The sequence below is a fragment of the Lotus japonicus genome, chromosome 1 (genome assembly GCF_012489685.1).
Source record: "Lotus japonicus ecotype B-129 chromosome 1, LjGifu_v1.2".
NCBI lineage: Eukaryota > Viridiplantae > Streptophyta > Magnoliopsida > Fabales > Fabaceae > Lotus > Lotus japonicus.
Window position 1 is genome coordinate 115,936,972 of NC_080041.1, and position 61,445 is coordinate 115,998,416.

At 35.5% G+C, this 61,445-nt stretch overlaps 5 protein-coding genes and 1 long non-coding RNA gene across 10 annotated transcripts in view; 4 read left to right on the plus strand and 2 right to left on the minus strand.

The window, feature by feature from the left end:
- Window positions 1–200: 200 nt before the first annotated feature.
- On the minus strand, window positions 201–3,204 carry LOC130720679 (uncharacterized). Its single transcript, XM_057571361.1, has 2 exons — window positions 2,275–3,204; window positions 201–1,298 (listed from the first exon to the last, which is right to left on the minus strand). The coding sequence occupies exons 1-2, from the start codon at window positions 3,202–3,204 to the stop codon at window positions 201–203; spliced, it is 2,028 nt and encodes a 675-aa protein (XP_057427344.1).
- A 2,686-nt stretch (window positions 3,205–5,890) lies between these two features.
- LOC130729600 (uncharacterized) lies at window positions 5,891–8,004 on the plus strand. Its single transcript, XM_057581406.1, has 5 exons — window positions 5,891–6,246; window positions 6,378–6,475; window positions 6,616–6,936; window positions 7,394–7,442; window positions 7,575–8,004. The coding sequence occupies exons 1-5, from the start codon at window positions 6,014–6,016 to the stop codon at window positions 7,654–7,656; spliced, it is 783 nt and encodes a 260-aa protein (XP_057437389.1). The 5' UTR covers window positions 5,891–6,013; the 3' UTR covers window positions 7,657–8,004.
- A 1,544-nt stretch (window positions 8,005–9,548) lies between these two features.
- LOC130729601 (B3 domain-containing transcription factor VRN1-like) lies at window positions 9,549–12,746 on the plus strand. Of its 2 annotated transcripts, XM_057581408.1 has the most exons (6): window positions 9,549–10,133; window positions 10,291–10,561; window positions 10,685–10,765; window positions 11,449–11,564; window positions 12,096–12,384; window positions 12,611–12,746. In XM_057581408.1, exons 1-6 carry the CDS (start codon window positions 10,029–10,031, stop codon window positions 12,658–12,660), a joined length of 912 nt encoding a protein of 303 aa, XP_057437391.1. In that variant the 5' UTR covers window positions 9,549–10,028; the 3' UTR covers window positions 12,661–12,746. The 2 variants fall into 2 exon arrangements, with proteins under 2 accessions (XP_057437391.1, XP_057437390.1); XM_057581407.1 differs by having other exon boundaries at window positions 9,551–10,133; window positions 10,291–10,765.
- A 36-nt stretch (window positions 12,747–12,782) lies between these two features.
- On the minus strand, window positions 12,783–14,219 carry LOC130729602 (uncharacterized). Of its 2 annotated transcripts, none has more exons than XR_009016056.1 (3): window positions 13,858–14,219; window positions 13,385–13,516; window positions 12,783–13,240 (listed from the first exon to the last, which is right to left on the minus strand). It is a non-coding gene; the product is annotated as an uncharacterized LOC130729602 (long non-coding RNA). The 2 variants fall into 2 exon arrangements; XR_009016055.1 differs by having other exon boundaries at window positions 13,863–14,208.
- A 7,655-nt stretch (window positions 14,220–21,874) lies between these two features.
- Window positions 21,875–34,912, plus strand: LOC130729603 (protein ZINC INDUCED FACILITATOR-LIKE 1-like). 3 transcript variants are annotated; one of them, XM_057581409.1, is made up of 18 exons: window positions 21,875–21,996; window positions 22,090–22,268; window positions 22,546–22,586; window positions 23,044–23,104; window positions 23,218–23,320; window positions 23,427–23,529; window positions 23,874–23,927; window positions 24,017–24,079; window positions 31,130–31,179; window positions 31,297–31,372; window positions 32,509–32,697; window positions 32,783–32,870; window positions 33,104–33,189; window positions 33,279–33,386; window positions 33,675–33,719; window positions 33,819–33,907; window positions 34,419–34,462; window positions 34,540–34,912. In XM_057581409.1, exons 1-18 carry the CDS (start codon window positions 21,890–21,892, stop codon window positions 34,650–34,652), a joined length of 1,599 nt encoding a protein of 532 aa, XP_057437392.1. In that variant the 5' UTR covers window positions 21,875–21,889; the 3' UTR covers window positions 34,653–34,912. The 3 variants fall into 3 exon arrangements, with proteins under 3 accessions (XP_057437392.1, XP_057437393.1, XP_057437394.1); XM_057581410.1 differs by having other exon boundaries at window positions 21,891–22,005; XM_057581411.1 differs by having other exon boundaries at window positions 21,899–22,005; window positions 22,098–22,268.
- Window positions 34,913–60,908: 25,996 nt separating this feature from the next.
- LOC130729605 (uncharacterized) overlaps window positions 60,909–61,445 on the plus strand; it is a 763-nt gene continuing 226 nt past the window's right edge. The window contains exon 1 of the mRNA XM_057581413.1: window positions 60,909–61,445. This exon is cut by the window's right edge and continues 226 nt beyond it. Coding sequence (XP_057437396.1) covers window positions 61,129–61,445 — 317 coding nt within the window. The 5' untranslated portion in view covers window positions 60,909–61,128.

Sequence of the window (61,445 nt, forward strand, 5' to 3'; positions counted from 1 at the left end):
CGGAATGAGGGTTGTTTGCATTACATAGGTAGGCAAGCTAAACAGGCAGGATTGTGTCAAGGTGGCTCTACCTGCAAAGGACAAAGATTTAGCCTTCCAGCTGGTAAGTTTCTTCAATCTAGGTATAAACCTAGGTTGTCAGTTTTTTCAATTCCCATATGAGTAGAGATTTGGGCTTTCATTCCCTCCGGAGTGTTTTTTTAGAATAAAACACGAGACTTAGGCAAACTTAATCTCTGACCAGATGAATTGCAGAATTTTGTTAGAGTCTGTTGGAGAAGCTTAGCTTGGTCCATAGAGGCTTCCGCTAGAAGGATTACATCGTCAGCAAACATTAGGTGGGATAGTTTGGGTCCAGATCTTCCCACTACATAAGGCTTCCAAGTATCATTGCCACAAGCATCTTGGATTAAGTGGCCAAGTCTTTCCATACAAAGGACAAATAAGTAAGGAGAGATCGGGTCGCCTTGACGAATTCCTCTGGATGGTTTGAAAGAATCAAGGTATTCTCCTCTCCAAGCAATAGCAATAGAAGAAGTAGAGATGCATTGTTCAATCAGATTTATAAAAGTATCATCAAACCCAAAGAATCTGAGGGTATTAGCTATAAAAGGCCATTGAATGCGGTCATATGCCTTTTCTAGATCCAATTTAATGGCCATAAATCCCTTCTTCCCCTTAAGAGATTTAAAAGAATGAATGACTTCTTGGAGGATAAGGACATTGTCCACAGTGCTTCTGCCCTTAATGAAACTGGATTGGTTAGGAGCAATAAGCTTGGGGAGTATCTCACTGAGATGAGAGGCTAGGAGCTTGGTCACCAATTTATAGCTGGTATTGCAGAGAGCTATGGGCCTGAATTGATTCGCTCTTTCTGGAACTTTCACTTTTGGAATGAGAGCAATCACAGTTGCATTCACCTCTTCAATAAGCTTTGGTTGCAGAAAAATTCTATTCACAAAAAGGCTAATGGACTCCTTCAAAGTATCCCAGTTATGCTTGAAAAAGAGGGCATGGTAGCCATCTGGACCCGGAGACTTCAGGTTTCCAATGCTAAAAAGGGCTTGTTTAATCTCCTCAAGACTAGGGGTGGAGATCATTCTCTCTTGATCAGATCTAGTCACTTTGGGAAAATTTCCAGCAGAATGGAAATCAAAAGGGTCCATTGTATCAGATTCATAGAGGCTTGAGAAGAAGTCTCTCAAGATAGTTTGAATTCCACAGTTGTCATAAATCCAAGTGCCATGATTGTCAAGAAGAGCTTCCACCCTGTTGAACTGTTGTCTGCATATAGTACTCTGGTGGAAGAAAGAGGTGTTCCTATCTCCCAACTTCAGCCAATTAGCTTTAGACTGCTGAGCCTAGGGGTGTCAAAGCGGGCAACCCGCCCCGCACCGCCCCGCCCCGCACTCAACCTGCATAAAAGGGGGGTGGGGCGGGCTATCCCGCATGAGGCGCGGGTTGGAAAAGTCTAGCCCGCCCCGCATAATGGCGGGTTTGCGGGCTCGCGGGCTAGCTCGCGTAAAAGAGAAAATCAATTTTTTACCTATAAAATGGTGGGTTTTGCCTTCAAATAACTGATTTTAGTCTATAAAATGATGATATTGGCCTAATATTAAGAGTCAAATTCCACTTCCTAATGATAATTAATATGAATGAATTATAAACACAAAAACTTGTCGCACAGTACGTCAATCTGTCACAATTAATTCCATCAATTCATCAAAGAAAAATCAATAATTGTTTTAACTTGGTTATTTTATTTTACCACAACTCCATGCTAATGTCTTCATGTCATAGCAGTACTCAGATCAAAACCAATTATCATTGTGAATATATGTGGTACTGGTTAAAATGTCATAGAAGTAATCAGATCAAATAATTAAGCCTCATATTTTAAGGAAAAACATTTTAACTATATATGTGGTACTGGTACTTAGCTTTAGGAAAATATATGTTCATCCGGATCAAAAATTTGCTTTTTGCTTTGAGGAGTTCTATTGTGACAAAACACAACACATAACACATACCAAAGTGAGAAGCGCTGACATATAGATCTTGAGAAAATTGAGAGAAAAAAATGGCAGTAGCAGCCCACATAATTATGTGGAGGAAAAAATAGAAAAATGCGGGTTGACCCGCCCCGCTGCGGGTTGGCCCGCTATGTTTGCGGGGCGGGGTGGGGTGGGGCGGGTTGCATGGTTTGCGGGCTCATTTTTCATGGCCCGCCCGCCCCTTTTTTGTGGGCTTGCGGGTTGAGCCCGCGGGCCGCACCCGCTTTGACACCCCTAGCTGAGCCCAATAAACTTCTTCTCTTCTAAGGATGACATCATAATCATTCCAGAGGACATTTTTGAGCTTGAGAAGGTGAGGATTGGGGGCTGTAGAAAGAGCTTTTTGGATACCTTGGAGTCTGGCCAAAATCCTTTTTTTATCAAAGAAAATGTTTCCAAAGACAGTTTGATTCCAAGTCTTCAGCTGCTCTGTGCATCTCTCAATATTATTAAGCCAAGAGTCTGAGGGTCTCCAATTCTGGGTGATTTGGTCTTTGAACTCAGAGTGGCTAATCCAGCTAGCAATAAATTTGAAGGGCTTGGGGCCCCTCCCCAAGGGTCGCATTCTAATCCACTGAGCACGTTGATCAGAGAAGGGAAGAGGGAGGTTTGTCACAGAGACATTGGGAAAAGTAGTTCTCCAAACAGAATTAACCACAGATCTGTCTAGTCTTTCTCTGAGATTCCCCCTTTGCCAAGTGAAAAGAGTACCATGGGCATCAACACTTTCAAGACCACAAACATTAAGACAATCCAGAAATCTGTTTGCAGCGGCTTGATTAATGGGAGCACCACCCATTTTCTCGGATTCAAAGAGGATAGAGTTAAAATCTACGGTGACACACCAAGGACCCTGAATTTGGTCTTTAAAGACTATAAGATCCTCCCACAAAGATTGTCTAAATCTTTCCTGAGGATTGGCATAAGTGATAGAGAGAAACCAGCCCCCATTCTCATTTGGATTGATGTGGAGATGAATACATTGATGTTGAATTGAGATTACATGGACAGAAATGGATGCTTTATTCCAACAACACCAAATACCCCCAGAGAAACCCTTGGCCTCAGATTTTACATGCTCATCAAAGCCAAGTTTAGAGATGACTTTCTCAGCTTGATTTCCACTTATTCTAGGCTCTAAAATTGCCATGAAATTTAGGTGATAGATCCTCTAACAGTCATTAAGAAAACTAGCAAAATTCCTTTTACCAGCACCCCTGCAATTCCAGATTAGACTATTCATAATTAAACAATGTCTAAATAGAACTGTCCTTAAAGGACTACCTGTCAAAAAGAGGTGTTCATCACATCATCAGCCATGTAGGCTTCTTCCATAGACTCTTCAAAAAGATGTTGGATAGTACGAGGATCCGTTATACCCTTCTTTTGGAGTAGGCCTTTGATTTCTTGGAGTTCTTCCTCCGAAGGGGCATGATTCTGATTTGGAGGGTAAGAGTCATTTGTGGCAATTGGTCTCTCAAGAGACCCCTCAGATTGAGGAAGCAGAGTTTTTCCATATTTACTTTCACCTCCAACCTTTGATCCCAAGGTAGGTTTCTCCTGGTTGGGCTTACCTATTTGACCAGGAATAGGGGGAAGGTTTTCTTTGTTCTGTCCAGCAGGCTTGGAGTTAGCACCAGCATCTTCTGGTTTAGTATGTTTTCCTTTACTTACTCTTCCGGTAGTCTTGTTACTCTTCTTCACATTCCCTTTGGTCTGGTTATTGTTTCTGTCAGTGGTCAAACCAGAGTTGTGGTGGGTCTGATCAAGAGGAGTCTGCACATTAGCTTCAGAGTAAGCGGTTAGCACATTAAATCTAGATCCAGATTCCTGGAGTTGCTGTCCCTGTGCCTTGGGTTTGGCTGGTTGTCTTTTTGTCATCTTCTTGGCCATCATCCAAGGCCCAAACCCTCCAGTGTTGTTTCCATTTGCTTCTGTATTGTGGTTCTGATTTGAAACTCGTTCAGTATTCCCAGTTTGGTGTGTCCCTTTTGCAACATTCTCCATTGTGGATGGACCAGACGCAGTTCCTTGGGGCATTGGAGAGTCCTCCGAAACCTTGGTATTCTCCACTCTTAGGTTATCAGGACAACCATCACTCTTATGGCCATATCTTCCACAGGTGAAGCAAATGGCATGGAGGCCTTCATATTCCAGATTATACTCCTCGCCCAGAATTGTGTAGGTAGGCGTGAGCTTTTGGCTAAGGTCTAGTTCAACACAGATTCTGGCAAATTTTCCTCTAGAATGCATTGAGGTATGCATATCAACTTTAAGCATGGTACCTAGCAGTGATCCTAGTCTCCAAAGGAATTTTTGATTGAACAATTCCTGGGGTAACAGTGGGAGGCGGATCCAGACAGCCACCTTCCTTACCTGGTTATCATCAGGTCGGAACATTGGTCTCCATCTTTGCACTAGCAAGTAATGGTCAGCAATCATCCAAGGTCCCTCAAACAAAGCAAAAAGATAATCTTTTTCAGAGGCAAACCTGGCTAGGTAAAATTCGTCTGTGAGGTCAATCACCTTTACCTCACCATCACGGGCCCAGAGCCTGTTGAGTCTTTGGTGCATCCATTTGAAACCAATCTTCTTCCCCAAGAGCTTCACTACCAGTGTGTATTTCCATGGTTTGCACCATTCTTCATATTCTTCCAGAGAGATGGGAACAACTGGGTTGGGATTGTAGGGGCGTTTCACCTCACAAGCCGGTTCCGGGTCCAAATCCCCAAATTTCAGTTCTTCACAAACTAGGTCAATGATTTCCTGGGGTGAGAAGTCAGAATTGTGATTTTCCCCTGCAATTACTTTGTCTTTATAGGAGATGCTGGGAGTGAAGCCCGAAGTGCAGTTCGATTGAACTCTTACTTGAGGTTCTTCAGCTTCGAAATTTTGCTCCATAGCCACATCAGAATCTGGGGCTTCTTCAGCAGTTTTGATCTTCTTGTTAGCTCTGGTTTTCCGTTGTTCGTCATCAGGTGTTGAGTCGTGGGGAGCTCCGCCTCTCGCCGCTGGTTCGCTTGACATGGTTGTCGAGGAAAAAGTATATATATTTAAGGACTTGTTCACTTAGTATACTTATAACTTTATCATTGTTATCATCAAAGCTAACTCAAGGGATTTCCAGGTATCTATGCTTCGACATAACATTGAGACCTTCAGAGTATGATAATTGCTATGAAATTTGTGTTAACTTCCTTTAGTTTTATATTGATTGTATTACGGTTAAAAAGTCATTGACAATTTTGGCCTTTGGTAAATTGCCGACTGTATTACCTTGTGGGAAATTACTGATAGATTTTTCTGAAATCACATATGAATTTAGCTGTCAAAAAAGTATGATTACCGATGGTTCTTAAGCGACGACTTATAGTTTTTGGTAACTCCGCGTTTTCTTATAGTTCGGAACTGTGGATATTCTTCCGATTCATATTTTCCCTTACTAGTAATCAACCGTTATTACTCGACGATTCTATAGCTTCTAGGTCTACCGTCATTGATTTATCATCATTGTCATTGAATCTCTATTTAATACATACACGTAAAAAGAGAGATTAACACAAAATTTCAACATGAGAAAATATAACAAAATTTTCACATGAAAAAGTCATAATCTCATTTTGAGTAGTCAATGCGCTTGTAAGTTTGATCTTCTAACTCCTTTCTTCGGAAACGGACATACATTATTATTATTATTATTATTATTATTATTATTATTATTATTATTATTATTTTTAGCAAGAAGAAAGCATTATTATTTTTTTTTACATCAGAAAATATTATTATTATTACTTTATCAAAATATAAGAAGAAAAAAAACCTATAATGTTAACCTAATTCCTAATTTTTGGCTTCTCAGCAGTTCACTCCTTCACCATCCCCAAGCTTCTTACACCTCACTGCTCTTCCCTGTTCATTGGATTTCTCCATTCTTCTGCAACAGCATCGCAGGTTCGAAAATGGCCACCACCGAAGAGCCACCGAAGAAGGAAGGAAGCAACCTCCTCGGCTCGCCGACCTTCACAGAGCTCGAAAATGGGCGCTTCAAGTGCGTAGAGACAGGCCACGAGGTTCTCTCCAAGGACATACCCTCCTACTCCAACAGCAAGAAGTGCCGTTTGGGTCTCATCGATTTCGCTTTGTCCAATCACAAACCCCCTCTCAATATGTTCAACCAAGACCCTCTTTACCGGTAAAAATACTGCTACCTTTGATTTCACATTTCCTGTGATTAGAAGTGATAATGGAAGATTTTTTTGCTGACAAAAGTTGATTTGCTTCATGGGTATGTGATGGTTTAGCTATTTGTTGCTGTTTTTTCAGTTCAAAGTTGATTTGTAAGCTAACTGGAGATAATGTCAATAAGTCAGAGGAACATATCTGGAAGCATATGAGTGGGAAAAGGTTTCTCAATAAATTAGGTTTGTAATTTTGATTTATTGTGTTCTATTGGCCTACTTTGGATTGGAATAAAGTTGTTGATTAAGTCATGTAGTGAGTGTGTATGGATTTTTGCGGAGTTTCGTGACCTGATGCGTTTTAGCTGCTGTGATATAAACAGAGCAGCAGGAAGAGGGGAAGCTGTCGTGTCATGATGGAATGGAAGGTGAGGAGGAGAGCTTAGAGGAGCCACTGAGTGCAAATGGTGGTCAGAAGGATAAAAGGAAGAACAAGAAGAAGACGAAAAAGGGGAAGAATAAGGACAAGGGAGTTGAAGAGATTATTTCTGAAGTTCGAAAGTCTTCTAATGAGGAGAGTGATGCAGAAGAGGATGATTTCTGGATGCCTCCTGTTGGAGAGCGCTGGGACTATGATGATGGACGAGACCGCTGGGGTTCGGATTTGGAGTCAGAGGAGGAAACTGAAGAGGGAGATGTAATTGGTATGTATATTCTCGTTTTTTGCTCAGCTCACATGAGATTTAGTGTTGAAAATTTAAAATAGCTAAACCTGATACTGATATTGAGGAATACTTTGAATATTGAAACAAGCGCATAAAGAAGAAAGGAAGAAAGTAGGAATCCAGAATCATGACTTATATTCATTTTCTTATTAGAAACTGTGATAGGTAGATGCAAGTGCTTAGCTTTTTAGCTGTTGGATATTTTTATTATGACAAAGATATAAGGATTATCATGAAACTCTGAGTTATTAAGTTTTTGTGCCAATGGAAAGTTCAGTCTGGTCAAGTGTGTTCATTACATGTGGATTTTATTAGATCTAATACGTGTTCCGTATTGCAATTAGGAGTGGAAGTATTGATCTCTTTGACTCTTTTATGGTTCCTTATTTGTCTTGTATTAGAAAAATTAACCAGGTAGGTGTCACTTTACTTGTAGATGGTGCTGCTGATGAGGATTGCAAGGAGTCAGAAGAGTTGTCCTCGAGGTATTTTCTATCAATATGAAATACATGGAATGAAATAGCTTCTAATTATTTAGGCCAAATCTATAGAAGAATGTCTGATTTTCCATATTATCTAAGATATATGTTGAGTTTCTTTTTCCCTATATCTCACAGGACAAAAAGAATGTCTATAGAAGTTGGGCCAAGCAGCTTTGCCTCAAGAAAAAAGAAAAGTAAGAAGAATCACCAAACTTGATATAAGTTGATAAGTCCAGTTCAGTTGATCAGAAATGTGTGCAGGACAGAAGTTTTGAAGTTCCTCAATTAAGTTATTTCAGGTCAGGTTATGCGGATTATGATACAAAGTGGATCTCAGTACAAATACATTTTCCAGATAGATTGTTTGTTGTATCGATAAGCTGTTTTCTCAGCAGATTTATGTGAGAGAAGCATGAAATAGTTAACTTTTAAGTCATCAACAATTCAACATGCAGTCCAATCCAAGGTCATTTTTTGTTTTATTGTAGTCTGTAGTTTATGATTCCTGGCTCAACCCCAATCTTCACTAATTTATGAAGTTAATGAGTTTTAATATTTTTGTGAACGGTTAAGCAGTTTTTTAGTGATTTTACCTCTATTTCTGCAATAATAATCCTTTTCAAGTACTATGGAATTATTTGACAATATCACATTGGGAAATTTATATTGCTTCGGCCAACAACGCCTACGTACAATGCCTAAACATAGGTAGTATTTTCACTAACAGTATTATTTGGGCTACAATCTATCTAGGCTTATTGCAGCATCAATTAAAGCTCTTAAAGTACCATTGAAGTATTCTTTGAGACAGTCTCTTCAGGCTAAGTTACAGGAGCATAGGAATAAGAGTGTGAAAGAAAGTTCCTCACGACTTTAAAGTTGGTTGTTTAGGCTTCTAAGTAAAGAAACTAAGTATTCTCTTAGAAGTTTACAACTAAGTTCAGAATGCATATGAATTGTATTAGTGTTGGATACATGAGTGTTTCAAGCTTCCAAAAAACTTGATTTTGCAAATCGTTTATTTTTCTTTTGTTTTTGTCCTTTTCTATTCAAGGAAACACCCTCTGTTTCCCTCTGTTTATGATGTTCTTGTAAAAGAACTTCCGTATGTGACCGTGACAACTAAGTTTAGTTTTCAGTTGAAAATCACATTCAGTGCATTGGAATTTAAGAACTTGCATTGCAAGACACTAAATGTGAAAACAACCCAAGACATTCGTTTGCTGGTTCTGTCAGGTCATGTGTTTCTCTATTCGTAGATGGTATTGAGACTGTTAATTATTTAGAGGATTGTTCGCTCAATATGGGAGGTTAGTGAAAGTGTTAGTGCAGCAAAAGAAAAAGATAGGAAGACGCTTTCGTTTCTACTTTCAGTATTTTGTGTGTTACACATATGAATATAGATGCCACGACAATGAAGCTTTTAGATGGTATTAGGGTGGGTGGCGAGTCATTACCGGTGGCGTTGGCTTGACCCCCTCGTAAATGGGTATGAGGTTGGGCATGAGTAAATACCCGCAAAAAATAGTGGGTTTGGGTGAGTATGGGTATTATAGAACCCAACCTGCCTCATACTGGCATACACACGTTACAGTTTACACACATAATTGGTAGTATATTAATAAACTTGAAATATAACTTTCTAAGATTAATAAATTTGAAATATAACTTTCTAACTTCTTTTAGAAAATTAGTAAGTGAACTCTTAGCATTAAATTAAATATATGATTGTTAATTTATCCTCACTTATATTTAAAACAAGTAAGTAACCTATAATTTTAGGAGTTTATTAACAAATCTAAAATTATAAATTTAAAGTTTAACTTGCTTGCTTATTTTTTTTCAAAAAATTATACTTATTCAAATGATTTTACTTGTTAAATATTTAGATGGTCTTTTGTATTTTTATTTAATGTATTTTTATTTTATAATAGCCCCAGTAATATTTTGGTTTTCTATTGAAAAAATTATAAAAACTAAATTTTGCTTAACTAACTTGCGGGTAACGAACATGGGTATGAGCATATAGGTACCCAGAGGGTACAAAAACGGGTACTCAGATTAATACCCACCCAAGTATGAAGACGTGTACGAGCATTGCCATCCCTACATAACTTCCGAATTTCCAAATTAAAGATAGCCATCCTAGAACATTTATTCCAAAGTCAATTATGCAGTCAAAATATTTATATTTGTTTGATTCCCTAGAAGTTTTTAAACTAAAAGTCTTTCTAGACTAGTTTGTCCACCACTATGAAGAGTTTCTAGACTAGTTGGCTCAACATATGATTTTATAGGAATTTGAACTTGTATCTTCATTCTTATGAATATCTAGCTTGTTCACTAGTAGATTAACATCTATTCTATTGTTCACCACTTATTTTATGAATTGTGTTAGTTCCAAGAAGTCTTCAGTTTAGGTGGAAAAATGAATTAAACCAGGAGACATATTATTGCAGAGTCCGGTGATAACTAGACTAGTTTTAAATGAAGAATTCACAACTCAATCTCAATTCTCAATCACCATAAAATTAAAGGTTTTGAGTTTAGGAAAGTCATCACTTCGAACTAAAGCTCTTGCCATTGTTCATGATTCAACCCATGGCTGGAAAATTTCCTCACCAGCCTCAGCTGAAGAAGCCAACTCACTTTTTCAAGATCATAAGTAGTCACAGCCTTCATGAAGGAAAGCTAGTAAGTAAACATTCTCTCTTTGACACTTCCATAAACAAAAACAAAAAAAGAAGAGTAATTTCAAACTCAGATATATTTAACAATATAAAATTGATAGATGTTGCTTAAACTATAAGTATTTTTCTGAGCTTGATCATGCATATTACTGTGGTAGCAGATGATCCCAAGAGCGTTTGTGGAGAAATATGAAGAAGGCTTACCAAAAACTATGTTTCTTAAGCCTCCAAATGGTAAAGATTGGAAATTAAATTTGGTGAAACTTGATGGTAACATGTGGTTTCAAAAGGGTTGGAAAGAATTTGCAGAGCATCATTCTCTAGCTCATGGACATCTTCTGGTTTTCAAATACCAGAGAACTTCCCATTTTCAAGTACAAATCTTTGACATGAGTGCCTTAGAGATAAACTACAATTTCAAAAGAGTAGAAGGTAAAAGGGCCTCTAATAGTGAAGGAAATAAACCTCCAAATGATGAAAGTTCAGAAGATTACAGAGCAGGTCAAAAGAGAAAAGCTAACTTGGCATTTGATTTTTTTCAACCATGTAAATTAGAAACTGGGAGAGATGATAAAGTTCGAAATGACTTGAAATTTCAAAAGGTGGCTTTGGATCACACGAACAAAAAGTGCAAAGGTATGAAATTTAATCTGCTTTCCAACATCTCATTATGCTTCACAAGTTAATATTTGGGTTCTTTGCTTTCTATTTTCATTTTCAATTTTAATTACAAATCTTTTACATAATTTTCACTTTGTTTATTATTTTCAAATTTTAGCTTTAAAGTAAAGAAAAAAGTTGGTTCACACTGTTAATACACTTGTCAGAAAGGAAAATAACATCTTTATACTTCTCCACCTCCCCCTAATGGAAAAAGATAAGAAAAGAAGAGAGAAGATTGACAGATATGATAAGTGACGTGATAAGAAAAAATGTGAGAGATAGGAAGAAAAAACAGGTGAAAATGAGATGGAATAAACATATAATTTTTTATCAAAAAAAACATGATTATAATAGAAACATATTTTAGATATGATCGGTTATATGATAAGAAAAAAAATAGAGAAATGTGAAGAGAAAGTGGGTGGAAAGATGATGAAAAAGGAATTAAGGTATAATCAACATCTAAAAAAGTGGTGAAAGTAATAAAATGTATTTTCATCATTTCCTAGACAGAAAACAAAATGAAAACGGGAAATGATGAAAATTTTTGTGGAATACATCTAAAGTGACTCTCTTGCAGTAGGTTTCAAATTGTAAAAGCCTGAAACTGAAAGATTATCATGTTTATGCGTGGCTTACAAAGTCTTAATTTTCAGGAAAACAAATTCTTACTGCTAAGCAAGCTACAGCTCTCGACAGAGCAAATTCTTTCAAAACTTGTAAACCATTCTTCATGGCTTTCATGCACCCGTCATATTTCTATTGTAATCTGGTAAGCTGCAAAGAAATACTTGGCTTGTAAAACCCCAGTTGACAAATACAATATTTAGTGTATAGTTGTTAGTTTTATAGGTTGCAGTTTTCAATAAATGCTTTTTTTCCCACTTATTCTTGAGCCAATATGTTTAGGATACTCGGTGACAGATTAACATCTCTCATGAAAATATCGAGTGAAACTTTGTGTCTATTTCTCTATTATTAATTATTCATAGAATCTCACCTATTTAATATTTATGAAGAGAGAAATAAACATAAAATTTCAACATAATAGTGTCATGTGGGTCAAGGAATTCTCAAATTCACAGAGTCAAAGATTCTGATCGAATCGTTTGATCATGACAAACTACTCAAATTTTAAGCATATTCCTGTTTTCTAATCTTGATGAAATATACGAGTTGATTGATCTTTGATCGAACAGTTCAAATTCTTAGACTGCATGTGAATGTAGGCTTTCCATAACTGACAGGGAACCCAAATCCATTCAATCCCTCATTAACATTTTTCTTTTCCATTCCTTGGCAGAGTATACCAGCCAAGTTTGGAAAGAAACACTTAGATTTGGGCCAGAACGTGGGTGATATCCAACTTAGGGTGTTAAATGGGAGATTTTGGCCTGCAAGGTACATAATCAGGGAAAACGGTGAAAGAAAAAGATTTGATCTCTCATATTCAGGATGGAAGGCATTTTCTAAGGACAATAAGTTGAAAGTAGGTGATGTTTGTGTCTTTGAGCTCATTCATGGGACTAAACTTACCTTTCTGGTTCACATCTTTCGAGAGTCAGAAAATTCAAATTGTCCAACATCTCAAGGTAGGATTGATGATATTTAACTTTCTTTTCATATAATTCCTCATGTGCCATATCTCATTTTCTATCTCTCCAGTGGAATTCTAACATGTCAATTAGAAAGTATATAAGTATGACAGATATAAACTTACATGAGTGGTTATTATTTGACAGTAGAATTTCATTGGAGATACAAAATGAGACACTACTTTGAGGTCATGAAATAACTATGTTCTTCTATCTTGTGCAGAATACTCAAATAAAGCATCTATTGTATTCAAGGACAGGGAAAGGAAATGAAAATCATCACTACCACCAAATAGTTTCAATTCTATTGTATGAAGCATAACTTCGGATCCAGTGAGTGTTTCTGGAATACTGCTAACAATTGAAAATACTATATAAGAGTAACCAAGAAACAGTTTTACTATTCAAATTGATATTTGGTACTTGTGTAGATTAACTGATGACATTTTCTTTTGAATAAATTATTAACTTTCCTTATCATTCTGCTACCAATATGATATTCTAATACTCTCTAAATAAAACCTCATTCATAAATCAAATAAACTTCTAAAGTCAGTTATTCTAAACATTCTATATTTATATTAAATAGTAAATGGAAAGCCCTCATACTCAACATTTTCTGCCCTGCTAAGTGCTAACAGCAAATCATCATTGCTGGACTTTATGCAAAAACACTTCAATCATTGGCCTCGTACTATCAACTACCCTTTCAAGCTTCATCTGAGATACTGATGCGCTTTCTTTTCTTGGATAACTTAGTAGCATTCTGAAATTCATTACTTTCACTAAATTGAGCAGCGGTTCGAGCCCGCAGTTCATCCAAACTCTCACCTTCTTTCGCTCTCTCTATCACCTGAAAATAATAAGCACCATTAGTTCTCATGTACTTGCAATTGTAACAGACCTTCTCGATGGCATCCTTAGAAGGGGGATAAGGGGACATTGTAGAGGATACAATAAATCAAATTCTTGAAATGCATATTTTAGTTTCACTTACCAGAAGCTTACCATTCAGGTGGGTTCCTGAAAGTGTTACAAGAGCATTTTGAGCCTCCTGCTTAGTACTATACTCTACAAAACTAAAGCCTCTATGACCTCCATACTTCATGGGCAACCTTAAGCTTTTAATCTGCACAGTTTTGAGCCATCGAAAACGAGTGAAAATAAGGCTCTGCATATTTGCATAAGAGAACTATATCTGCATATTTTGGCTGAAATGAAACCCCTCCCTCCACAACAACAAATGAAGAAAAGAAAAAAAAGCATAATGATTGGCATATGGCCTTAAATTGGACACATATATTTATATTTAGACTTACTACACATAAAAATAAATTTAAATGATGGTGTAATGAAGAGGAGGAGTTGCAAACTATCCAGACCGCTTTGGTAGGATATCAGTCAAATTGATTTTGATGTAAGGTCAGATGTTTTTTTAGGGTAAGATCATTGAAGAGGTGCAGGCTAAACCTTACTGTGATATGTTCCAGGTGCAATTCTGAAAATGAGAAATATTCATTGAAAATATTTTGTATGCTCCAATGATCAACCGGCTCACATCTTAACCAAATCTATTCCAGGATCAAGGGTAGCACACATACGTAGCACGAGCTTAATGCATGACATATGTGCACCAACCTGTGAGGAAGTGTTGTGTGTTGAACTTATAATGTCCAATATGATGATGTGTGATCTAATTTTATTTGATTGTGTATATCTGTATTTTAGGAAGGTTTACTGTATTAAAGGATATCAAGGTCCTATCTCTGAGGCTTAGGATGATCATTTCCTTCTTTACCATTGTACCTTGTATCTATAAATATGTATACCTGAAACCATGGTCCTTGAGGCATGAATCAATAAACTATTCAGTTTCTCTAATTACAATTGCATGGATTATGTGTTCTAGTTGTTACTTGAGGAAGCTTCTAGCAGAAGTCAACACAGGCTGTGAGTTGTGACTAAGTCCCAGCAGATTAACAGATTATAGGCTAGCTCTAACTAATGGAGGCAACAAATATCAATTGGTAACAGTAAGCATAATAAGTATAACAGTAACATAACTGAAATGTTACACATAACAGAAAAGCTAATCTACAGTTAAAATCTCCAACATGCATCTTCCTTCCTAAGTCTATGTTTGGATTGATGGAACATAACGGAACGGAGCGGAATGGAATATAATGGAATGGAATGGAGCGGAACGGAATGGAATAAAAATCTCCTTCCATTGTTTGGGTATTTTAAGATGGAACGGAACAAAGTTACTACTCCATTGTTTGGATAATGAACGGAGCGGAATAAGTTACAAATTTTTTAGTACCATATTACCCTTACTTTCTTTCTTGGAGCATTAGCTAGTCTTGTTTTCAAATTCTGACATGTCTAAAAAATGTAACGGGATATCTAAATGGAGAAAACATTAATAAAAAATACCAGAAACCCAAATCTAACGCAAAACGCTAATTTTTTTTTACGAGATGCTTAAAAATTACAAATGGATTGCATATACCTACAAAAGCCTGTGTGTTTGAAATAATATTTAACAAAACACATTGAATAATGCAGCAAGGAATTGAACGCAGTAAGGAATTCAACAATGACACAAAGTTAAAAGCAATTATTAGGAACAAACAAGCCAGCAACGCAGCAGATAGAGAAATGTTCATTATAAAAAACCAAGACCCATGTAGTGATGTAGAAATCTGCAACGAAAGAAGCAACAGGTTCTAAATGAGCGTGAAAGAAACTGGGTAGTAATAAGGGGGTGGTTAAGGGACATATTTGTATTTTTATAATTTTGTTAGATGTCAATAATTTTGCTCCATCTCATTCCTCCCAAATTGAGGGGGAACAAAAATGGGGAAAAGTAATGGAACATGATGGAGCACATTCCACCGGGCTCCATTCCTTTCCATCAGTTTTTAATTAATCCAAACAGTAGACCTCTTCCTCCATCCCTCTCTTCCGCTCCATTCCCTCCTCCTCCATCAATCCAAAGGAAGCCTTAAACAAAACAAACCACCTAAAACCCCCTTTCAAGGTAGATTTTCTTAGATTATGAAGTAAGCCTTAATTTGGTATAGTTCTCTTTCTGATAGTCTAAAATGTAACTGAAAAAAATTGGATTTCACATTTAAATATCTGAACAAATTATGTAGAAAACCAGACTAATTATTCTGGAGCACCATTGATATACTTGCACTATATCATTTCACCAGCAGCATGGAACTCAAATATTCAAAATAAACAGTTTTTATAACTTTGTAGGAGGCGGTTATTGCAAACACACGGGCACATTAAAAGTCACCAGCCAACAGGAATAGTCTGCTTTCAAATTTCAATTCATTCAGCTCAATACCAAACTATAATTCCAATACATTTCAAATGGATGTGGACCATCACTTTCAAAGTGGTTCATATCATCCTATATCTACCCTATTAAATTACAAAATAATAGATTCACCAAAAAAATCAGAAAATAATATTTCTGCAAATACTAATAATACTACAATCACGTTTGCGGTGTTCATGTTCAAATTTGTTTCTCTCTTTCGTTTTCTAATACAATTTAACAAGCAATCACGCGTCAGTTCAGCCCCATTATTGAGATCTCATTAATCAATTTGTCGCTGTCGTAATGCGTTTTCATTATTTTCTTTGAACATACATCATCCTTTTGTCCTTTTCCCATTTATTAATCCCCTCGTGTTTTAGACGTAAATATGGGACCTGTTTAATACTGTATGTTGTATCGTATAAAATTGGCAGTATAAGCTTATAGAATATATTATGAACTTATTCATTGTTTACTGCTAACATTGTATTGTAGAAATTTATTCATTAATCATCTCTTAGATGTTAAAATGATAAATTATTTAATCCACCATATACATGATGAATGAAACATGATAAGAGTGTAATGTATAAGCCACAACCACAATCTTCCACCATCGCCACCACCAGGGACGGAACCAGGAAAATAAGGTCTAGGGGGCGAAAAAATAAATGACAGACTAAATAAATGACGGACTTTCTTCCCTCTACAAAAGCCATCAACTATAAATGTATTTGCATGTCCCGGTTCATTCTTGCCAAATAAATAACATGGTAGACAATATATAGCATCATTCTTAGGTGAGTACTCCAACCAATATGAATGTGCATCGAACCAAGAAGCTTGAAATCGTCGACGATTATTACCTTCTCCTGAAAAAGGAAATTCTATATTCCTTGGTTGATATGGACCAACATTAAGATAAGCACGACGTATTTCATTTCTTTGATTAAAAGGGAACTCCCACATCATTGGACGCAATCCAGGATCATGCTCTATATCAACAACATTCATTTCTTCTGGTTGAATTCTTCTACATTTTGAAGGTCGTTCATCTTGTGGTGGGATAGATGGTGTAGCAATAGTTTGAGGTTGATTGCTACTATTGCCTTCTTTCTTCTTAAAGAATGAACCAATGTTTTTTTGAGTTGTCATAGTATTACACACTGCCAAGAGCCCAAGAAGAAATAGGTAAGAATGTAATTTTTTAACTACAAAAATAGCGTACAAAATGAAATATAGACTAAGAGAAAGCATATAATTAAAATATACATAGAAAGGCAATGCACATTAGGATAGTCATTAGGATGTGTTTTATTCCTTTTTACCTTGATTGTCATTAATTAGAATTTATGTACAATGGGTCTATAAATTAGTATCGGTAACTGATGAAGTCATGAACCTTTCCTCTAACTTGTGAAGAAAATCAACAATTTACTCACACACTAATGTCTAATACTGTTCAAATCCCTCTGTTTTTGTTGTGTTTTATTAGTTAAATGGAACTCTCTAATTCCTTACACAAAATAACTCATTCAATGAAAGTAAGTAACTTTCCTCTCCCAACAAAATCCATTGGATATAGGCTATAGCAAACAACAAGGAGGTAGTAACTAGTGAGACACAATCTCTATGACTATTTTATTTTCTCTCTAAAAAACTTGTCATCAAAAGTTGTAAATAGAAATAGATTATAGATACATTTGAAATAAAAGAGAAAAAAATTGCTTACACCATGAAGGAGAATGACTTGCTTTCTTGTTGAATCACAATCTCACATATCCAAGCAACAAGGGGAAGATGATGATCTTGGAAGGAAAAAGCTTAGCCTTAGGCATGGAACTTGAAAGAAGAAAAGTAAGAACTCTGAAGGAAGGTGAACTAGAGCCACTTCAATTCCTACGGTTAGAAAAAATAATAATGTTATCTTTTGAAAGTTTTTTTAACTTGTGGACAAAAGTGTGACTTGTGGAGATTGGATAAAGACTACAAACTTTTCATTCTTTTGGAAACTTCTTAAAAGCAAGGTACAAAGTGGTGTTGAAACCTTTCCCTTCATATGGCTATAATATATTTTTTTCTTCCTAGGGGGCAGAGAGTTATATCTATATGTAGGGTATATGAAATTTTTTGACCAATGCTAGGGGCGGGCGCCCCTTATGAGTACCCTTGGTTCCGTCCCTGGCCACCACACCACCCTCCACCATTGGTACCACCACCCTCCTCCACCACCACCATCGCCACCGACGTCGTCGCCACCACCACTGCAACCGTCGTCGCAATCACCAATATTATCACTGTCGTTGTTGTCATCGCTATCGTCACTGCCACCACCATCATCACATTCACCTTCCAACACCACCGCCTCCACCACCTCAACCGCCATTATCATCGCTGCTACCACTACATACCGCCATGACCCAACACAACCACTACCGCCGCAACAACTTCTGCCACTGCCGTCACCACCACCATCATCACCAAACACCACCACTGTCGCTGCCACCACAACCCTCCACCACTGCCACCACCACCATCACATCCAACACCACCACCGCTACCCTAACCACCAATCAACATCACCGCTGCCACCTCTACAACCACCACCACAACCACCACCCTCCTTCACCGCCACCGTCATTTTCGCCGCCACCGCCATCTTTACCACCCACTTACACCATCTTCATTTTTATAACATATATAATTAATCAATATTCGACAAAACATAAGTATATTAATTTAAACGAAATGATAAGTTATACAGTATTGTATAGTATTAAAATTGTATAGTATTAAAATTTTATCGGGCTTAATACTATCAAGCCTAATACAATCAGGCCTTACAACATATCAAATGGGCCTATAATTGTATTAGGTCTGATAGAATAAGACTTAACAATAATTAATACTATACATCATACGATGATACACTATCTAACTTATCATATCGTTAAATCGATACAAACATATATCTGGTGGATGGTTGTGGTGGTGAAAAGTGGTGGAGGTGGCGGTGACGACGACGACGGTGGAGGTGGAAGTTGAGGCCATAGCGGTGGTGGTGGGTGGTGCCGGTTGAGTCATTGTGAGAGGGTGATGGAGTTGGTTGTGGCAGTAGTAAGGGTGGCGATGGTAGTGTTGCAGGGTGGTTAAGCCGATTGTGGGAGAGCGTTGGAGTTGGAAATAGCAGTAACAGTGTTGTAGGACGTTGGGAGCGGCAATGGTGGCGATGAGAACGAAGGGTGATGGCGGCAACAACAACGGTGGCGGTGGTGGTTGTGGTGGTAATGGTGACAACATAGTGGTAGTCGATGGTGGCAGTATAGTGGTGGCGGTGATCATGATGGTGGTGGAGTTAGTTATGGCAATAGCAGTAGTGGTGGTGGTGGTGGCACTAGCAATGTTTTACGATTGTGGGTTGTGGTGATGAAGACAATGGAGTTGGGTTGGTAGAGGTGGTAGCGATTGTGGCGGCAATGACGGAGTGGTAGTGGTGGCGATGGTGATGGCAGTTACGACAACAATGATGGTGGCAGTGGTGAAGGTTGTTGTGACAGTGGATTAAATAATTTTAAGTTACTTATACGTCATAATCTTATAATGTCTTATCCATCATTTATTGATGGAGTAAATAATCCATCATTTTAATGTATAGAGTGGATTGATAGATAAGCTCACACAATACAATGTCAACACTAAACAATAGATAAACTCATAATGTATTGTATAAGCTTATATTATCTTGTCTAATACAACACATCAAGCGAGCCATTGATGTTGGATATGAATGTATTAGTTTCGTGGATTTTTTTTTCACTTTCAACAATAAAAAATTTCATCTTACTTTTACCAATTTTTTCCAATCATGATACACGTAGCACGAAACAGTGCTGGACCACTTGGGACACCCAATTTTGTGGCGGTTTAGAACCGCCACAAAGTAAGAAATGAAGGTGTAAAAGGTGGTCTACCACTGTTACATGGCCACGAATCTTTATTGAACTTTTATTCTCCTTCTCTATTACACCACTTATGAACTTCATTGTTATAAACTATCCTGTAACGAAGTGTGACAGACACCATAAATATCTATATTTTGTGACGTATATATTGAAATTCTAACTCACTTATCTTTAATATGATTGGACGATGTTTATATAATCGAAATGTTCTCATAGATCATTTAGACAACCTCTAAACTTTATAATTGAAGACTATTTAAAACTTTCACAGAACTACAAAGGTGTTAGTTGTGTATTCCACAAAATTGAGTTGAGACATCATTTTCGTTTATTTTTTTATTACAAGACATCATTTCCGTTTAGTATATTCTTTTTGGGATTCTTTGGACAGAAAATCTATTTTTTTTTCGTGGTAGTTTGGACAGAAAATCTTAATTCTTGATTATTATTTCCCGAATATTAATGTCCTAATCCCAAGTGTTTGAAAGTAAACGTCATGTTGCGTTTGTGTTCGTTAATACCAAGCCGACAAGTAATTCATCTTTGGAGGATTCACAATATATTTATTACCTTCGTGTCCTTAAATGTTAACTCAATTAGTAAAAGTTAGAGGACATAAAAGTTGGGTGAGATAGAGATGAATGGTCTCAGGTTTAAATCATGAAAATAATGAAATAATTTACTAACATTATTAACAACTAACATTTGTTCATATAGTTTAAGAAAAAAACATTTGCCTATCATATAAAAATAATTTATTACCTCCGTTCCACAACAACTATTGTTTTTTCTTTAATATTTGTTGTTTTATAAAATTAAAACACTGTTTTCTAATTTATTTTTCTTCTACACCGTTATTTAATGGGTTTTTTTTCTACTACACCTAATTTAATAGATTTTCTCTTACTTATAACTTTTTATATTTTTTTAGATTTGCCTTAATATTAACCAATCACAACTTTTCTTTATCAATTACATACTTCTTTATCTAAGGTAAAATTTAATAATTGCACATGATATTTGTAAAACTATATAAGGATAATTAATTTAGTAAAATTATGCTATCAATAATTTTTATTTTAGGGTCTGAAAGAGATTAATTTCTATACACCGACAGTCTAAATAAGTTTTACACAATCACATCTTTCATTTTGCTAGATTATAATTAATTTTGAATTTAATAATATTTAAAATAGAAAATGGAAGGTTGTGAGTGAATGACTATGTAAAACTTTTTACACTATTAGTACGTATAAATTAATCTCTTTTTTTAAACTGTTATTGAAAATTTTAAAATCAATATTTTTTGTTACTTTTTTTTTCTTCTCTTTTTTGGTTACGGAATCAGTTTGTTTTATTTCTCAATTTTAGTTTTTAGAACTAAAATATCGGAATAAAGAAGATTTATTTTATGTTTCAATTTTATATGTTAAATTACATAATTTTTTAAATGTTAGAACTATTTGATAGATAATTTTTTTCTTGAAAAATAATTTCTAAAAACAGTTGTTAAAAACTACAATCAAACAACTATCACTCTGTGTGTGGCGGCATAACTTTTTTTGGTTTGAGACATGTATCCTTCTTTGAAAGCAATTCTGATTGAGTCCAGAACATCTACATTATGGTGGAGCTAACTCTCTCAGCGAAAGTTTTTTCAATTTATAAAACTCGAACTCAAAACCTTATTTAAAGAGAATCAAGTGAAACCAACCAACCACCCGGTAATGTGACAGGACACAACTTTAAACAATTTGCCTAACGTACTTAGCCTAGCATTATTGTTTTGACTTTGTGTCATGTGCAACACATGATAGCTGTATATTCATGCTATTTATTAAACTATCAATTATTCTAATGTTAAAATTTTATAATATAGTCTTGCCGCGAGGAAACAGAATCTTCACGTGGTGGCGCAATGCTGTCAGATCTGTAACGGGGTAATGATATATACACACCTTTTTTTTTTTATACACTTTATTTCCACCTATTTTTATTTTTATCTCTCTCGTCTTATCATCTATCACATCTTATACTTTCTCACTCTTATTTTTTCTTTTCTTCCTATCTCTCTCTTCCTCCACCTTATTCCACCTCATTTTGAGCTGTAAATAAATAATTATTGGATCTGTAACAATTTCTAAACAAATGTTTATATTTTAATGATCAAGATCTCATTCGTTTATTATTTAGTACAAGAGAAATGAAAAAGAAAAAAAACAAAACAAAACTTTCCCATGAAATTTTAACACTTGTGACAACATTTTCATTTCATACGCATACAAAATTGGAGCTCCAAGAGTTTCTCCTGTAATAGCTGTATGTTTGTTTGCTCAACCTTTTTGGGGTCTATTCCTTCTTTCTGATTATTCATTTTCACTTTGTGTGGTGCATGTGATGAAGGGTTATAGATAAGAGGGACACATACAACAACATGGAGAATGAGATCATGAAAGAACCATTGTTGGAGAAGAAGTACTATAAGGACTGCCCAGGCTGTAAGGTGGATCAAGCAAAAGAGCTGAAAAAGGGTGCATCAGTTCTAAATCTTTTAATTATATGGATGTTGATGATATGTGCATGTAAGCATTTTACTCTAATTTCATTTTAATCCTTTTGGCAAAATCTGTAATATTACCAGTGTTTCTGTATCTTGGATGTCTGGAATTGTGTGAACCTAGCTCAAAAAAGGAGTGTCTTGGTGCCTTCTATATGGGTGGTGTGGGAAAATTGAAGTTAATAATCTTTTATGGAATTTTCAATCTGATATATATTTTGAAAAGATAAAACAAATAAATAAATAAGCGTTTGATGTCTTCCTCTGCCAGTTGAAATGTCTTTTTATTTTGTCTTGTGCAGCACTACCGATATCATGTCTCTATCCATTCCTTTATTTCATGGTGAGTTTAACTATCTACTATATGAACACCTGAGGATTTAATTTTTTTTATATATTTTGAGTATTTCAGTTCAAGTTCAATTTCAGTTTTTAATTTATTTTAGATTCATAATTAAAGATGAATTGAAATTGATTGTTGATTGCTTCCTACTGAACATAAAAACTAGAATTAATCAAATATATTGATCTATTCCCATGTTCTTTTGTTCATTTTAAAAAATGAATCAGTATTAACATTAATATGAAGATTTTTCTTTCAAAAAAAAACATTAATATGAAATATTTTTCTTCACTATATGAAGTACCCTTCACAGTTTTCCGCATTATACCATGTCATGTTTCCTCTCAACAACACATTTGTAGTGTGACTGATAAGTACAAACTCTAGTTGAATCGATAACTGTTATGCACGCACAGTACATAATATACATACTCAATAATGCAACATCTATTTTCAGGTAAAGGACTTCAATGTTGCGAAAACGGAGGCTGATATTAGTACTTATGCTGGTTATGTGGGTAAGATTAATTACTACTTTTTGTATTTCTTTCCATTCTTTCAAGTCTAATTCTATCCTTCATATGAGTTCTTAATTTATTAGTGGTACATGTATGATCGAAAAATGTTGTAGGATCTACATTGATGCTCGGTAGAGCTTTGACATCTGTAGGCTGGGGACTGTTTTCTGATCGTTATGGTAGAAAACCTGCTTTAATTGTTGGGGTTATGTCAGTGTGAGTACTATATATTGGATTTGTCATTTTGTCAATGAAATAATGGATGCTTTCTTTAAGTAATGTTGTGAGGTTTCTCATAACTACAATGTTTCCTTCATTTCAGTATCATTTTCAACACACTATTCGGCCTTAGTACAAATTTTTGGATGGCCATTATAACCAGATTTCTTCTAGGATGTGGTAATGGTATAATTGGACCAGTAAAGGTACGTTTTTTGTGCAGTTCAAATTTTCATCCTCCAATAACATAACACATACATTTTCTGGGTGTTGAGTATGACTCATCGCGATCGCGGCCCATGTTTGTAACACTGAAATCCTAATTATTGTATTTATAACGAATTAATAAACGGAACTATAACTTCTCTATAGTCCCAGACGTAAGCAATTTGGCCAAACTGCGTGAACAAAGCTTTCATTTATTTCTCTCTACTCTTAATTTGTAATCGTGTTGTTGTTCTAACATTGAGTTTACACACATGGATATACATGACTTTTTCAATGACTCAAACTCATCTATATATATATATATAACTCCTTTATTTAACAGGCTTATGCTACTGAACTTTTTAGAGAAGAGGATCAAGCTATAGGACTCTCTACGGTAAGTCTCATCATCAACTCTTGTTATCAACTGTAACTTCTCATAACTGCATTTCCATCATAATAATATGAAGTGTGATATGCCTTTAGGTCAGTGCAGCTTGGGCTATAGGTCTGATAATTGGCCCAGCATTGGGAGGCTATTTGGCTCAGGTACTGTGGTTAATTAATTACCTTTTTTCCTTTAGAAGTATAAATGGACCTTGCAAAAAGTCTGGAATTTAGTATATGCACATAAGAATGAGAGTAAGAATTAAGAATAAAGATAGCAATGAAACAATCTGGTATATTGAAACAAATATGAACCAACATTAAAATTCATGAGCCGATGGAAATTGGCAACTTATAGGATCAACTTTTGGGCTACATAAGAAGCACTTGGATTCAAAAGAAAGTAAGCTTTCGTGAGATTTTTGTGAACTGAGGTTTATGCCATAAAAATCCAAAGTATTATTCTGTGTGAGAAACCAAGTGTATTGAGGTTTTGGGTATAGACTATAGAGTGTGATTGCTTTTGTTTTTGTTGACTCGGTTATTTTAATAAATAAATAAGAGAATTCATAGGGATATCTGGGGACTAGATTCGTGTTTTGTGAAGTGCATGAATGTAAAATAAAGCGTTACATCGGTGTAGAAAACAGTAAAGATCAAAAGAAAACAAAGATCGATCAAAAAGAAAAATGAAAGACAAATAAAGATGAAAAACTAAAATTGCATGGAATTGAAAAGGTGGTTCACACAAGGTGTACTCTTAGGTATTCCCATGATCGTTGTATATATGTCACCTGTATAGGTTGTACATGTAGCTTTTTAGGGAGTTGCTTCAAGTAGTGATTTGCGGTCCCTTATTACATTGTGCTGAGTACTATTTATAGATAAATTTTAAAACTACTTCTAAACCGGTAAGTTACAGAATCCTCATGTGTCCTTCGACGTGAAGAACTCCCCATTGGTTGCTTCCTTGCATTTGGATTGTGTAACTGCTCCTTTGGTGTGATTTCCATGTCTTTGATTCGAAATCTGCTAATCTTCACTAAATGTTTGAGATTTTCACTAAGTAGTGGAAGAATGAGACTTCAGCCTCGGACCTGGAGCTCCGATCTAATCTGAACACTTAGTCGATCCATTTATGAATTAGAATCCGGAAATTCTATTTCATGGCCTTGATTTGTGAAGGTCTTCCACCAATTCCTACCTTCCGGTCTTGGTAAAGTTTCAGGTTAACTATTTCATAAATCCTTTGTTAATATAACATTTTCCTAGTCTAGAAAAAACTTATTTGTTTCTTTCTTTAGATTATTATTTCTCCACCGTATAATTTCTACTTCCCCACATACAAATTCTTAACAAGTGGCATAAGAGCCATTTGATTCTAATAAATCATGGTCCTCTTGATGGCTTCTCCAAAGTTCGAGATAGAGAAATTTGGCAGGGCAAATGACTTAATCTTTGGAAGGTTAATGTGGAGTTTCTTGGCCAGTGGAATTGTCAATCGACCATTACTGCCGAAGGTGTGCCAATAGGTTGGGATGCTGCTAAGCATTTTAATGCAGAATGAAATGCTGAATTTAATTGACTCAAATAGATCATATAGATAGATACAAATTATAGCATGTTCTGATTCAATAATGAAAAAAAAAAAGGAATTGTACACCTGAAAGGATTGAAGAATACATGAGTCTGTTGTTTGACCAAAGAATGTTAGTGGAAAGACACCAGAGGGGTTGAACTGCTCTCTGCACCTGGTAATACGTTCTCTAGATAAACTGTCTAATGGGGCAGCAGTTTATATATCACCAGTTGAGACCAGGGTCCCTCATTAGGCAAAGTTAACTGACCTAACCCATCATATGTCAGTTACTAACAAAAGCCTAATTTATCATCCATCATAATACATGTAATTGAATTAATTTAATAATTCACATAATTGATATTAATGACCAAACAAAATATATTCTAATTAATTGATAATGTTAATCCACATAACAAAAAAGAGAGTTAATTATAAATAAATCTAACATTCTCCCACTTGGATTAACATTTGTCAATTAACATAAAACATATGTATCATTAAACGAAATATCAATTATGGCAAAATACATGTAAGACAAAGAAATATAACCTGTGCACCAAAAGTTACTCAACAAAAGATTTTATCCGATAGGGATAATAACCATATGTAACAAAGACTTATATTTCATACAAAACAAAGATGGATATAGAAAGCACAGCAATAACCAGAAGTGCTATTCCATAAAATGACTCAAACATCTAAAATGCTATAAGAGATGTGATAACAAAAGCAACAACATATCTCATAAATTACAATTCAGACTCCCACTGATCCTGAACATCAAAAGACTTTAACCACATGAGTTATGTGATTCCAACAATAAAGTCTTAGATCAGTGAATATACCATTATCAATAATGTATTTCATTATAGTCTGAAATTTTATCACAAGGGGTCTACAAGTTCATTAGGTACCATCAAAGCCACAAACAAAATTCCACAAAGGTCTAAGTGCATTTTAGCCCAACAAAAGTAAAAATTACATGTTGGCTAAACAACAAAACGCTCTGCAGAAGTTGACATAAAATCAATTCAAGATTTCCTAAACAAGTGACTATAAATCCATGTGAAGCTAGAGCTTTATAATAGCATGGACGATACTTGTTTTGACAAAAGGATATCTTGAATTAATAAAACACAAAATGTCAATAATAAGCAAGCACTTATGACCATTGGTCTAAAACAAGAGTATAAGTACCTTAAGAATGCAAGAAATCATACTCGATAGGAGTAGTGATACTATACATCCAAGTCACTTATACATTTGACCATACGTGGAATGTTGGCTATGATCACAAGCACAGTAAAATTACATGTCAATGTGTTGTACCAACAAAATAATGTTGGCCTTAATCGAAAGCACCACAAAAAAAATGCATGTCAAATGTGCTGTACCAGACATAATGTTGGCCGAAACAAAAGCACCATAAAATTACATGTCAAATGTGCTGTACCAACCAAATAGTGTTGGCCAAGATCAAAAGCACCATAAAATTGCATGTCAAATGTGCTGTACCAGACATAATGTTGGCCGAAACAAAAACACCATAAAATTACATGCCAAATGTGCTGTACCAACCAAATAGTGTTGGCCAAGATCAAAAGCACCATAAAATTGTATGTCAAATGTGCTTTACCATCATAATAGCCCCAAGCACTCATTAAGAGTGCTTACTGAGATTCAACAAAATATATATATATATATATATATATATATATATATATATATCTCAGTAACTAGAATGAGACTGAGCATCAAAGTCTCCAAAAGAGTATGTCATACAATTATTAAAGTACTCGTAAGAGTATATGACAATATAATAGCTCCAAAAATATACCATGATAACACAAAAGTGCACACAAAATATATGGTATAAATATATTAATAAGTAGTCTTAAGACAAAGCAATTGTGTGCACACTCCCACTAATCTAATATACCGATGGTAACATTAGGAATCCATTAGAGCCAACTAGAACCAAAATACTCTAAACGGTACATCCTTAATAGTGGGAAAATGACTTTGCGGTAAAGTCAATGTGAGTCTGGAGCTCACAATCTTTCTCTCTCCAAGGATAATTGATTAGAGAGAAATAAAATAATGCTGAGTTTACGAGAAGTGGTTACTAAATAATCACAAAATCGAGTCCAATATATATACCACAAATTCTTATGAAATTTGTGATGAAACTAACCACAAACTCAACATATAAGATTAAGGAGATTATAAATGTTCATTTGACATTTCTCAACATAAAATCTCCTTATATTACCACATACATAAAATCGTTAAAAGATTTTATCAATGAGGCAACCCATAATTTATAAACAAATGAGTGAGATTAGCATCTCTGATATTTAAAATAAAATATGAGGTCACTTGTATGTTTTCACTAAACTCACTCAAAGTTCAAGTGCTACGATATAGACAATAACTAAACACACTTGAACATAATTAAAGTTGGGTTACCAATAACATCAGCGGAAGCATATAGGACCTATAGTTAACCCCTGTAGAGGATATGGTAACAAGTAGTCTCTAACTCCCACTTTCACTATATATTGTGGATAAAAAACAATAATTCAAAGTCAGTAAGCTAATTTGATAGTTTGACAAATTATCTTAACAATTATAGGGAGTTCATTGTATTTCAATATTCTCAAAAGAGATTTAATAATATCCTCAACATAGGTCCCATTATAAAGTGATATCTAGTAGTATATCACACATAAGTGTATCGATTTTCAAATTCAACTAATTGAGCAATTAGTTGAGTGAGAGACATTGCATAACTTCAACTCAAAAAGATAAGTCTCTCCCACTTGATAGAGAAAAATAGTTGAGTTAAACATACCAAAATAAAACAAAAGAATACTTTAAGTATTTTTAAATTAAAAGAATACCCAAAACTATTTTCTCTATCACACAATGATCATGTCAAGCAATGTCATACCGATAGGGTATATCCATTACTTACACAATGCAATAATAAGGAAAAATATATCAATATATATTTTATTTAATATAAATTTGCTTTGCGATAGGCAAATGCAAATCTTTAAGATAAATATTGTAAAAAATAAATTGTCCAATTAATGTAATGTATCTAATCTTATGTCCCAAAAATTCTAATACCGATAGGGTAGTGGAATGAATTGACATAAGTTAACAACACATAATACATTACAAACAAAACCACACATTACACTAATAATAATTTACCGATAGGGTAATATACACAAAACTCCATGAAAATTCTTTAAAGAATTTAGATAATATAATTTCCCCAAATTCTGAATAACTGCGCCCACGATAGGTGAGATCGCAATTACACAAAATATAATAAAGTGCATGTAATCACATCAAAGTATTATGAATAACTGCGCTCACGATAGGTGAGATCACAATCACACAAAATATAATAAAGCGCATGTAATCACACCAAAGTTTGTATAAACCATAAGATGTAATTTATATACAAAGATTATAGGCTTTAATTATATAAAACCTAAAATATTAGTTCCATAGACAAAGAAACTAGCAAATAGATTATACTAAAAAAATATTGCTAGCAAACTAAAGAACTTTCTCCATAATTTTAAGGTCCATGAGCCTATAGCATAGTAATAAAAAAAAAATTACTATTCAATATATGGTTTATATAAATAGGAGCGCACAAAAGAATTTTAAATTTTTAATATGAAACATATATGTCAAAATTTAATCAGAATGTGGTAGTCATGTCATATACTTACATTTAACTACCACTTTAATAAACAAAGTAATATCAAAGTATTACATGGTTAAATAATAAATCAATTAGAGAGTTCCAAAATATATATATATATATATATATATATATATATATGTGTGTGTGTGTGTGTGTCATGATGTCTTGAATGCCACACAAATATAATTGCATAGCTAAAATAAACATAAACATCAATTGGAGAATTAATTTCATTAACGAAATTCTCTAAAGACGCAGTTATATAGTCAATCAGCGTATGGAAATTTTATAATCAGATTTAGATTGTCACATTTATCATCGTGAGTAGAGTTCAGTAAAATTCACAATTTAATAACTCATGAAACACAATATATTATACTCTAATGGTTAATTTATTAAACCATAAAATATTTCACAAATATAAAATATGTACTAGTGGAAATTTTAGTTTCATGATTGCACTGGCAGAGGAGAAAGAAAACGTGCGCCACTTCACATTGGTCTTGATATTTTAACATACCATACATGCATGATTTATCATGTTATCCCATAGTTACATAGAGTCCACCCACAAACAATCAGTCAAAGCACATGTACTAAAGAAGTGCATCGTGTGTAACAGCAGTAGTTTTGAAAAGTCATAATGTGCCACGTCAGAAAGGAAAAATAACCAACTTATCCTCTTTTTTTTTCGCTACAGTGACATAAGAAACAAACTTTTCTTCACTGGTACGAAAAACGCAAGAAGCCAAGAACACATGGTATAGCACATATTGATTTCTTCTGATAAACTATGTTATAAAGATAAAATTTTGAGCGTTAACCACAGGTCTAAGAAGACTAAGATCCCTTAAGAAGTTTTCGAAGCTATGCATCACAGAGAGAGAATTTGTAATCGAAATTTTAGGGTTCATGAAACCCAAAACAAGAAAATGTTAATTTCTCACAAAGTACTCAATGAAATCATCCCAAATTTCAGTGTGTAAGTCATATGGCTATGAGAATCAAAACCCCTCAACCAATTTCTGAAATCACGTATAGAATCCCAGGATTGAAATTGAACAAGGACGTTTTCCAACAAAACGGGAAAAGAACAGACACGTGATTAACAGGCACACATATAACTGAACAGCCATAATCCATATCTACTTAGCTCTGATACCAATTGCTGAATTTAATTGACTCAAATAGATCATATAGATAGATACAAATTATAGCATGTTCTGATTCAATAATGAAAAAAAAAAGGAATTGTACACCTGAAAGGATTGAAGAATACATGAGTCTGTTGTTTGACCAAAGAATGTTAGTGGAAAGACACCAGAGGGGTTGAACTGCTCTCTTCACCTGGTAATACGTTCTCTAGATAAACTGTCTTATGGGGCAGCAGTTTATATATCACCAGTTGAGACCAGGGTCCCTCATTAGGCAAAGTTAACTGACCTAACCCATCATATGTCAGTTACTAACAAAAGCCTAATTTATCATCCATCATAATACATGTAATTGACTTAATTTAATAATTCACATAATTGATATTAATGACCAAACAAAATATATTCTAATTAATTGATAATGTTAATCCACATAACAAAAAAGAGAGTTAATTATAAATAAATCTAACATGAAAAACACATAGTACAATATTTTTTTCGTGACTGATAATGTGCTGTGAGTGATAGACAAAAATATAAAAACTCGAAAGTGTACCATAGAATTGCTCGGATAACTGAATTGCAATACTTAATCTCTAAGAAATAAAGAAGATAGATTAAACAATATGATAATCTTAATCTAAAAGAATCCAAACAATATCTTTGTCTGTGTATATAGGTAATGGCACACATTTATGTGTAGTTTTTCCATTTGCGCCTCTAATAAAGGAAATTTCTTATTGCAGCCTGTAATGAAATACCCCCACATATTTCCAAAGGGCTCTTTTTGGGATAAGTAAGTGGAATTCTCCTGCAGTTTATTTGATTTTGGCTCCCATCTTTGTCTTTCTATCAATTTATCATTTAATAATATGTGAAATTTTTTTTGCCAAAAATACAAATCATTTTGCAGGTTTCCATACTTCTTGCCCTGCTTTATAATATCAGGACTAGCATTTCCAGTTCTGATTGCCTGTATTTGGATTCCGGTATGTAACACAGGTTCTGACATATCTGTTCATTAGCCAACATGTTTCTGTTTAGGGCCTGATTGTTTACAGTTTTCAGTTTTTTAAAACTGAACACCTGTTTGATACGACTTGTTCTCATATTCAGTTTTTAAAACTAAAACAACTAAAAAATGCTTTCAGTTTTTATTTTTAGTTTTCATATATCAGTTTTCTAAATGTTGGAAAAAATGTTAATCAAACTGCTTTCTTCTTCTGAAAACTGTTTCTGAAAATTGTTTTAAAAATTGAAAACTAAATAAGCAATTAAACTGCAATTAATGTTTTGTTGATTTTAGTTTTAACACTTTTATGATGATTTTTTTGTTTATTGATTTTTGGGTCATTTTGTCTCTTTTATACTAGTGTTATTAAACTCGGCCCGGTGATCGACTCGGTCAGGCAACTGGGTCACTGATTCGAATGCTTGACTCGGTGTATATTAAAAAATTATAAAATAGTCCAATACGATATAAAGTTAATATATAAATAATAAAAGAGGTTTTTAAAACATTAAACAAAATGATGGTGTAGTGGTTAACATTTCTTCACATTTTCTCAAGGTCCTATGTTCAAACCCCTATTGTAACAACTTTTTAGATAAATATAACATTTTTATACTACTTTACAATAAATAAATAAAATTGGTCGAAATTTTTTTGAAAAGGCTTAAATTCTGCACATCTCCTAAATGGGCTCCCATGTACGACCCATTAACAACATCATAAAAAAATTAAAAACAAAAGTGGGTTGCTTTCTGTGTGGCTTCAATCCGTTACATGTACTTACCCTTTGAGTTTGGGCCCGGCCCAGTTCTTCTCTTGGAATCAAATCAGCACTTTCAACCAAAAAAAAATAAATAAGTGACTCGCTGGTTCAACTAAAAATCAGCTGAGTCACCGATTTTTCATCTAAACCGGCCGGTTTGAATGCATGGACGATTCGATTGTTCAACTCGTACCGGCTAGTCACCGGTTCACAATCGGACCGGTTCGACCGGCCGGTCTAGTCCAAGTTTCATAACACTGTTTTATACCCTCCTTTTGTCTTCATTGTTTGCACGGTCTTGTATGTCTTACTGTCTCCTTCATTGATAATTTTTTTTTAAATACTTGCAGGAAACACTTCATAATCACAAAGGTGGAAATGAGTGCACAGATGAGGCTGAAGCTTTAGAAAATGGAAGCAATAGGGTTAACAAAGGAAAGACAACCCAAAAGAATGAAAACCTCTTAAAGAATTGGCCCTTAATGTCATCTATCATTGTTTATTGTATTTTCTCACTTCATGACATGGCTTATACAGAGGTATCATTTCTACCTAATGAGGTTATCCATATATCAATGCCTGGGGGGTTTGAACTTTACAATTCATTCCTTCAATTGTCTTCAGGTTTTCTCTTTATGGGCTGTCAGTCCTCCTAGCCTGGGGGGTTTGAACTTTACAACTGATAATGTTGGCAATGTTCTTGCAATATCAGGTGCATCTCTGAAACCTATAATGATGGTTTATCAATGTTGGGCATATTTATTTCCTTACTAAATTTCCATGGTATACTTTCTTGTTTTTCATTTGGTTCGGTAATCTGTTAAAATTACTAATTCTTTTTTTGCATAGTGACAAGTGACTATATGTTTACATTTAGCGTTAATCTTTGTATCTGATACCCTATAAGATAGTAGATATTTAGTTTAATTACTCTCAAATTGTCAGGTCTTCTACTTATTATCTACCAGCTTATCCTATACCCATATGTGGAAAGAGCTTGTGGACCTATTAGAATTTCCCGCATTACAGGGGTTAGTTGTTATTTAATTGTTGCAATACTATTCAACATGTCAATATTTATTATTTGAAATATGTGATGTTAATGTGGTTCCATATGCAGATGTTATCCATACCACTTCTGCAAAGTTACCCCTTTATAGCAATGTTGTCAGGCGTAACACTATACATTGTGATAAGTCTTGCTTCTATTCTGAAGAATATTTTATCTGTGAGTACCCTCTTTTTACATATTTAAACATTCATGAGTAATAATAAGATTTTACAGTAAACTGAACTATATTCAGTGTGATTCACTATAGCATGTTTGGATCAACTTCTCTTTCCTTAAAACTAAGTCTAGCATTCATAAGCTACTCGCATAAACTTCCACCTAGACTTGATTTTGCTTTTAAAAATAATTGTAGAAAGGATTTTCCACCTCTGAGTTTAGTTTAATTGATTCTTACAAGGTTCTCTATGTTACAAATGTGATTGACTGTAATTTTATTTTTTTCAGATGACCATCATAACTGGTTTATTTATTTTGCAAAATAGAGCAGTGGTAAGTTTTCAAATAATTTTATTCTTCTTTTTTCCACAAGAAGTTTGAAATTATTTTTTGTTAGGTCACCACCATATGTTATGTTTATTTTGAAAACAGAAACAAAACCAAAGGGGGGCAGCTAATGGCATTTCTGTGACTTGTGTGTCTCTATTCAAAGCTATTGGCCCTGCTGTAGGTGGTGCCTTGTGAGTATTCCTTTGATCTCTTCTGCTTTTAATTATTTGACTTGTTGTAATTAAAAATTGTGAATGTAGATCTCTTCCAGTGATGCTTGCTATAAAACTAACAGATTAATGTAAAGATCTTATATGTTTCATCATATAGCTTGATTTGATTTATGTTCGGCTAATACTTAATGTCGAGTTCGTAAATATTTAGGGTTTAAATCCACCACCAAAGCTAGTTCAAAGGTGATGATTGACTTCTTTACCCTTTATAAGGACTTATTTAGATACATCTCTAACTAATATGGAAGACATTCGTATCCTTTTATCTGTCAATGTATACCTTGATCAATTATTTGTGTAATAAGAGTTAACTGAAATTACTTACTCCACTTTGATCCATTCTAAGTTGACAAATTTTTTAATAGTAGAAGTTTTAATACACATGTTAATATGTTATCTGATTAAAAGTTGGATATTTAGAAAACGATCTTCAATTTTCTTCTTATTGTCTTGAATCTTGACAATGCAGATTAACTTGGTCACAAAAGCGAATGCATGCTTCTTTCCTGCCAGGTATGATGTTCAACTAGCTCGTTTGAGCCGATTCATATGTAATTACTTGCAACTTATACTTGTACATTTAACTGCAGGCACACATATGATCTTCTTTATAATGAATTTAGTTGAAGGACTTGGACTGCTAATGATGTTTAAACCATTCCTTAATGACGAAAAGAATACACACTCAGATCAGTTACACTGACATCAATCAACTTTAATTTGCCTGAGGTGTGGTAGCACCAACCAAGGAAGGGTTCCATTATTGAGGACGATGAGGGTAACTAGGTTCTTAACGTTTTCATCAATGTGACCCCTGGCTTTGTATTACATAAGGTTGTTGTGTGCTTTGTGAAAAAGGAAGAATGAACAAAACAGAAATCGGAAAAGCATGGGGGATGAATAAAGAGAAATACCATATGTTGTTTTGCTTTTCTTAAGATGAAAGTGTCAAATTATATTCTACTTCTAGCTTTGCAATACATAAAGTTGTTGTTTGCTTAGTAAAAAAGAATAATGAACAAGACAGAAATCGGAAAAGAATGAGAGAAACAGTAAAGAGAAATACCAAATATTGATAGGCGTTTCTTAAGATGAAAGTGACATACTTACATTCTACTTCTGATTTTGTAATAGACTAGTATAGCAGCCCGTGCCATGCACGGGTAGCTTTTTTTGAAATTTTGTAAAATTATTATATTTAAAATAATTGTGGTAAAATTATATCTGAACTAATTATAATATATTTCTAATCTTTAAATTTTCGTGTGCATGAAACTTAGATTATCATTTATCTTTTATAAGATATGTATAAAAATATTTCAAGTTTACATATGTTTGGGAATAAATTTTATGAAAATATGAAATTTTACTTTACAACATTGGGCCCAAAAATAATTAAATGTAACACACATATATTTCTAAAACAAAAGGTTTTTTAATGAAACAATTAAAGGTTTATTTTTTGGTCGAATACAATTAAAGGTATGTACAAAGGTTCTCATGAGTTAGTAAGCACACACAGCCCTAGAAAAACCCAAAACCAATCCAAGCCCTAAACAACCAACCAACCCAAAGAATAAAAAGAAAAACTCAATTAACCTTTATTAGTTTTTTTTGAACGTAACCTTTATTACCTAAATCCTGAAGAATCATCTCTTCATTATTTATTATATTATCATACTTTTATTTACATTCGCCCCACAAATTATTGAAAAAGTTTGAAAAATTATTAAAATTATATTATTCATATTTTAAACATGAAAATATTTTCATGTAAAATATTTTCCACCTAAAAACTTTATACCCTAAAATTTAAACACAAATAAATGTAAAAAATATATATCTTCTAATCATTGTACCATATATTATAATATTATGCTTTTATATATTTTCATTCCTAAAAGTTTTCAAAAAAGTACTCATATTATATTCTCAAATATTTTTTCCTAGTTTAAATATGAAAATATTTTCATGCAAATGTCACTCACCGTAGTCGCCTTTTTCCCATACTACACATCTTTACTATCATACATTTATTCCTTTTTATATATATTTCCTATTAAAATTTATGAAAAAGACTACTTAAAATGTTTAAAAACTATATTAGTTTAAACATGAACGTTTTTCAGGTAAAATGTTCCTCCCGTAGAATCTTTCAAAACATATTACTCCTTGTGTAAGTATTTTTCCTATATATATAGAATCCTCAAAATAGTAAAAAAAAAACATACTAAAGTGTTCTTACAAATTACCCGCAAAAGCATTTTACCTTGTAATTTAAATGGTAATAAATAATATATATATATATATATATATAATTCTTTTGGTATAACAAAAATTTAAATTATACCCTTCAGATCAATCCCTAAACCTTCTCATCCCCAGCGCATATGTCTATCATCTCTTCCACTTGAGCTATCATCTGAGGACAAATAATATATGCTAAAATATGTTTTCTATCCCTAAAAATTTGGGGTCTTTGGCTTAAGCCCCTCAAAAATATATTTTTAGAAAAACACCCCTATTTAGAAAATAATACTGAACTTTTGGTCCCTTTCGTTACCTTCAATCCATTGAGTGCTGAATCACTAAACGGAAGCTGACGTGACATTATTTTAGAGGGACCTAAAATTAAAAACAACGAATTGTGATCTTAGAGGACCTAAAACCAATTTTTCATAGTTTTAGGTTTCTTTAAAATCATATGCTTTGGTTTTGGCCCCTCTAAAATCATGGTTCTTTTGGTTTAGATCCATCTAATCTCTAAAGGATGGAAGGTGAAGGCAGGAGGGGCTGAAACCTCAATATTATTTTTTATTTATGGGTTTTTTTCAAAAAAAAATAATAATTAGAGGGACCTAAACCAAAGAACCCTAATTTAAAGGATAAAAACATATTTATGCCAATAATATATTTTAATCCTCATACCAAAACATATTAAACTTTATATATATATATATATATACTTTCAAAATTATTTAAATAATTTGACTAAATTACCGAAATTATATTTTAAAAAATTTATTCATTATTTTAAAATTACGAAATAGTAATTAAAATTATGAAAAATGTTCTTCCGATGTGGGAGATTTTAATACACATTACTCACCGTCAAAGTATTTTTTCTATAAAAGTATTTTTATAGTAAAATATCACTCATAATGGTAGCTTTTTCCCTGAACAAAATATTTTAACTGTCACGTTTTAATTTCTTTTTATATATTTAATCTTAAAATGATTATTTCTAAAATTATGAAAAAACGTTCAACATGATTTTTTTCATGAAAAATGTTCTTTATGGGTGCTTTTAATATTACACCACGTGAAAATATTTTTTCTATCAAATTATCATGCTTATATATAAAAAAAATACCCATGGATAATTTTTTGGTATATTAGAAAGATACATTACACCCTCAGGAATTGATCTCTGGACTTCCCTCACTCAACTCATATGTTCCTAAGTTCTTATTGCTTGAGTTATCATTCTGAGTCAACTCACAAGTAAATTATAAGAACATTCTAGTAATTGTTTGAATATTTTGAGGATTATATATAAATATAATATCAAAAAAAAATTATGTATTTATTTCTAAAATTATTTAAACAATTTTGACTTAATTACCAAATTTATATTAGAAATTACCTAGTAATTTAAATATAAGTGAATGTATTTTTTAGTACATCTGAAATATAAATTGCACCATCCAATGATTTATCCTGGACCTCTCCCACCCAACTCATATGTTTCCTAACTCTTACCACTTGAGCTATTATTCGAAGACATATAAGTGAATGTATAAATATGCATATATATATTTTACTAATTTTTTGGATTGTTATTATCTTCTCGTTGTAGTACTGTATAGATATGAAGAGGGCCTTAAAAAACAAATGGTAAAATTATCGAATTTTTTTTAAGAAAATTAAGTTATGAGATTTCAACGAAATTTTTGTTATCCAAAACCTATAACTGTCCCTTGAATGTTTTCAAAAAAATTGGTTGCTCATGAAAATATATCTCACTTGATCTAACAGTCTAGAAAATATTCAAAGTTCTAACATAATCGAGACATGTATTAGTGGAGCCTTTATTTTTTTAATTTTAAATCTCGATTTTCCTTCTAATGTGTTTTTATTTTTTTGACGGTCCTTCAAATGTGTTAATCATCCAGCATTAGTTCATATATCATTCAGGGACCTATACCTAGTATTTTAGTTGTGCATAAAACCTACCTTTTTATAAATTTTTATTATTAAATCATCTATTAAAGATTAAGTCTTCACAATAAAAAAATATTATATTAATTGATACTACTGAAAAAATAATTTAAGGACTTCAGCTGTCTTTTACATCCAATAATAACTGCAAGCCAGAAGCTCCTTCAAGGCCAGGGATGACCATAAAGCCATAAAACCAATGGATTGTGCAATGGTGTTTAATGACGCATCTTCCTATGACAATTGTATTCTCAAACATCAGAGTCTGTCTACTTAACCACGAAAATTGTCATACATCATATCATATGGCATGTTGCCGTCTTCCAAAGCTCTTCATACCTTGCCCTGTTTACTGAAACCATGTTGCAAATGACATTCCCTTGTTTAAATCTCAACATTTTTTCTCTTCTATAGGTTGGTAACCTCTGCTATTCAATGTGTTATATGACTTCCAGCCACATCTGAAATTGCAAGAACAAAATATCAGAATCTTGAAAAAATACAGAAGATGATTAAGTGAGCCCCTTCCTGCCACTGTTAGGACAAATAAAAACATAATTTTCAGGTTTCTTTCACTTGACTGCACAAAATTTCACTGCAACCAAAAAACATAACTGTCAAAGGAAACTAACTGATCCAAGCACAAAAAACATAATTTTGCAATCAATAAATCCAACTTAGATAAACTCAGCAGTGCTCCATCGTTACCATTAGTAAACACTGCCAATAATTTACCTAAATAAAACACTCATTAAATAAGTTCAATAGTGCTCCATCCTTATCATCAGGAAAGGAAGCCATCAATAAATCAAATCATTTTCCATTAATAAAGTTCAATGGTTCTTTGAAGATCTTTATTTAAAATAAAATGGACCTGCTTGAAATGCTGATTGTTTATCAGTATCACCCAATTCCATTATAAACAATACATACTTTCATTTGCCACTCACATTAAAACTTGATTAGACAAAAAACAGTGAACAATAAAGGAAACCCCTAACTCCTGCACTTGGACTTTTCCATGGTCCCTGATAGCAACAGAAGAAAATAAATTTACTTCAGCAAACCATGGCACATAAATTCTTATGTTAAAATTCAAATAGCAAAATACATTTGCTTTCAGCTTCGTGCTTATGTTCCAAATTAATGTTCCTAAATTATTGTCTTACTGAATCAAGAACTATAATTATTCAATCCTCTTGCTTCTCTATATAACTTCCACTAACCATTCTGCATTATCCCTAATACCCATAATCTTGCTGAATAAAGAACCAAAATCATTCAAAGAAAATCCATTCAGTTAAGTGAATCCTAATGTTATTTTTCAATTCGCTGACCCAAAGAATGTATCACTTCCTACTAACCCAAAGAATGTATCACTTCCTCCTCTTTAGCTAATGTCACCTGAAATAAGTTCAAACTAAAATGGGTTGCAGAGAAAAGGAACACCAGCGAACAAAATATATTTAAAACACGGATAAAATAACAGAGAACCACTTTTCACATCTCCACCACCCATCAACCCATCAATAACATTATCTAGCTAAATCCTTTATTTCAATTCAAAAGATGCTAGAATCAGATAAGATGAGGAAAAGAAAGAGGAACACATACTTTCAGAAGCAAGTAAAAACGGATACATCCTATCAGCATAGTGTAGCGTCCCAAAGTCCCCTCTCACACAGTTATTGCCTCGAATCGTTGCGGCCTTACCCTTTATCGTTAAGCCTCACCCTGTGAAAAAAATTCATGATTAAAAGGTGTCGATAAGAATGGTGAAGACAGCCTCGCAATTATATAGTAGAGAAGCACATAGTAGAATTATTACTCCGATACGGTCATTGTTTTCTACCTTATATGCTAGGATTAGTTGGAGGGGGAAGTGATCAGTTGCAAAACAACTCCATCAACTCATCTCTATTTATAGTACGCCAAGGAAAGTTACAAAGTTGCATGCAAAGTACAGAAGATGATACTCTTAGATCAGAAAGCAAAGAGAAGAAAAATAGAGCAAGATTACAAACCCACCCAGATCCTCCTTACTATGAACTGATGTCCTCTGCAGGCTCCATGTCCAATCACCGTTGCCAAATCCAGAGAAGTCCCCTTCCGCCACCTTCATCTCCCCATCCAACTTTGTCTTCAAGAAATCCTGCCAGCCATCCCTCCAAAAATAAGAATTAATCAACAAAAAATAGATGAAAACAAATGTTCGAGAAGACAGGAAAAAAAATTGAATTAAGAGAAAAAAAATAGATAACAGGGATGATGAAGAAAATATTCTTTGATGAACAAATTTGACGTACTTGTAATTGCTCCTTTTAATGAGCTATAGAAGGAAAGATTTTAAACAGATGATTAGAATTAGATTGAATGAAGTTGAGAGCTAAATATCAAGCCCTTCAAAGCTTCACTATTTATAGGAATCAAGTAAAAATAACGTGCTTGAAACTGGTTGAACAATACATAAAGACAGAGTAGGATTCATAGGAGATATCATGGCAAACACATGGCTAGGGCACGCATGGTGAAGAAAAAGTCTGTATCACCTTCTTGAAATTCATGAATAAGTAACCAAAAACACACGTTTGCACTGCAGCTGAATGATGACAAATTTTGATTGGCTGCCATGGACGGTTGGAGATAAATTAGGCAATAATAACCTAAACCTAGTTTTAAAAAGCTATTATTATTTTATTTTTAAATACAGCCTGGATATATTGCAACACATGCTGTTTTTTATTTTCAAATATAGCCTGGATGAAGACCGATTTTTTTTTAAATCAATTTCCACAAATCTTTCCAAAAAAAAAATTCCACACTAAAACATACTTTTTGAATTGATTTATAATCTTTAATACTTTTTTAATACTAAAAAATATTTTCCATCAAAACAAAATACTAAAAAAATATAATCTTGTCAATAAATTAAATCTTTAATGCAATATATTTATTCTTTAAAAAATTAATGACTTCTAAATTGTCAATCAAATTAACGTTAAATGCAATAAATTTTATATATGCAATGAATTGTCAACCAGTTTAAAAATTTCTTGATAAGAGATATTCTGATTCTTTTAGAAAAATGTTGAACCAATTAAATTTGAAACAAAGCACACTGATAGGTTGTTTGGGCGGTTAGAGGGAAAGTGGGCCATAATAATCTAGATATAGGTATAGAAAAGTAGTTTATTTATTTAATTATTTATGAAATACAGCTGTAATCCAATTGAAAACAGATTCAATACATATTGCATCTCAATCCTTGTTTCACCACGTGTTGAATTCTAGGACTTGCCTAAAATAGTAATTCGAATTTCATTTAGAATTTTTTTTAACAATTCTGCTAACGTGGCGCAAGATCGGGGTGGGTTTCTCCAATGACACGTGGCAAACTTTCCTTCTAATGGTTTCTCCTTTTATTTATATTGAGATTGAGATATTGAGATAAAAGTACACTTTAGTTCGGCTGAAAAAAGTGAAACCAGGAAGAACAAAATATAACGCTCTGTTTCAAATGTCTACACCGTTAAAACTACCCATATGTTTATTAATTTTTTTGAAATTCATATGTTTAATTACTAATTGAATATTTATACAACCTAACAAATTAATTAGATTATGTATTAGCTTTGATCGCATTTGACATTGAGTTGTCATTAGACCATATGTAATCATGTTTCTACGAAAAATATTATGATCTTTTTTAATTCTTTAAATTTTTATGTGTAAAATCCCAAGTTTCACCTGCTTAGACAATATACATGCCACACGTGCACCTCAAGCTGATAATTGAGTATTTTCTTATAATTCTTTATAAATATTTTAAGGGGTTAAATATATTAATTTTTGGTCCCCAACAATAAATTGTGATAGCTTTGATACTTTGCTGTAATAATACTTATGTGTCATTTTTTCATTCAAAACATCATCCACATGTGCTTTCATGAATTCTACATAGCATTTTAAATATTTTTCACATCAATTTTGATCCTCTCTTCCTCCTTTTTCTTATCACCCTTTCCAGCCACCACCTACCACCACTCAACCTCCATAACCACACGTACCCACCACACAACCTTCCCGCCCACCTCCCCATAGGTTAGGATGAGAATTTTTTTTTGTCCATCTGACATAGGCATTTAAAAATTTGAAAAATTACACAACAGAAAAAATCTACACGCAGGCACCCCATGTCATCAGTCAAATAGGTCAAAGGACTAAAACCACACATGCCAACAAATTAAGGGATGTAAACCGATGAAAAATTAATTGAGGGACGAAAACCAGTAATTCGCTTTAGTTCATGGATGAAAAACATATTTAACCCTACAAAATATGTCAAATGGGTAAATAGCCAAGTTGGTCCCTGAAAGTGTACGCCGCCTTCAACTTCGTCCCTAAACTTTTAAAATGACGCGCGTGGTCCCTGGATGTGTCAAATCTCCTTCATCAGCAGTCCCTCGGTTAAAAAAAGTTAACACCGTTAACGGAAGTGTGACTTGGAATTTTTTTTGTCAAAGTTGAAGCTTGTGTGGCATTTGACTGTTAAGAAAGTTTTAAAAGCTTCAATTTAGTCCCTGAATCTGAAAAAATTTATTTCTCTCCCTCATCTTCCTCTACCTCTGCCCACCACCATCACCCTCTCTCCATCTCCATCTTCTTCATCCTTCTTCTTCTACTTTCCACCCACATCCCCTCCCTCTCACGCTCTGACGCTCTCCCTCACCTCAACCCTTTTTCCCCCACGCTTAAGTGAACTCATCTTCATATTCTGATCATTGGTCACTCCCAATGGATACCCTTCTGCAAAATGCTGATTCCTCACTTTCTCTAACGCCTTCCTTGTCTAAATTTTCCCATTACCAGATTCGATTTTCCACCCCATCCAATCACAAACCCAGAACCTTCAAATTCAACATGGCTCTAGCTGCACAAATCCAAGGTGTTGAGCAACAGAGAGTCATAATACCCAACAAGCACGGTGAAAAGCTAGTGGGTATATTGCATGATTCTAGATCCAAGGAGATTGTAATCTTGTGCCACGGTTTTCGGTCCTCCAATGTTGGTTTCTTTCTTATGTTAAGCTTCATATTTCATTTACCCCATTTGTTTTCATTGCTTCAATTTTCTTATTTTCAGGAATCTTAGTGAACCTTGCTGGTGCATTGGGAAATGCCAGAATTAGTTTGGGTTGAACGATTTTGGTTTTTGAAAGGGAAAAAGGGTTGAGGTGAGGGAGAGCGTCAGAGCGTAAAAGGGAGGGGATGAGGGTGGAAAGTAGAAGAAGATGGAGATGGAGAGAGGGTGATGGTGGTGGGGAGAGGTAGAGGAAGATGGGGAGAGAAAGATCTTTTTTCAGATTCAGGGACTAAATTGAGGTTTTTAAAACTTTCTCAACAGTCAAATGTCACACAAGCTTCAATTTTGACAAAAAAAAAATTCAAGTCACACTTCCGTTAACGGTGTTAGCTTTTTTTAACCTAGGGACTGCCGATGAAGGAGATTTGGCACATTCAAGGACCACGCGTGTCATTTTCAAAGTTTAGGGACGAAGTTGAAGGCGGCGTACACTTTCAGGGACCAACTTGACTATTTACCCTATGTCAAATGAACCCTTTATTTGATGCTTGGTGAACAAATATGGTAGTAGAAAATAGGCTTTTTTAATGTTTTTCATCCCTGCAAAAATACCCTCTTTCTATTTTTTGTACCTGGGAATTATTTTTTTCATTTTTTTCTCCAAAAATTGCACGTTTTGTTTGTTGCCATTGCTGTCAAATTTATCATCCAATGTAAAACAAAGGTACACATGAATTTAGTAGGGCGTCGTTTGTGGTTGCGTGTCGTCTTCTTCATCTTCAACAACATCATCTTGGCTTCTTCATATCTTCTATGTTTCAACCTAATATAAGTTTTAGATCGGGTGAGACCCCCCACCTTTGAGAGGGACTCGCCCAGGGACAATAAAGATCCTGAGGAATAGAACTCCCCAAGGGCGGGGAAAATACTTAGGAAGATTGAGGATACACCTAGGATAAACGCTAGGGGTGATCGTAGCATGTAAGGGAGTTGGGTCGACAGTGTTAAGGCCCAACTAGCCCCATTAGTCCTGAAAATATACTTGTAGGAGAAGTTCTCATAATACTTAGAGGGGAAGTCCTAGAGAATACTTGTAGGAGAAGTCCTGAGAATACTTGAAGGAGAAGTCCTGAGAGAATACTTGTAGGAGAAGTCCTTGATATTTGCTTAGTGAAATCTTGGTAAAGCCAAGAACTGGACATAACCCCATCGTTTAGGGGTGAACCAGGATAAAAAAAACTTGTGTCTCTACTGTTTATTATTATGTTTGTTTATCCGCAGCACCAAACGATCTTGATCACCCGCACCTTCTAAATTTTTGATCATAATAGCATATAAAAAAATATATGGCCCTGGTGGTCACTAGAGCAAGCCACTCTTAATTTTATGTCACTCACAATGTAGCTATCAACTCATAATTTAAAATGGAAATTTTTTATGGCCTCAATGAGGCTAGTTTCTTCCTTTGGTTACTGGTATTTTTTTTCATCAAATATAATTGTGTTAACATGTATCGTAATGTGTGTCATCACGTTTGAGTATTTTTTTCGTCGAACAAAAATGTGTTTAGAAAACGTGAATTTACTTTTTTTTTCAATGAAAGGTAGTTGTTGATTAAACGAGAAAGGCCCAAAGGCCGAGCCCACAACAGGGAAATACAAGATAGAATGCTGGGAACAACCAAAGCCAAGGCTCAACTAAAAAAAACAAGTGGTCCCCTCCTCGCTAAATACAAATTTATTCCAACCAAATAGCATTGATGTTTTTAATACAAAATTGTACATATCATTCTCAAATGCAAGTTCATTCTTTTAAATTTAATTTTATCAAACAAGGTTATCTCAAACTTCAGGCGGTGCCTTTGGAAAACGCTGAGGTGGTGGCTACGGGCAAAGAATAAATGGTCATTTCGGAGGAGTTGTCCAATCCTTTTGGTGTTATGACTCGCGCGAGAAGTGTCATCCTGATGGAAAAGCGCCTTGGCTTGACGTACGATTGTCCAGATGTCATTGCTTATGGCCAGATCGCGGCTCAAATCTTAGCTAGGAGGTCTTCTTAGGTTTTGCGAATGGAGGGTAGAGTCTGTGTTTGTTTGGTTCCTTTCTGCTGTTCTAGTTTTGCTAGGTGGGTTTAGTAGGCTCGATCGGGCATTTTTTGGGTTTTCTTTCGTGCTTGGCTTTTGGGGCTGGTTTTTCCTCTAGGGGTCTTTTTGGGCGGTTTTTTGTGTCCTTGACTGAGATTTTTTCTAGGTTTTTTGAGGTTTCTTAGGTGAATCGTTGGTTTTTTGATCGCCTTTAAAGAGGGTGTATATCGTCGTGTTTATCTCCTCTTATTTATATTAATACAATTTGTGATTTCGAAAAGAAGAAAAAAGAACTTCAATTTTTCTCAGTGTAATTGTATCCAACGGTAAATCAAACTGACTCTCATTAGAAAAAATAAAGCCCCCATGCTCACGCTCTGCCATGTCCCGAACACTGAATAAGGAAAACATTGGAGAAAACATCTCAAGAGTAAAGCGAGAAATATAATTGATACTTAGTTTCACATAAAGTCAATATATAAGTAATATGTTATGATTATTTTAGAGTAAAGCAGGAAATATAACTTATTTTGCAAGAAATTTAATTTCAAAACACAGTTAATGGAAATTTATTGTTGAAAAAACTTTTTTCCTTCCTATATGAAATAACCTTATCAAATAATTTGATTGGCTCATTAATTAATGTCCTTAGAAGTTAAATGAGTGCACCAAAAGGAGGATATCCTAAGAGGAAAAGCTAAATTTGAAACGCTTTCTTGTTTTGTCTTTCACTCTTTTAACTTCCACTCTCTCAACCTCTCACCTAGCGGTTGATCTCCTCTAGGCCTAAAGCAACCGCCGCTAGCTCGCCACTCGTGTCCGCCACCCATCACCTCGCGTGACCACCCCATGATCTATTAGCCTCTTTAAAAGGATTTTTTTAGGTAAGTATGCTTTTAAACAGGCTTGTAGGTCAAGCTAAGCCTCCCAGAAGGCCAGATTGAGCCTTAAAATTTAGCCTACAAAAGGGCATAGGCCAAGGCTTGGGCGCCGTGAGTTTCGAATGCAGGCCTGTCTTTGACCTCGCAAAGCCTAGCCTAGCCCAGCTCATTTCCAACCCTAACTCCGAGCATCTTATCTATTCTTGCTCCTAATAATGATTTCCCTGTTTATCATCTTAATTAAATTCTAAGTCTCCGAATGATAGCTCAAGTGGTAAGAGTTAGGGACATAAGGGTTGGGTGTAACACCCCCTTTTTCCCATTGTTTTATTTAAAAACGTTTATCAGAGTTTAAAAACATATCAAGGGAGTATTACACTTCTTCACGAAAACTCATTAAAATTAACACTGATTGTGTTTGAAAATTTATAAGTTCATATGCTTTCCAAAGAATAAATTATTCCTGCCAATAAAATTTCTAAACCAGCCAGATAATTCTATGATACATAAAATCACTTATTTAAATAGGTTTATCTTCCATGAGATTCCAATAAAATTGATCATACTCAGAACTTAATTTCATAAGCACTTCGACCATCAACAGTACGACATCGCCATAATTTAGAAAATTATTCAACAACTTCCATAAGGAGAGGTTATAAAATCCTCTCAACAAAAGTGTAAAAGTAACGTAAAATATCTACCCAGTGTTACATTACAGAGCAAGACACTTGTACTGTTATTGGGCTTACAATATTTGTGTCATGTGGGCTTACCGAATTTGTACTATAGGGCCAGGCGACCCATGACCCGAACGGGTCAAAACTTCATAATATATAAAGGAAACACCGCCCATGCGGTGGGGGATCCAATACTTTTTACTCATTTTGTTACTTTGCCTTGTTCTACTTTTATTGCCTAATTGCTTAGCCCTAACCGGAGATTTAGACCGGAACATTGGCGCCCACCGTGGGGCCGAGGAATTCAATCCTAGGCTTCAAACTCACTGAAAATGGTGAATCGATCTGGAGCAAACGGAAGGGACAATCATGTTAACCATGAAAATGTTCCGCCCGACATTTTGCAATAGATCATGGCGGATCTAACTGATCTTCGTCAACACAATCAACAACTGCAAACTCAACTTGCTGAGATCAACCAAGATCGGGGCTTGCATGAGGGCGATCGTAGAATGGCAGAGATGGTGGTAGATTTCCAACCGTTCACAGAAGACATTGCAAACACAACTGTTCCAGATAATTTGAAGACTTTGGTACTTGATTCTTACTACGGAGATTCTGACCCCAAGGATCATTTGGTGTATTTCAACACCAAGATGGTTATTGTGGGCGCTTCAGATGCTCTGAAGTGTAAAATGCTTCCTTCAACTCTTAAGAAGTCAGCAATGACTTGGTTTACAACGCTCCCACCGCGTTCAATTGCAGGGTTCATGGATTTATCGGCGAAATTCTTGTCCCAATTTTCAACTAGTCGCGCCCAGAAAGTGACTCCAGCAGCCTTGTTTAATTTGCAACAGAGGCATAATGAAAGCCTTCAATCCTTTATGGGGCGTTTCAATCAATTGTCCGTGCATTTGGAGGATAAAATGCCCGAAATTTGCATTGCGGCTTTTGAATTGGGTCTTCAATCAGGAAGTTTGAACAGCAGTTTGAGTCGTAAGCCCGTGGAGACAATGGCGGAGTTGCGAAGCAGGGTACAGGGTTTCATTCGGGAGGAGCAAAGTGATCGCATAAAGAGAAATCGTAAAAGTGCGGCGGTAACTGGCCAACAACAGCAGTTAGATTCGAAAAAGGCGGTGGTTAATGATCAGCGTTCGGGCGGAGCGGTTACAAAGGGAGAGAGAGGTTACAATAATTCAAGTCGTTTTGATAACCGCTCTAATTTTCGCAATCGTGCTCAGCCTTATGGAAATCGTGGTTATGGATCGATGACGTGGACCAGAAACCAACAAGACAGGTCGACTCCACTCGCGGTCAATTTAACTGAAGCATTGCACATGTGTCTGGAGGCGAACACAATTCGTTTTCCTAAACAACCAAAACGCCCACCAGGCAACGTGGACAGGAGTAAGTGGTGTGAGTACCACCGAATCGCGGGACACAATACAGATGATTGTTTTACCCTAAAGAAAGAGATTGAGGCACTAATAAAAGCAGGCTACATGCGTCAACTGGATGGGCGAAAGGAGTCGGAGGGAGCTGGAACCTCAGCGAAGCGTGATGATACAGGGAAGGAAATTGAAGAGTCTGAACCAAAGAAGCAAGCTGGCGCTGAAACTAAAGGGCGCATTCATTCTATATTTGGGGGATTTCGAGGAGGAGGTATGACTAATTCTTCAAGGAAAAGGTATGTTCATTCCATTAATGTTGTCTATACAAACGATTGGGGAAGTTGGGGAGTCAATCAGCCCGATATTACATTCACTGTTAGAGATTTTGAGGGAGTACAACCTCATGAAGATGATCCCATTGTGGTGATGTTAAAAGTTGCTGATTACGAAATTGAGAGGGTACTGTTGGATCAAGGGAGTTCTGCAGATTTGATATATGGCGATGCATTTGAAAAGTTAGGGCTTACGGAAACTGATCTGTTACCGTACGATGGGGCATTAGTTGGTTTTTCTGGTGAAAAAGTATTTGTTAGAGGATATGTGGAGCTGAATACTGTGTTTGGTGAAGGTAAAAATGAGAAAGCCTTTGCCATTAAGTTTCTTGTGGTACAGTGCACATCGCCGTATAATGTGCTTATTGGAAGACCATCGATTAACAAGCTTGGGGCGATTATTTCAACAAGGCATTTAACAGTTAAATATCCATTGGATAAGGGCGGAGTTGGAGCTTTGAAGGCTGATCAGGTGGTTGCTAGGAAGTGCTATTCCGACAGTTTCAAACAGTATGGTCACATGGGAAAAAGAGCAGTGAAGGAGGGACATAGAGTTTTTGGAGTTGAGGTTGATCAAGATGAGGTTAGTTTGGACCCAAGAGAGGGCTTTTCAGATTTTAAGGTGACTCCAGAAGAGGAAACAAAGACAGTGAAGGTGGGCGAAAGGAATTTGAAGGTTGGGGTAAACTTAACTCCAATCCAGGAAAGCAGACTGGTGCAATTGTTAGCTGAGAACATGGACTTGTTTGCTTGGAGCGCCCAAGATCTTCCAGGAATTGATCTAGAGTTCATTTGCCACAAATTGGCATTGAACCCTGGAGTGAAGCCGATCGCCCAGTTGAAGCGTAAAATGGGCGAAGAGAAAGCATTGGCGGTGAAAACAGAGACTAATAAGTTAATTGATGCAGGTTTTATAAGGGAAGTGAAGTATCCTACTTGGTTGGCTAACGTTGTCATGGTCAAGAAGAGTAATGGAAAATGGCGAATGTGCACAGATTATACGGATTTAAACAAGCATTGTCCAAAGGATTCATATCCATTGCCGAACATAGATAAGTTGGTGGATCGGGCTTCGGGATTTGGAATGTTGAGTTTGATGGACGCGTACTCGGGCTATCATCAAATTCGAATGTATGCGCCAGATGAAGAGAAAACAACATTTATGACGAACCAAGCGAATTATTGTTATCAAACCATGCCGTTTGGACTTAAGAATGCAGGAGCAACTTATCAGCGATTGATGGACAGAGTCTTTGAAAAGCAAGTGGGGCGTAACATGGAAATTTATGTGGATGATATGGTGGTCAAGTCAGAGGAAATGGGCGGTCATTGTACGGATTTGGCTGAGGCTTTTGGAGAAATCAGGAAGCATAACATGCGTTTGAATCCGGAAAAATGCTCTTTTGGAATTCAGAGTGGAAAATTTTTAGGCTTTATGATTACTCGGAGGGGAATTGAAGTTAATCCGGATAAATGCAAAGCAATTCTAGAAATGCAGAGCCCAACATCGGTGAAAGAAGTACAGAAGTTAACAGGAAGGATTGCGGCCTTATCACGATTTTTACCATGCTCAGGGAGTAAGGCGGCTCCATTCTTTCAGTGTTTGAGGAAGAACAAAGCTTTTCAATGGACAGATGAGTGCGAGCGGGCTTTCCAAACTCTAAAGGAGCATCTAGCTAAGCCTCCCATATTGTCAAAACCAATTCCAGGTATTCCGTTGTCAATTTTCATTTCCATATCAGATAATGCTGTGAGTTCTGTCTTATTGCAAGAATGTAAAGAGGAGTTGAGAATTATATATTTTGTGAGCCATGCTTTACAAGGGGCTGAGACAAGGTATCAAAAAATAGAAAAAGCTGCACTAGCTTTGATTATCACCGCCCGAAAGTTGAGGCCTTATTTTCAAGGTTTTCAAATCAAAGTCAAAACTGACTTTCCCTTACGCCAAGTACTTCAAAAGCCTGATTTAGCAGGGCGTATGGTTTCTTGGGCGGTCGAATTGTCAGAATTTGGTATAGTATTTGAGAAGAAGGGACAAATAAAGGCGCAGGGCTTGATAGATTTTGTGAATGAGATGTCTCCGGAAGAAAAAGTACCAGAAGAAGTGGAATGGTTCTTGTCTGTTGATGGGTCATCAAATCTGAAAGGAAGTGGAGCTGGTATAGTTTTGGAGGGACCAGGTGGAGTAATTATAGAGCAATCTCTTAAGTTTGACTTTAAGGCGAGCAACAATCAGGCAGAATATGAAGCAATAATAGCTGGGGTGAGGCTTGCTTTGGAGATGAATGTACGTTGTATTGTAATAAAAACTGATTCTCAGCTTGTGGCGAATCAGATAAAGGGAGATTATCAGGCGAAGGATGTTCAGTTGGCTAAGTATTTAGTAAAGGTTCAAGAATTGTTGAAGCAGATGGACAAGTTTCAAGTAAATCATGTTCCGAGGGAGGAAAATACAAGGGCTGACATATTATCCAAACTTGCAAGCACGAAGAAACCAGGTAACAACAAGTCTGTAATTCAAGAGACTTTGAAGGGTCCAAGTGTGAAGGAGGATGATGTTATGGTGGTTACGGGCGGAGCAGCATTAGATTGGATGGATAGAATTCGAATGTGCCTGGAAGCGGATGGGTCAGATTTAGCTCTGTTTTCAAAGGACCAAATACGAGAGGCGAGTCGTTATACTATGATGGGCGGACAACTTTACAGGAGGGGCGTGGGAGTACCGTTGTTAAGGTGTGTTAGCAAAGAGGATGCAGAAAGGATTATGTTTGAGGTGCATGAGGGGGTCTGTGCCAGTCATGTAGGAGGAAGATCTTTGGCTTCGAAGGTGTTGAGGGCAGGATTTTATTGGCCAACTTTAAAGGGCGATTGTATGGAGTATGTTAAGAAATGTGAAAAGTGCCAAGTTTTTGCTGATCTTCACAGGGCACCTCCTGAAGTTTTAAGTTCAATGAGTTCTTCATGGCCATTTGCAATGTGGGGCGTAGATATTCTGGGTCCATTCACTCCAGCAGGGGCGCAAGTCAAGTTTGTTTTGGTGGCGGTGGATTATTTCACAAAGTGGATTGAAGCAGAGTCAATGGCGAAGATAACAGCTGAGAAGGTTAAAAAAATTTATTGGAGGAAGATAATCTACAGGTTTGGAGTGCCAGCAACCATTGTTTCTGATAATGGAACACAGTTTACAAGCAAGAAGGTCAGAGATTTTTGTGCAGAGATGGGAATTGAAAACAGGTTCGCCTCAGTGGAACACCCACAATCTAATGGGCAGGTTGAAGCAGCAAACAAGGTGATTTTGAATGGCGTGAAGAAGAGATTGGGCGAAGCAAAAGGATTATGGGCTGATGAATTGATCACAGTGGTTTGGGCTTACAACACAACACCCCAATCCACTACTGGAGAAACACCTTTCAAGCTTGCTTACGGAGTTAATGCAATGATTCCAGTGGAAATACAAGACATGACTTTTCGAGTGGCTACATATGAAGAAAACCAGAATCGGGAAAATGTTCTAGTGGACTTGAACTTGGCAGATGAGGTAAAAGCAGAAGTTCGTTTAAGGGAGGCTGCAGTCAAACAAAGGTCAGAAAGGCGTTATAATACACGAGTGGTGCCTAGGAGCATGAAAGTGGGTGACTTGGTATTACGCAGAAAGGCAAAAAGTCCAACCGATTCAAAGCTGACACCTAACTGGGAAGGTCCATACAGAATTCTGCGAGATTTAGGGCAAGGGGCTTACCACTTGGAGGAGTTATCTGGGCGCAGGGTTCCAAGGGCATGGAATGCACAACACTTGCGCTACTACTACAGTTGAAGTTGTGTTCTGTTTGTTTCGTTTCAGTGTGTTTTTATTCTGTTCAAAGACTACGTCGTGTTCATTGTTTGTGGTTTCTGTATTTGCTTAAGTGTCAAGACTATGTGGTTTGTCTATTAAGACTTGGTAGCATGCACTCTTTTCTCTACCCATTAGGGAGAGTTTTTAACGAGGCATGATGTTAAATTTTAATGAAAAAACAGGTATGTACTCTTTTCTCTACCCCAGGCGGGAGAGTTTTTAACGAGGCATAACCTTTAAAAATTTCTTGAGTGCTTTGTTAGCATTTAAGTTACTTTTCAACTTAGGTCTATCAATTGGGCGATTCCAGACAATTGAGAAAGAGTAAGTCTCTTGAAACTAGAGCGTTTGGCCACGAATTCATAAGCGTAACCTTAACTTGGATTAAGCTTGTCCAACTTAAGCACAAAGTCTCCAAGCGAGCAAATTTCTATATCATAACAAATTGCGCTTCTGATCTTTTTATTTTTGATTCACTTCAAAATACAAAGGCCTTATGAATTCAAAGAATAGTTGTTAAAGAAAAATCAATTTTTTCTTGATACAGAAAATTTGATAAGCCCAGGGCTTTGAGTTTTGTAAGAATTTGTCAAGCCTTCTTCATAAGGTAGACAACTTGTTAAGATCAACGCCTTCGTGGATAAACGAATCCAGAAGAAAGGTATTTTCGCAGTACATTATTTTCATATTCTTATACTGATTAGAGCAGTACTTTAAGTTTAGAGAACACAATAACTTTTGAGTTAGATTACTGAGTTATTACCTTTTAAGAAGGAATGGGGGATTTTAGAGGAAGATAAGTAATTTTGAAGCGTAGACTAGGGGTGACACTTAGATTTTAAACTTAAGCTTTGTTGCATTAATACTAGAGGGGGGCGTTACACTTAATTGAAAGCGGGAAATGCAGGAAATAAAAAGCAGGAAACTAAGTCAACCGTTTGGTATAAGACCAACGGGAACAAAACATCATTTCAGTTTTTCTTGGGAAGGATCAATTGCTTTCCCCTTCGCCCTCTTTGTTGTTGTTGTTGTTGTTGTTCTCCTTGTCTTCTTCTTCTTCTTCTTGTTCTTCTTCTTCTTCTTCCTCATCAAAGTTGGGCGTGATTAATTTTCCTTCAATGATCCTAGCATAAGGATCAACGCCTTCAGTCTTGATAGGCACGTCAGGATTTAGGAACAAGATTTGCTCCTTAGCTTTGTTAAAGCCAGCCTCAAGTTGGGAAAGAATGGAGGCTTTCAAAGATGCCGTTTCGGCAGTAAGATCATCAACAGTCTTGTTCAAAATTTGTTTTTCCGAGGCCAAGGAGTTCGCCTCTTCCTTCAATTTTTGTGTTTCTTCTTCCTTCGCCTTCAGTAAGGCTTCACCTTCTTCCACAGTCTTTTTCAATTTTTCAAGTTCTAAAGCCAGGTCAGCGGCTTTCTTCTCGTTGGCCTTGTTAGATTTTTCCAACAACTTCATTGTGGACTTCAGCTTTTCATTTTCTTTTTCTCTATCTTCCAGCTTCTTAGCGTTAGAAAGCCCATCAAAGTGGCTGGACTCAATTTCTATCATCTTGGAAATGGCAGCAATTTCCAAACTTTTAGTCATGACGGCCTGGCAGGCTTCTTGAAGCCCAATTTTCCTCATCTTTTCCTTATCAGCTTCAAATACAAGGTTGGTCTCCACAAGAGAGTTGAAGTTGATGCGGGAATCCCATAAGGAAGTAATTTCTTCTGAAGTCATGTCCTCGAATTCTTTCAGTTCGTTCTTCCACGAGGGAGGTGGAGCGCTTGAGGAACCATATTGGTTCGCCCCTTTGGTTGTGAATTTTTCCAGCGGAGTTTGAATGGTGGCTTTCTCAGCAGCCTTTTCAGAACTTTGGTTTTTCTTTCTTCTTTTCGGGGCGGGATTCTTCTCCGTCTCAGAGTGACTCCCTTCAGGTTCGGTTAGGGACTTGGCAGGAGATTGCTTTTTCTTCAACGCCTGTTGCTCGCGGCGGAAGCGGAGAATATCGTCTTCAGAAAGGCGAGACATCTTCGCTGCAAAATGTAAAAGCAGAAAATAGCAGTTAGGAGTTTTGCATTAATTTTTGGGTGAGTCATATTAAGAAGAAAAATGTTCTTACCAACAAAATAGGATAAATTTCTTTTCTTGAATGCTTCATAGAAATCATAAAGGTTCAAATGAATTGTGGATAAGAAATCAACCTCATATTTCTCATCGGGGCTAAGAGAGGATTCGGGAATATTATGGATAAGTTGGGGCTTATCAGTCCAATAGAAAGGGAATCGTGGGGTTCCGTCATCAAAGTAGAAGACATCTTTACTTTCTTCGTTTTCCTTTATTTTGAAAAATTTGGATTTCCAGTGTTTAAAATTACTCCTAAAGAGAGTAAACACCCCACGCCCCCTGGCAGAGGATAGGGAAACATATTCGCCCTTCACCTTCATGCCGGAGGTTTCGAAAAAGTAGAAAAACTTCTTGCAAGTTGGTATTATGCCTAGGCAGACACATAATAATTCAAAGGCTCGAAGGTAAGCCCAACCATTAGCAGAAAGCTGGGTAGGGGCGATGTTCATTAAGGTTAAGCAGGAACAGGTAAAGTCAGGAAGGGGGAGTTTGTATTCAAGGTCTTGGAACAGGGTTTTGAAGAGGTAAGTGTGATTTTTCCCATTCGGGTCAGGTTCACCGAAACAACAGGGTTCATCAGGGGCGCAGACGACTATATTTAAATGTGTATCATTACCGTCAGCCCTAAAATTATATTGGGTTATCAAATCCATCACTTTGGGAATAGTGTGGAAGTCGCTGTATCTAGTAGCAATTGATCGTGAGATCCATAGGGAGTCAGCAACTGGAAGTTCTTTACGTTTCTTAGGTGATTTACGAGGATTTTTGGCAACCATTTTTGAGAGCGAAGTTTCCTGAAAATTAAGAAGAAATGGGGTTTGTCAAGTAGGAGTTTTTGTGTGTAAATGGTGAAGTAGGTTGGGTAAACAAGTTCTAAGTTTTGGGGAAAATTATTTATCCTTAGAGAAGTGATGGAGTGATTTTAAGTTAAACAGGAGAGACAGGATAGTAAAGTTGAAAAGATGAGTAAAAGTTTGAGAGAAGAAGAGATTACCAGGAAGAGAGGTGATAAGATCTGGAAGGAGATGGGAAGTGTTTCTGGTGAAATTCCCAGAAATTCTTCAAGTACTCGAGGCAAGGCAGTGAATATTGTTTAGAATTATAGAGAAAGTTACTAAAAAGTTGGGAAGGTAGAGAATGGTAAGAAAAGGATTTCGAGTCACGTTTTATAGTGTTGGTGGGTTTCAGGCACGTCGATTTATCTTTAGGCCGAATCGATGAACTTTGAAACGTGTCTCTTTAGGGGCCTTTAATTTTTACTTTGAAAACGTTTCGGGAAAGGGAACGGGTTTGCGTGTGGATAGAGTTGAGAATAGGTAATTATTACTTTTGTGCCGTTTGATAAGAGTTATGTCAGTGGAAATTAAATGCTGAGTGGAGGTGAATTTTGGGAAACGTCAGGCGTCGTTTCACCATGGGGTTTCAAATTTCAAAATATTTGCATATCTTATCTGTGATCATGGCAGGAATATGACAGTGAAGTGACAGGAAAAGATCTCAGTTAGAATCTTAAAAGAGAGAGCAGGTGGAGTAATTTCAGTAATCGATAAGGGCGAAGCTTCTTTTCGTTCGCTGAAAAAGGCGAAGCTTCCTTTGCTGGTTACAAGGGCGAAGCTTATGTTGTTTATTATGTGACATTTTTTGCATGTAACAGTTACTTAAGTTTAGCGTTACTGACTTTATATGTTAAAGGGCTTTGAGTATTGTATTGTGGGCTTACTTAAAAGACACGCTGCCCCTTAAAATGGCTTTTAAGCTTAGGTGTCTTGTGGGCTTGTGTACTGTTATTGGGCTTACAATATTTGTGTCATGTGGGCTTACCGAATTTGTACTATAGGGCCAGGCGACCCATGACCCGAACGGGTCAAAACTTCATAATATATAAAGGAAACACCGCCCATGCGGTGGGGGATCCAATACTTTTTACTCATTTTGTTACTTTGCCGTGTTCTACTTTTATTGCCTAATTGCTTAGCCCTAACCGGAGATTTAGACCGGAACAACACTTATTTTATAATAATAATAATAATAATAATAATAATAATAATAATAATAATAATAATAATAATAATAATAATATAAGCTAAGACTCTCCGAAGCTACTCCTCATGAGCCACATCTCTACCTCCAGTACCTGAGCGATGTCGCATAGAACATCATTCCAACAGAAGGGTAAGAACTTACATTGTATAAAATATAGCATAACAAAGAGCAAGTAAACAATTCAGATCCTGCTTTATAAACTCTTCACATTGTCTTTAAAATCTGAGTGATTATAATATTTTCTCTCAAGACAGTTTCACAATTCTTATTAATGTTTCGGAAAATGATAAGCTTAAAGAAGAATAATAATTCGACTTTACCACAACAGCAAAACAATTCACCAACAAATCACCAAACACATAAAACCACTAAAAACGTGAAACTTAGTGTGTGAGACTCTAATGTATGCATGTGGTACCAATTGTTAACCTTAGCGGTATCACCGCGTCCACCCCAGACAGTGAACCACCAATGAAGTCCACGCCAGACTTCCAGAACCACTCTAGTTCTGGGACAAACCTCAGTTTTCCGATGAAAACCGACACGTTGCCTCTTGACTAAATGAAGTGTATTTCGTGCAAAAAATCAAAAATTAAAACATGCAATTTGAGACCACTCCAGCCCCAAATATATAACATATTTTCTCACCAAATTTCATAACGGAAATCACACCAAAATTGCACAAAATAACACTTCAATATAATTATCAAATCATTCACTATTCCACCAACATACTAGCAACACAAAATCATCAAATGTTTCACATCAATTACCAGAATCAGTTTCAGAATCAATCCCAGAAATAAGCAGAAACATAGCAAACTTGCATATAATCCTGGTACTAAATGAGCAGTCCAAAAATTATGAAAATTTTACCAAACATAGCCTTATACGTTAGCTTTCATATAAAATTGGTTTCACCAAATTTGGAATTATGTAGAGAGAGTTATGGTCTCTACAGCACAGGCTGTTAGGGTGTCTGCGAGCAAAACAGAGTGAACTTCCAGATAATTCTGGTATTGAACCAGCAATCTAAAAATTATGAAAATATTACCCAATATAACCCTATGAGTTAGCTTTCATACAAAATTAGTTTCACTCAATTCGGAATTCTTTAGAGAGAGTTATGCTCTCTACAACACAGGCTGCTAGGGTGTCTGAGGGAAGAAACAGAATGAACTTGCAAATGATTCTGGTATTGAACCAGCAATCGAAAAATTATGAAAATATTACCCAACATTGCCCTATGAATTAGCTTTCATACAAAATTGGTTTCACTCAATTTGGAATTCTGTAGAGAGAGTTATGCTCTCTACAACACAGACTGTTAGGGTATCTGCGGGCAAAACAGAACAGAACCCAATTTTCCCCGAAACCTCAATTTCGCTCAAAATCAATTTTGTTCACCACATGTTAACACTCAACACAGTCTCTCAGTTCTGAATTTTCAAAGAAGATGGGGTTCCTTCATGTTAAACTCAACCTCTGTTATTCTACAATTATACAAGGTAAATTCAAACACTTACCTCTTGAAGATCAAAGTCTAGGTTTTCTTCTCTTTTCTCCTCTCCTTGCTTTTCAGGTGTTCTCTTTGTCTGCTAACTTCTCCAATTCTCAAATTCTGATTTCTCCCTTTCTAATTCACTCATAACCCTTAAATAGTCTTACAATGGGCCCCACTTCCAACTACTCACTATAAAATCTAAAACCCTTATGTATCTATATCACATAATCACTTAATTACCTAATAAAATCACTTAATGACCTTATCATCTAATTAAATCACATAATCACATAATCATGTAATTAAATTACATAAATTATCAAATTACCATATAACATAATAATAATTAAAATAAAATAATAAAAAACCTAATAACGAAAAGTGAGGTGTTACATTGGGTGGGTTGAAGGGTGAAGGGTCCCAGGTTCGAATCCGGAGAATGGATTAATTTACTAATATTTATAATAACTAATATTTGCCTATAAAAAAAATTAAATTCTAACAATGACATCTCTCCTAACCGTAAAAATTTGCAGATTTTGAAAATACATACTTATCAAACCATAAAATTTTCTTATTACTATTTTTTTTTTAGTTTTTTAAAATATTTTTACCAACAGAAGTTATGAGATTAATTTATTTGAGACTCGAAAACTCCTTCGTATCCCTTGCTGGTAAATCTTCTTACTTTTGTAACTTGCCTTCATCCTTTTGTTTACCCAGATCAAATAGAAAGACGTACCTAATACTGATCAATAATTGCCGAAAAGTATGACTTACCTGTTAAGACAAAGGGAAGCTTCCTAATTGGATAGGTGTATAATCAAGATGACAATGTTTAAAATTGAACAAGGTATACTCTTCATCACATGTGTGCATTTTGCATAATACTTGCACATAACTTATGCTCATCCATGTAATAATTATCCTTGTATGTTCAGAATCTATATATTTCTACTTAGAAGTCATGTTTCCTATTTTAATTAAGTTTGAAGTATTCTTCTATAACGTTTTTTTTTACAAAGAAATATTACTATAATAGTAAACATATTAATTAACTAAAAATGTATTAATTATATAACTTAATTGAAAAGTAATTCAAATTTCTATCACAAAACATTGCAGATGTTATTATTTAACTTAGTATAAAAATAATTGAAAAATATTTTAAATCATGATTATAAAATATAATAAATATGAGGACGCGTTTGATTCTCGGTTTGGATTGAGGGGGTTTTGGGTGAACGGCTTGTCTTTTCTTCTCAAAGGGTCCTCGGTTGGGTGTTGGCACCGGGACCTTATCTTGTCTGTTGCTCCATCTCTTCTGTCGGTGTCTGTGGGTGTTAGGAATGCTTTGAGGACTTTTACTCCTTTGAATTTGTGTCTTGCAGGTTTGAGTCGTGGTTCTGGGTTGTTGGAGAGCTCTAAGTACTTGGATTTGGTCTCCTCTGGTTCTTGTGCAGTTGCTGCTGATGTTTCTCTGATGCAGGCGGGCTCAGTGGTTATGTCAGTGTCCTCTCCTTGCCCAGCTTTGGGTTCTTTTGATGGAGGGTCGAGTGTCGTTGGTTCTGCGCTTGAGGAGGGATGTGTCGTACAGCAGCAAGTTCAGTTACCTCGTAGACGTGGGCGTCCCAAAAAGGTTCCTCCTCCCTACCAGAGTAATCCGATTTTGGGATGCGAGGAGCAACGGGGGGATTTAGAGGAAGCTGGCGCTTCTCCTGGTAGTGGTGGACCTTACTTCACGCGCTCGAAAAAGACGTGTTTGCTTGGCAAAGTATTGGGGTTAGAGTTCGAGAGAAGCGACATAGAGGCTATCCGTGGTTTGGAGAAGGTCTATGAGGATCATTTTAAGACTTGAGTCACGCTTGTATATCCTGGTTATGTCTGTGAAAGAGTTAGGATGTTCTTTGTGGCCTATGCTCTTGTTTTTTTGCCTGTTTAGTTCCTGTTCGGTTTAGCGGGCTTCTTTTTGTTCGTCGAAGTGCCTTGTTATTAGTGGGTGATCTTCGCCCCCTGAGGGTCCTGTCCTTAGGGGTTTTTTGTGATAATCTATTTATATACTTTTACCTTTCAAAAAAAATAAATATACTATCCAATTGTAAATTAGCTAGACTAGATACCATTATGTCTATGTCCATATTAACACGTGTAAGATGGCCGTAACAGAAGTTGCCAACACATGATAGATTAGTTAGTAAGTATGAATTATTTCTTCTCAGAGGATGGATTGTGTGCTTGATTCCTTCTTGTGAGTGTTATGCCGAAGGACAATGAATAAGTATATGTGTAAGTGACATATATCTATATATATGGTTTACCAGAACCAAACTCACTTAAATACATTTAAGTGGGTAATACACACTTTACTTTCTCTCTTATCTCATTTTCACACATTTTCCTTTTTATTTCTCTGTAATTTCTGTCACATCACATATCATACCACTCATTTTTCTTAGGGGTTGTCTAAATGACCCATAATAAAGTTTAGGTTAAATAACCCACCATCCAATCACATTAGAGATAAGTGAGTTGAAATTTCTATATTTTATTTATTAATTTATTTCCAACTCATTTATCTCAAATGTGATTAAATGGTCGGTTATTTAACCCAAACTTTATAATGGGTCATTTAGACAATTTTTTTTCTTATTTATCTTTATATTTCATAAGGAGAAGGTGGAATACAAGTGTTAACACACCATTATTCAATTCCATTTAACTTGATAAATCAAACTGTACTCCATATTAATCGCTGTGTCAGTAAATACACCCAACTACCTCTTGAGGTTTCATTTAACACACTCAACAGCTTCTACATATCTATCACCTCTCTGATCCTTCCAACAACCCATAGACCCTTCCCTTTCTTCCCTTGTCATATCAGATTTCATATTAAAAAAAACCAACAACTCAAAAAACATATCCTTCAAGAGGGATAAATACTTCTCCCATCTTTCTCCAAGTTTTCATTGATTTGCCATCTTTTGTAGTTGATTTCAATTCTGAGATAATCCAAAATGTCTAACATCCAGATTGCATCAGTGAGCAAGTTTCGTTACCAAAGGCTCAAACATGAAGGTGGGTATGAAATTGAGAGGGACAGAGTACTGATTCAGAGACCAAAGAGCTGGTTCAGGTTCAGGTTCAGAAGGATTCAAATTAGGAGGAGGTTCAGGCTGAAAATTCCAAGCTTGAAAAGACTCTGGAGGAAAAGGGTCAGGCTAGTCTCTTCCATGAGACTTTCATATGCCAAAGTGTTGAAAAGGTTCAAGGATAACAAGGTTCATTTTGGTGATCTTTTTGCTGGGAACTACTTGTTCATGCAAGTCAATCC

What these genes read in the sequence shown, in the direction of transcription:
- LOC130720679 (XM_057571361.1), bottom strand. Translation starts at nt 3,204, where the DNA reads ATGGCAATTTTAGAGCCTAGAATAAGTGGAAATCAAGCTGAGAAAGTC. An exon ending in AGCTAGGGGTGTCAAAGCGG is followed by an intron (nt 1,299 to 2,274) that starts GTGCGGCCCGCG and finishes TTCTTCCACCAG; the next exon opens with AGTACTATATGCAGACAACA.
- LOC130729600 (XM_057581406.1), top strand. Translation starts at nt 6,014, where the DNA reads ATGGCCACCACCGAAGAGCCACCGAAGAAGGAAGGAAGCAACCTCCTC. An exon ending in AACCAAGACCCTCTTTACCG is followed by an intron (nt 6,247 to 6,377) that starts GTAAAAATACTG and finishes CTGTTTTTTCAG; the next exon opens with TTCAAAGTTGATTTGTAAGC. An exon ending in TCAGAAGAGTTGTCCTCGAG is followed by an intron (nt 7,443 to 7,574) that starts GTATTTTCTATC and finishes TATATCTCACAG; the next exon opens with GACAAAAAGAATGTCTATAG.
- LOC130729601 (XM_057581407.1), top strand. Translation starts at nt 10,029, where the DNA reads ATGATTCAACCCATGGCTGGAAAATTTCCTCACCAGCCTCAGCTGAAG. An exon ending in CACGAACAAAAAGTGCAAAG is followed by an intron (nt 10,766 to 11,448) that starts GTATGAAATTTA and finishes CTTAATTTTCAG; the next exon opens with GAAAACAAATTCTTACTGCT. An exon ending in AAATTGTCCAACATCTCAAG is followed by an intron (nt 12,385 to 12,610) that starts GTAGGATTGATG and finishes TATCTTGTGCAG; the next exon opens with AATACTCAAATAAAGCATCT.
- LOC130729603 (XM_057581409.1), top strand. Translation starts at nt 21,890, where the DNA reads ATGAAAAAGAAAAAAAACAAAACAAAACTTTCCCATGAAATTTTAACA. An exon ending in ATTGTTGGGGTTATGTCAGT is followed by an intron (nt 23,321 to 23,426) that starts GTGAGTACTATA and finishes CCTTCATTTCAG; the next exon opens with TATCATTTTCAACACACTAT. An exon ending in GAATTTCCCGCATTACAGGG is followed by an intron (nt 33,190 to 33,278) that starts GTTAGTTGTTAT and finishes TTCCATATGCAG; the next exon opens with ATGTTATCCATACCACTTCT.